At 45.8% G+C, this 72,089-nt stretch overlaps 2 protein-coding genes across 3 annotated transcripts in view; both read right to left on the bottom strand.

Annotated features, from left to right (window-relative positions):
- The window catches only part of LOC119178418 (carbohydrate sulfotransferase 4), a 13,661-nt gene extending 166 nt beyond the window's left edge, over nt 1–13,495 (bottom strand). The window contains exons 1-5 of one of the 2 annotated variants that reach the window (XM_075887431.1): nt 13,375–13,495; nt 8,364–8,518; nt 7,856–8,083; nt 7,548–7,702; nt 1–404 (exon numbers count right to left, since the gene is read on the bottom strand). The exon at nt 1–404 is cut by the window's left edge and continues 166 nt beyond it. In XM_075887431.1, coding sequence (XP_075743546.1) covers nt 1–404; nt 7,548–7,702; nt 7,856–8,083; nt 8,364–8,518; nt 13,375–13,415 — 983 coding nt within the window. In that variant the 5' untranslated portion in view covers nt 13,416–13,495. Of the gene's footprint in view, nt 405–7,547; nt 8,084–8,363; nt 8,519–13,374 lie in introns of both variants that reach the window. The other variant, XM_037429617.2, reaches the window with a different exon arrangement.
- A 15,350-nt stretch (nt 13,496–28,845) lies between these two features.
- On the bottom strand, nt 28,846–51,988 carry LOC142768826 (uncharacterized). Its single transcript, XM_075871143.1, has 2 exons — nt 51,864–51,988; nt 28,846–29,578 (listed from the first exon to the last, which is right to left on the bottom strand). Exon 2 carries the CDS (start codon nt 29,575–29,577, stop codon nt 29,113–29,115), a length of 465 nt encoding a protein of 154 aa, XP_075727258.1. The 5' UTR covers nt 29,578; nt 51,864–51,988; the 3' UTR covers nt 28,846–29,112.
- Between the last annotated feature and the right edge of the window lie 20,101 nt (nt 51,989–72,089).

Raw genomic sequence — 72,089 nt, 5'->3', positions numbered from 1 at the left:
CAGGAGTATGCAACCAGGCGTGTGTTTCTGCGTGTCGAATGCGCATCCCTGACGTCTGCGGCAGTTGCTGACGTGTGTTCTTCCAGGTATTTTGTAACTGATCGCGCAAAATCTAGGTCTAACCACTCGAATAGGCGTAGGGTCTCATTTACCGGATCAGCGGTCAGGTCTTCGAAACGTATCTGGTACGTTCTGTCTTTCTGCAATTTGCCGCTTATCTCTACAAACGCATTTAGATCCGATCTCATTTGATCGCACAAAGCGGATGCGCTACCGCAGTACTCGTATTCAGTGCACCAGCGAAGACCTCTTCTGGAAGAGTAGATAGCCCGCGGGTCTCGCACTAGGTGGACAACACGAACGGTCTCCGCGATGTTCTGGTTTTGCTCAATCCAAGACGCCACCTGCAACGTGTTAAGTAACGAGCGGCATTACTAACAGTGCATATGTTTCATTCCTCCAGTTACATACGACTGGACTACTTTATATTACCATGCGGGCTGCTCTGTCTCTTTTAATGTCGCCAGCCCGTTACACGTATAACCACTGCTTTGTGCAAGCAATGCTTATGTCTAGTATTATTCCCGACGAAAAGGTTGCACGCACAACAGGAACAATGGAGAATATTTTTAAACCAACGCGACTGCTTACGATAATGTTACAGTCTTCGATGTGACTTGCTCACGTGATTTACAGAGCAGGCTGGACACAACACAAACGAACGAGACTTGGGGACTTCAATTGTGTTCGGGCGTGCCTCGTATACATTCTGCAACGATGTATCTTTGACGACATTGCTCATAATATGGTCCTTTTAAAAGAAAAATTCGACACAAAGCGACGCTGCTGAAATCAAGTCATTGCCCGTTAGTCAGACATTCGCTTTAAAATGCGAAGCATTGCTTAGGAAAATTTGGTGACTTTGGCCATATCTTTTGATCAACCTTTGTATCTATCTATTTAGCCGCCTACAAATTTTTCGTCTCCTGGCCGTTTCGATAATGGGATTTATACCCAATTGATTAAAGCTTAAGATGACTGCATGACCAGCCTAAGTGACACGGGACAAGATGAAAATTATGACATGTATGTCATGATTCTAGTGATGTACGTGTCATTGTTTGGCTTCTCTTCTGGTGGCTTCGATCACATGACATATTGGAAAACTGCTTTGGTATGACATGACTGCGTGGCAAAATCAAGTGACAGCTCATAAAAAGGGACTCATGAGATGACTGTCATGTAAAACATCAATATATGTTACGCTCATGGCACAATCGCCGTCGTTTCGCTATCTTCACATATACCAAATTTGGTGTTACGTGGCGTGAATGGATGTCGAAGGTATATGACTTATGAAAAGAATATCTATGACATACATGTCATGTAAGACCATCACTATATACCACACTCATGATGCACTTGTGGCCATTTCGCAAGCTTCACCTATACCAAATTTGGTACTCCTTGACGTGAATGGGTGAAGAAGGTAAATGAACGTCCAAACATGATAATTACAATATACGTGTTATGTAAAAGTTGACTACTTGTTATGCTTAAAGCGCTCTTGTGGCCGTTTCGCTAGCTTAATATATACCAAATTTGGTGTTTCGTGACGTGATTGGACGACGAAGGTAAGTGGCTCTTCCAAACATGATAATCATGACATGCATGTGAAGTAAAACATGGCTGCATGCTAGGCTCATAGTGGGCTCTCTGTCCTTTCGATTGAATGATAGATATGTGGGGTTCCACGTCTCGAAAGCACCATATGATTTTGAAAGACGCCGTAGTGAAGGGCTCCGGAATTTTAGACTACCTGGGGTTCTTTATCATGCACCAAATCTGAGCACACGGATCTACAGCATTTTCGCCTCCATATTTGAGTTGTTTCGAGAGAATGACACATGAAATTTGGTGTAATCTGACGTGAACAAACGATGTACACAAATGTCTGGCGCAATGAGAATAATCACGACATAGAAGTCATGTACAACATAATTTACGTCCGCCTCATAACGCTCTTCTGATTTGGAAGCGACCTGTCAAACTTCCTCATTCGTGCTTTGCATATAATCGATTCCCACTGTACGCGTGATCTGCTATTTCTTGTTCGGAAGTTTCAGGAAAGTATATGTCACAAATTTTATCCTTTCTTTGTTTACCATGTTAAGACGTGTGAATACCTCGGGGCGAGATAGACATTCACGGCTGCACTATAAAACTATAGCGTATAGCGTCCCACTGCAGCCGTGGGCCATTTCATCCACCCACTCAGCCGAAACGCTTGTTACTGTAATGGCTGCAAGCAGCGTGGCAAGCACTCATGCTGGGCTTGACATGTATGACCGCATGGTCAATCAGGTGACCTCCTTCCCTTTCACATTTTAATTTGTCTCTCTTTTTCTCGTAATCCCTCAGTATTCTTTCTCACCTCTCCAGTCGCTAATGATGAACAAGCTTTATTTATTTAGCAGAAAGATCCTGCTCCCCTTTCAGGTGCGAGAGGAGAAGGGAGGACCAAACCTAGACGACGGCCATGATCCCATGGGCCTTGGTGGCGCCTTCGGCCTGCCATATTAAGCGGGCTTATAATTGAGAGTCAGAGCTGAGGAGCGTGGTATTCCATCCACTCCCGTCGGAGAATTGACCTCTTATAGGGGCCTGAGGGCATTCCCATAAAATGCGGCTCAAGTCCGCCCTGATGTTGCAAAATTTACACCTCTCCGAATGAAGTTCCGGCACGCAGCAGTTCAATGTCGCCGGACTAGGAAACGCATGTGTCTGGAGTAGGTGCCACGCCACCGCCTGTCCTTGGTTCAATGACGAGTGTGCGGGAGGATAGATTTTCCAGCTTAGCCTGTAATACTGCTTATATCAGGACCGGGTTAACTGGCGGAACATGGGAGAGGCCTTTGTCCTGCAGTGGACGTAATAAGGCTGATGATGATGATGATGGTGATGATGAATATGATGATGATGATGATGATCATGATGACTGATTATATCTCTGTGAGTGGCCACCCGCTCAAATCTCTCGTCGCCCTCCCAACTCGACCAGGGCAATCCAGAGGCTCGGTCTCTGAGTCCTCGAGCTGTCTGGTGTGCCGCCTCGTTGCCGGGTAAGGAGGAGTAAGCGGGTACCCAGACTATATCTTCCAGTCGCTAAGCTACATTTTTATTGCTCTGGTCCCGTGATCTGCAGACCACCCACTAGTAGTGCTTCTGCTGTGGCTACTACCAAATATTACTTCGACTACTACTACTACTACTACTACTACTACTACTGCTGCTGCTGCTGCTGCTGCTGCTGCTGCTGCTGCTGCTGCTGCTATTAGGATGACGTTGGCGATTACGCCACGTGGTAGACTCCAACAGTTTCGATGTAACAGACAAAATTATGAAAGAGCACACGATGCTTCTTGTGTACGTTCACACTTTCGAAAAACAACAAAAAATAATGCATCGAAGCGAAAATGGGAGCTGTCCACGTGACTTTACAAAAATACCCATGAGTTTGAAAGGTATCATCATCATCATCATCAGCCTGACTACGTCCACTGCAGGACAAAGGCCTCTCCCATGTTCCGCCAGTTAACCCGGTCCTGTGCTTGCTGCTTCCAATTTATACCCGCAAACTTCTTAATCTCATCTGCCCACCTAACCTTCTGTCTCCCCCTAACCCGCTTCCCTTCTCTGGGAATCCAGTCAGTTACCCTTAATGACCAGCGGTTATCCTGTCTACGCGCTACATGCCCTGCCCATGTCCATTTCTTCTTCTTGATTTCAGCTATGATATCCTTAACCCCCGTTTGTTCCCTAATCCACTCTGCTCTCTTCTTGTCTCTTAAGGTTACACCTACCATTTTTCTTTCCATTGCTCGCTGCGTCGTCCTCAATTTAAGCTGAACCCTCTTTGTAAGTCTCCAGGTTTCTGCTCCGTAGCTAAGTACCGGCAAGATACAGCTGTTATATACCTTCCTCTTGAGGGATAGTGGCAATCTACCTGTCATAATTTGAGAGTGCTTGCCGAATGTGCTCCACCCCATTCTTATTCTTCTAGTTACTTCAATCTCGTGGTTCGGCTCTGCGGTTATTACCTGCCCTAAGTAGACATAGTCTTTTACAACTTCAAGTGCACTATTACCTATCTCGAAGCGCTGCTCTTTGCCGAGGTTGTTGTACATTACTTTCGTTTTCTGCAGATTAATTTTAAGACCCACTTTTCTGCTCTCCTTGTCTAACTCCGTAATCATGAGTTGCAATTCGTCCCCCGAGTTACTCAGCAATGCAATGTCATCGGCGAAGCGCAGGTTACTAAGGTATTCTCCATTGACTCTTATCCCTAACTGTTCCCATTCTAGGCTTCTGAAAACCTCCTGTAAGCACGCGGTAAACAGCATTGGGGCGATTGTGTCCCCCTGCCTTACACCCTTCTTGATTGGTATTCTGTTGCTTTCTCTATGAAGCACTATGGTAGCAGTTGATCCCCTGTAGATTTCTTCCAGAATGTTTGTATATACTTCATCTACGCCCTGATTCCGCAGTGTTTGCATGACGGCTGATATTTCTACTGAATCAAACGCCTTCTCGTAATCTATGAAGGCTATGTATAGTGGTTGGTTATACTCTGAGCATTTCTCTATTACCTGATTGATAGTATGAATGTGGTCAATTGTTGAGTAGCCTGTTCGAAATCCTGCTTGTTCCTTTGGTTGATTGAATTCTAATGTTTTCTTTACTCTGTTGGCAATTACCTTTGTAAATAGCTTGTATACTACAGAGAGCAAGCTGATCGGCCTGTAATTCTTCAAGTCCTTGTCATCTCCTTTCTTATGTATTAAGATGATGTTAGCGTTCTTCCAAGACTCTGGTACTCTTCCCGCCAGGAGACACCTCGTAAACAGGGTGGCTAGTTTTTCTAACACAATCTGTCCTCCATCTTTCAGCAGATCTGATGTTACCTGATCCTCACCAGCAGCTTTGCCCCTTTGCATGCTCTCCAAAGCTTTTCTGACTTCTTCTATCATTACTGGTGGAGTGTAATCTGGGTTACTGCTAGTTCTTATAGTATTAAGGTCGTGGTTGTCTCGGCTACTGTACAGATCCCTGTAAAACTCCTCCGCTATCTTAACTATCCTATCCATATTGGTAGTTATTTTGCCTTCTTTGTCCCTTAGTGCATACATCCGACTTTTGCCTATCCCAAGTTTCCTCTTCAATGCTTTGACACTTCCTCCGTTTTTCAGAGCGTGTTCAATTCTCTCCATGTTATACCTTTTTACATCGCATACTTTACGTCTATTAATCAACTTCGAAAGCTCTGCCAGTTCTATTTTGTCTGTTGTACTTGACACTTTCATGATTTGACGCTTCTTAATTAGGTTCTTCGTTTCCTGTGAAAGCTTGCCAGTGTCCTGTCTAACTACCCTGCCTCCCACTTCCACTGCACACTCCATAATGATACTCGTCAGATTATCATTCATTGTATCTACGCTAAGGTTGGTTTCCTCACTGAGAGCCGAGTACCTGTTCTGCAGTGACACTCTGAATTCCTGTACTTTCCCTCTCAGTGCTAGCTGATTGATTGGCTTCTTGCGTATCAGGTTCTGTCGTTCCTTCTTCAAGTCTAGGCGAATTCGAGACCGTACCATTCTATGGTCACTGCATCGTACCTTGCCAATCACTTCCACATCCTGCACGATTCCAGGGTGTGCACTCATTATAAAGTCTATTTCGTTCTTATTTTCGCCATTAGGGCTCCTCCATGTCCACTTGCGGTTTTCTCGTTTTCGGTAGAAGGTATTCAAAATCCGTAAATTATTGCGTTTTGCGAATTCTACTAGTAGCTCTCCTCTGGCGTTTCTAGTACCGATGCCATAATCTCCTACTGCCTGGTCTCCAGCCTGCTTCTTCCCTACCTTTGCATTAAAGTCGCCCATCACTATAGTATACTGTGTTTTTACCTTACTCATTGCCGATTCCACGTCTTCATAGAAGCTTTCAACTGAAGCGTCATCATGGCTGGATGTAGGCGCGTAAGCCTGTACTACCTTCATCTTGTATCTTTTATTCAGTTTAATTACGATACCTACCACCCTTTCATTAATGCTATAGTATTCCTCTATGTTGCCAGCTATGTTTCTGTGAATGAGGAACCCCACTCCCAGTTCTCTTCTGTCTGCCAAGCCCCTGTAGCAAAGGACGTGCCCATTCTGTAGCACCGTATAGGCCTCATCTGTCCTCCTAACCTCACTGAGCCCTATTATATCCCATTTAACACCCTCTAGCTCCTCGAATAGTACAGCTAGACTTCCCTCACTAGATAAGGTTCTAGCGTTAAACGTTGCCAAGTTCAGGTTCCAATGGCGGCCTGTCCGGATCCAGAGATTCTTAGCACCCTCTGCTGCGTTGCAGATCTGACCGCCGCCGTGGTCAGTTGCTTCGCAGCTGCTGGGGACTGAGGGCCGTGAGTTATTTGACGTAATCATGTGGGAGGTAGTGGCCAGATACTGCACCAGGGTGGCCAATCCTTCTCTGGTGAGGGAGTGCGTTCTCGGCGGTGTTTGCCGGTGAGGCCGCACCCCAGGCCTCTTAATGCAGTTCCATCAACACGCGGATTTTTTTTTTAATCCGGTTGGGAACTGCGCGGTACCGGGATTTGAACCACGGACCTCTTGCATGCGAGGCGGATGCTCTAACCACTACGCCATCGCCGCACTTTGAAAGGTATATACATGGATAAAAAATTCATGGCATTGTGCTGCAACATACGTTCAGGGGTTCTCGAACAACTAGCTGTACAGCAAGTGACTGCGTTATCTTAACAATAGTGTAAGGCCACTTACGCATCCAAGGTGCGTCAGCGGCCTTACACTATTGTAAGTGGCCTTACACGCTTAAAATATACGTTGTTATCTTAATCTGAAGCTTTTTGTTACCTACAAAATAAAATGTTAACCGCATAGATAGATAGATAGATAGATAGATAGATAGATAGATAGATAGATAGATAGATAGATAGATAGATAGATAGATAGATAGATAGATAGATAGATAGATAGATAGATAGATAGATAGATAGATAGATAGATAGATAGATAGATAGATAGATAGATAGATAGATAGATAGATAGATAGATAGATAGATAGATAGGTAGATAGATAGATAGATAGATAGATAGATAGATAGATAGATAGATAGATAGATAGATAGATAGACAGACAGACAGACAGACAGACAGACAGGCAGACAGGAAGATAGATAGATAGATAGATAGATAGATAGATAGATAGATAGATAGATAGATAGATAGATAGATAGATAGATAGATAGATAGATAGATAGATAGATAGATAGATAGATAGATAGATAGATAGATAGATAGATAGATAGATAGATAGATAGATAGATAGATAGATAGATAGATAGATAGATAGATAGATAGATAGATAGATAGATAGATAGATAGATAGATAGATAGATAGATAGATAAGACGGACGTCCACTATTGACGCAACTTGCTATTACAATTCAGGCATCTGACCTGTCTGGCGCGAAGTCTTGTGAACTTGAACACTTGAGTTGCTGCTCTTGAACACAGAGCAGAGAGATGACCTGGGGAAGAGCAGGACTGCCCTCTTTCACAGATGTCAGCTAGGAAATGATTGTACTTGTAGTAAGGGTTGTTCTCCAGCCAAACTGTGTAGAGAGGATCGAAGTGGCATCGAACAAGCCCATCCAGAAGCTGAAAAGCATGGCACTCTCTACCTGGTCGTATGCCACCACTGACGGTGAACATCATTAGGGGCTCAAAATGGAAGAATGTCCGGGGTGCAGAAGACAGCAACTCACCGAAAAAGGTTGACCCAGACCGATAATAGGCAATGATAATCACTACTTTGACGCCAGCTGATGGAACTATGGCATACTTTTCAAGAGCAGACTCGAAAGCAGCTGGCAGTGGCACTTCGAGAGAAGAATCGCTGCAAGCTGCTGACGGATTCATCCGTTTGTTAACCACCCTTGGACCTTCTGGTGTGCCAATAACGTTCAAGGGAATACTTTGTAATCCTTCGGAACCTGTTCGAACCAAGAGTAAGAATTTTCGCGGTTACCTCAACACAAATAAACAAAGGAGACAAAACATACAGTACAGAAACGTCATGCTTTGTCATATAGTATATTACTGTGTACTTATGCACCTAAGATCAAGTTTTTCCTTTCTCATCAGTTTCTTCTCATTTAAACAGGCAACAGATGGAAGCATCCGAAAAGCTCACGCTGATCGATGTGTCTAACACGTGAGCATTTACCGAGCGAATTGTCATTTTATTGTTTTGTGCCTCTATAAAACACTCACCAGGCCTTTCAACAATTATTTTATCACTCTGCAATTCCTGGCAGCACTTAGACAGTTTGTAAGTTCTCCAATCGTATACACAGATGACGCCACAAAATAGAAGAAATGTGGCAGCTGCGAAGAGTACAATGCATGTTCTTTGTCGCTGTGGGGCTCTGAAAGAAAACAGAAAGAAAACATGCGTGATCTCTCACTGATATGAATCGGCATATCACGAAAGTGAAACGTTTCTTCACAGATGAAGATGAGCATTATTGTGCATTGTTTCACTACGAGGGCGAAAGATGAAGACTGCAGCAACAAAAATGGATTGCCACGCGAAGAATAGAAAGCAGCTTGAAACAATCACCTCGCACCTAAAGCAGGAAAGATGCACAAACTGAGCATACATGCACCAAGTGCTGAAGACCAGCTATCAAAGCTTGACACAACGAAGGACGCACGAAACGAGCGTGCTAGTATACATAAGACACGTACGAACTGGCGAATTGTCTACTTGTGGTGTCAGCAGCAGCCTTCTATCACACAGTGAGCAAAGTAATCATCATTGCCTTCGCAACTTCAGCGCAAACGTCTCGGAAAGCACACAACGTACACACCGCCCCCACGAAGACAGAAGTGCGCGCCAACGAACGACCATGCCAAGAAAAGGCGTGCGCCCCTCGTAACTGCGGGAGGGCACGACCTTTAACTGGTGTTCTTCACGCCATTCACGCCATCTCGTGAGTGGTGGCAAAACGCTCTGAGCCAGCCGAGCTCTGAAGGCTGCCAATGGTAAATGGTGTACCTCAATAGCTCGAGGTTAGTAAGCTGACAAATGCTGTCTTTGTCGTTGAGTGCTTTTGCGTCGCGTGTTGCGGAGCCAGGCGCTGTAGGTTCGACACCACGCGATGGAACTTTTTCTTCAGAGGTTTGCTTTTTGCGATCTCTTTGTTTTTATACCTTCACATACGGGACTGAAATGCATTCGTGTAGCTATGGTGGACCCCGGGATACAGCATTTTTGTGTTAAAATACAGCAATCGAGTGCGGTATTCTCTAACTTTGTTATTTTTTTTCATTCTGTTCTCATTTTTTGTCTTTTCTCTTTTTTGTTTGTGTTAATTTCTCTTATGCAGCCTGTTTTTCTCACTTTGTTAGTATTTTTATTCTTTCTTCTTTCCCCCTAATTATTTGCGGTTTTGCCCGCATTATCACAAGCGATGGCAGCACCATGCGGCCACCTGGACTCCTACATTGCCCCTCACTTTATAACATAATCGACGTTTTCAAAGCCCACAGTTTTCTACTATCAACTTAAGGGGACTCTGGCGCTGCGATCGCTCTGCCACCATGAAAATGATGGGTAGTACACGGTTTTGCCAGGTCTTCATGCTTGCGGCCTCAAACTCTCTCGCGGCCTTGTTGATTGCTGTGATTTCGCTTCCTTGTGAATAAAAAAAGGGGACTGTTGTGAACTTCGTGAACCGGTTATAATCCGTGAGCCTAAGTATGCCAAAGAGGTCAAGCCTAACTGCTAAACTTTTGCTGAACTTCATCTGCGGAAAAGCGAATTCAGGGCCCAAGAAGCCCAACTGAGCCGAATGAACGTATAATAAAAAAACTGTGTATTACCCAGCATTCCCATGCTCGCTCAAACACCGCGCGTTGCAGCTATTATCGGTACTAGCGTCAGAGTCGTACTGAGCAAGAGTGTAATAAAGTGTATATATAGTGTATACATAGTTAACTATGGTTCCAAGAACAAGAAGAGCCAGCTCAATATGCTACAAACGGCTGTGCTATACGTGGTTTCGCCGTGGTTGTACAATGCGACGACGACATCATATGAAATCATACAGCAGCCCGAGCCTCTAAAGCACTCCAGACTTTTCAGAGTAGTCATTGGCTTGTAGTTGATTGAAATGACGTTTGGCTGGCACATGTTGCCAACAGAAATCGCGAAATGGCCCAAGCTGTACTCATCTATATTTATGTGTCTTATTACACTTTTTCGATTTCAAGAGTGCCATGGGGGTTGACCCGAAAATCTCGGGCACCCGAATATGCCCTGAGCTCGCCCCACATGGTAATGACAGGATGACTGCGCGGAGATGAAGAAATCAGTGTTGGGTAAAGCAGCTGCAAAAGACTCATAGCGTCAAACACGCATGTGCAGCATTTGAGGTGGTTTATTACTAACACCGCGTGTGAACACGTCAGCACCACCACTCAGTCAGGACAACAGCAACGCAGCAGCACCAGCGTGGATGCAGCATAATATCTTTTGCAACTGAAGGAATGGGACTGCTCGTGGGCATTTGTTCTCCTTCGGACAAGTTCTTTCGGTCCACCTGCAGCATGAAAATTCCTACCCTCGAAGGCAACAAGGGCGCACACGCATCACTCCCACTCAGCTCGTTTCGCTTCTAGCGAATATTACAGATAAATAAATACAGATTATTACTGCCAACGTTACACTTCTGAAGCTCTTTCTGCAATAACAAATCGGAAGAAACAATCTCGAAACATTTGTTGCCGCAAATGCTACCAGGGGCGCTGGCTCTGAGTGGCCCGTCGTGAGTGTGGCGAAATTGAATGCCATACATCGTCGCCGTGTGATGACATATTGTTCTTTGTGCGTGTGCGCGTAGTTTGTGCTAATAAGGTCATAGATTAATCGCCACACTCGGTGGCCTTGCAGCGTGAGCACTCCACTTCTCGTGTAGAGCAAACGTGGTGGCTGGACCCCATCTTCACTGCGGCCGTCAGTGATTGGCGGCGTGGGACCTGATGGGCATGGGAACTCGGGCGCAAGCTTGCTGATTCTGAGGAGGCTCACATTCAACTCGTGACTGTCATGTTTTCGGTGTGACTATCGAACTTTTCATGCAGAGGATGCTAAGCAGCAGCTTTTTGGTCAGGTTTTACTGCTTGTGTAAGGCTAGTGACATCAGAGGAGCCCATTCTCACTCTGCTCGGTCGGCTTCGGAGTGAAAACCATGACGTTTTGCTCTCAGATATGACGACATAATTATCTAGATATAATTTAAAAAGAGAGGTATTAGTTGTCTTGAATACAATTGTTTGAATGAACACGGCTTTGAGTATTTCGAGTTTATTTACCAAGGTCCTATTTACGTGTGTTAGTCACCACGGTCTTAGCTCAGCATTAGTAATACACAGCTTAATTAGCGTAGTCTTGATTTCTATGACTTAATTAGCTCGGCCTTAGCATGGCTTAGATTTTCCAGCTTGGTAATAGCAAGGCTTCATTTTGTTAGGCATACCGCTGATCCAATTAGCTGAGAGAAAGTTGGAGAAATGGGTCCCCCCAACGACCTTGCGAGCACCAAGAGCGCATGCTCAGAACCCAAAGTGCTCTTGTACTCACGTTTTCTCAGACCTAAAAATTTAAAACTAGCATGGACTGATGGGGCGCCTTGGGTCGCCAGCAAAACGAAGCAGACGCAGCGTGGTCTAAAACGCACAAAAGCCCGTGCGTCCCATTATTTGAATTTCGCCGCTTGTGGCGCTCCGTACGTTTGAGCCAACGCCGCCTGAGTTTAACCCAGTTCTGAAACTGTGGTGCTCATCCAAACGCAACACCAGCCTGCCTAACGCAGCTTGGGGACCCACTCTCTTGGATCCCCAATTCTCACGCTCTCTAATGAGACTGGCGCAGTTGCTTAGGTAGTGAGCACATCATGAAGAAGGAAACCAGGAAGATGTGCGCCGGCCGAGAAACGTGCTTCAACATGAAACCTGAATTGTTGTGTCAGATGCCATAGTGTTGGTTATTCTAAAACATAGATAGTGCAGCCATTAAACGCATGTAAATGTACTTATGCAATGCTTGCGTCTAAAAAAGGCGTCCGGCAATTTTTTTTTTGCTTAGGTGCGCTTCTACAGTCAGTGTAACGACAAACAAATGCAAGAAGACGCATCCGGTTTTATAACACCACCAAAATTAGTCGGCCTACCTTGGCGAGAAACAGCCCTCAATCGTAATCAATAGAAAGCTGCCCGCGCTGAGGGCATATTTGGCCTTTTCGTACTGTTAGCCCACTAAAAATAGGGTTTCACCAGGGTTCACGAAATTCCCGACTTTTACGAAACTGAGGTCATCCTCTCTAATTTCAGTATTTCATTGTTATGCAAAAGTCGACTTCATGCAACTAAAGCCGGAAAAAAAAAGAAAATTGAAAACTGCGTTATACCCGAGGAATTCCGGCATTTTTAGTCTAGTAGTAGCGCTGGATAGCATACTTGCTAGCACTCGTTGTGCAACCTTTGTTCTCACTTCGATTATTAGATTTTACTAAAAGGTAATTTGAGGAACACCCCGAAGCCAGGCGAGTGAAGAATAGTGAACAGATGAGCTCACGTATTGATTATTGTCGCAAAAACACCATGTAGCCTAATGAACATTCGATAAAGCACTCGCTACCACATTGTAAAAGGCGTCGAAGGTGAACATTCTCCGGTAATGCACACCTTGTACACAGTACTTGCTGCCCGTCATCATTGCATAATATCGAACTACTTCGATTTCGTATATCGTGACTTTGGCTGTTCACCCTGTTTGGAAAAGAAGGCGCCAGTTAGAAGCACCTTCTCATAAATCTAGTGCTCTCTTCACCAGACATACGTTCTTATCCTCTAATATGCACAGCAAGGCGACGGTGCGGTTTTAACTTAAATACCACGACATTACTAAGGAACGCTTACAACACTAACGAGATGTAACCTCTTGAAACTCGTTGCTGGCACACTTGCGATGTTCAATCTGCATAGCACAGACTAACGCGTAAAATACTTTCGCACGAACGAAAGTGCCGACTACAACTGGAAGTCAGCGCTTTTGTCCCATCTAGTGCTTTTAGCGCCTGTGATAGTCGTGAGCTGCCACCATTGGTACAGTGTACTAGAACGGGGTTCTTGTCCACTCTGTCATTGGTATGGGCCCGTGCGAATGTACCTGCTAACGTTCTCGCTTAATCTAATGCTGCGCAACAAATTAAACACTTACCGAAGTTTCAAATGTCTCCGTAGACTGGACAGAACTTTCATTATACCCAAGCAAGTACTTTTTTCATCGACGACAGACGTACTACACGTACCACGTAGAATTAAATGATAACCGGCTCTTGCCAACTCCAGCTGCAGGAAATGTCAAGCACGGGGAATGACACACGTACCTCGCTGCGGTATCTTTTGCGCAACGTTGCAAAAGCTTGGCAAAATAAAAAGCCAGTGCAATTGAATGTTTTCCCAGCTCACATTTTTTATATGACCACTAGGCTTCATTGGGCGCTTGTCAACTTCAGTTTGAAATAGGGTACTGAACAATGATGCCATTTCAAGCTTCTATAAAATATATGTAAACATTCACTAGACAGATTCCCTCGAGATTGACATTTCGCGTTAATTTATTTATTTATATATTTACATTTCACCTACATCGCCGTGAGGCATTACGTAGGGGAGGTACACATAATAATTTGGTTACATAGTTTTCAATCGAAACAATAGATTCAACAAATAAAACAGCACTCAAAATATTTTAGCAGAAGAAAAAAAAAACACTCGAATGTTGGTGAGCGAAAACAACGTCACAGTCATGCATTTGTAAACATCCACACGCTTCGAGACAGCAAACCATTCTTAGTGGCAGTGATATTGTAGAAGTTGTTACAATGAAGAAAAAAAAGATTCATTATCAGTTTCATTGACGAGATCATCCTGTGGACGGTTTCATTCCTGTGTTGTTTTTACGAAAAAAGAACTACCGAAATAGTGGGTTTTGTAGCTGTATTCTAATATTTTTTGTGAATGGTCTTGACGATTAGAGACGTACGTTGGTGTGAACAGATAATCAAGAGAGTTAATGGCATTTCCATTATAATATATACCATGAAGAAATTTAGGCCTCAGTTTCTGCCTCCTTACCATCAGTGTCTCTCATTTTCAATGCTCTCATAATTCATTCTGACGTGCTTAACAAAGACAAATAAACTAATCAATGGAGTAGGCTATCTCTTTCGGAATTTGTAAGATCAATTTCATCAAACTAAACATTTCATAATGATCTGAAAAACAAAGAATAGCTGTATCACATAACTGGCATTTTCGCCTTCTGTTTCTCGATGTAGCATTCAGCAATGCCTACCCATTCAAAGTTGAGATAGCCGACAATGCTCTGTGTGATGATTGCGCCATCGATAAAACTACTGAGCGCCTTTTGTGTGAACTGCCCAACTTATTCATTCGAGTGACTTCAACGTTTTAGCGTCTTTCATAATCATAGGGTGGTTCGAGGACGTCAAACCCCTCATATCAATCAATCCAACGTTTTACTGGCGTAAATCACTTGGAAGGGCACTCTCACTTTCCAGAGAATAATGGGGTCATGGGGCCACCGAAGGGCAATGAAAGCACTGTTCTGTTTTCTCAGGTATACGAGATTGTTTCTGCCGTTTGCAATTCCAAGCGCGAAACTGTTCCATCGATGGAAATAAAGTGACTTTTCTTTCCTGCTCTACAACCATCCTTCCCCTAACCTCGTACCTCAGGGTAGGGTAGCCAACCGGGCTCAGCCTTGGTTAACCTCCCTACCTTTTGTCTATTCTCAATCTCTTTTTTTGACGTTGTGACTGATACCGGAATGTAATGCCGCGTTGACGGCAAAAATGCCTTCTTATTGCGTAACAAGTTAAGTCATTGTCTTTGCGAAAGACCATTCACTTTGATGAGGGGCGCTATAGTGAAAAGTACTATTAAAGACATGTGCTCATTGGTAATGCCTACTAACAGTGATTTCTGAAGTTTTAAGAGCGCAAAACTACGACGAGCGCCAGACATTTTTGTCCGAAAATTTCGTAATATTATTACCACATGGGCTTTCTTAACATGCATTTACTATTTACATGTATGCGGGCGCTTTTATCTTTTGCCCCCACCTAAATGTGCTCACAGTGGCCGAGAACACAGCCAGCGACCTAGTTAACAACGTGGTACCTTAGGAGCTCAGCAATCATGCCAGCCACATCTGTGCTTACAATGATTGTCACTAATTAGTGAAATACCTGTACAAGACCATGATGCTACAGCGGCTTATTTTGCTTCATAAGTTTTGATAATTATTTGGGTCACACGAGGCCATTGTTACTCCAAAAAAACTTATGTAGTTTTGTGGAGCACACTTTTTTTTTCTCTCATTGTTTGAGCACCGGCCCATTCCACTGGAGTTGTGATAATGCTCAAGTGTACCTTTTCTTTTTCCTAAATATTTCAGATTACGCTTCTCTTTCTCAATAAACTGGCCCCCAAATTTGGTAAAACCTAGCACTCTGAATTGCAAAGTTTTTTCGAATGGACACGGAAATTGAGGAAACAAAAGGTAACTTGCTTAACTTCTAAGGGGAAAACGCTGTGTAAGAATATGACTGTTGACGGAATGGAAGGAGCCACAACGTGGTGGAAGCGGAGAGTCACTAGACACATGCACGGCCGTGTCGCAGGTGAGGAAGAGGAGGAAGTGCAGATGTTGCACCTGGGGTTCTGCTGCCATAGCTCATTGCGGGAGTGTTATCACGCAACTCTCCGCGCGGAACACCACCTGTGTCCGATAAATTCATATCGTGCCAGCACATGAGTCACTCGACGGTGCACCACTTTTCCCCCAGATGTGCTGCTCGCATGTCAGTTTTCTGTCGCTGAAGTGAGTTGAATGCAGTTTATTTTATTTTTTATGAACGTGATGAAAGGAGATGGTGGCCCACCAATAAGGCGCTAGATACTCCTTAGGTGCCGTTTAGCATATTTCTAGTCCAATGAGAACCAGTTTGTCTTGTATTGAAAAATCACCGTTTTTTATTTCTTCTGTGGCCTTTATTATCATCGTCTTTATAACCACAATTTCCGGAGCCCTTTACTACAGCGTCTATCATAATAATATGGTGGTTTCAAGACTTCAAACCCCACTGATGGATAAATCTTTATAACCACCGCCGCTATTGTGAGCGAGGACATACCGTAGCGCCACCATACGGACGCTCCCTGGGACGTGCGTGGTTGGATTGCTCCACCAGCCTTCTCGCGCGCCGCCCGCAGCCGCTTTCGCGTCTCCTTTTTTTATTATTTTGCTTGTACTTCACTGAACGAAATCATTAAAATACTGCTACAGCTTCTTCACCGACAGTACGAAGTGCTAAGTTATTGTCCTGGAAAACTTTTTTACGCTTCATGTAATTCCTAATTGCCGGCGTCGTCTGCTGTGGACAGCCATATGAAAACCGGGAGGGTGGGAGGGGGAGGAGGCGAGCTTGCTGCTTTTGTAAAACGTAACGACTCTTTCCTTGTTCACTGGAAGCATCAAATGGTTATTAACGCGCGCCGCATAGGAACTTATTTTAGCTGAAAGAAATGCACGCTCCCACGCTACTTCTTACATTGTAGCTTTCCATCTAAAGACGGGCCTCGTTTGACACAGGTATGCTCAAATTTGTGTTTATGTTTAGCACACATAGCATTACGAAACAAAGCGCAAGCGGATCATCCGTTTTGTGGGAAATAACACAGCATTCTTGAAGCCGCAAGCAGCCGCAACCTTTCTGTTATGATTGAGAGCAAACGCATCAGTCACACGCACGCACGTGCCTAATTCAACGATCTAACTACGTAAAATCCTCAGCCTTCCTTCTCTCAGGCACTGTAATTAAAAAAAGCGAAGACTATCAACAGAATATAGAAAACATCACAAAACACATCAAGTGAAATTTAGAATGACACTAACAAAACATGTTTAGCAACAAGTAAAAAATGACAAAATAACCTGCATTTCCTGCTTCAAGATCACTTAGAAATTCAAAATTTCTTGGACCCAGTAAAACCAGAGCCTCGAGCCTAGAGAACATAAAATACCGGATGAAGCGACCTCCAAAGTACAGGAGAAGAAGATTAGGACAAGAAATCTCATTTTTGCCAGCCCGCGCATCTGTTCATGGTTTTTCCGGTGGTAGACACATCGTCTTTTACAATTTCTTTTTTTTAGTCACTACTATCCAACACTCCTCCATCTTCTCTACCACACCCCCCCCCCCGTCCTCCGCTAAATCACATATGATTGCTCACCATTACCTTCAAAACCATCTATATCTTTCTCTTCACCGACCACCCCTATAATACCTCTCTTCAAAATTGCAACCACAAACTTGCGATACAGTAGTGGAGCAGGTGGGACTGCCATAGCCATCTCACATCCAGCCTTCGCACGTATGCTCCCCGTCGGGCCAAAGTGCATCTCCTACGTGTTGTCTAATAAAAGATGGCTCACGGCAGGTAGCCCTGAACTGTAAAGAACCAGGAGTATTTTTAACTCAAGAAAACTAAAGCAGCATGGCAATTCTTCCACAAAGCTAGAAATTATGGCGCTTAAATTCATTGTAATTTTTTAAATAAAAGTAATCTGTTCTTTGTCTGCCACGGGGGTGTATGGTTACGGCAGTAAGCTGTTGACCTGAAGAAAGCACGTTTAATGCCGGCCGTGGACGTCGCATTTTCTTGGAGAGAAATGGCATAGGAGGAGAAATAGTACTGTGCAATGTCAGTGCACGATAAAAGAGAATAGATGGTCAAACTTTTTGGAACCCTCCACCACGACGTCCAAGATAGTTATCGTGGTTTTGGGATATCAAACCCAAGAAATGATATTAAAGATCTGTGAATGTTATATTTGGCTAGGACGAAAACTACTGCGTAGAAGAGTGGTAGTATTTTCAAGACGTAGACATTATGGTCCGTGTTGCAGAATTTTTTTTGAGAGATTACGTTTTGTGAAATACCATAGTTGGCATTAGCCGAAAACACAAAAGTACGCACCCGTTATGTCCTCGTGCATGTAGTAATCTTTTATAACAGTCTGTATTCTGTCTAGCAATCTATTCAAGAAAATGTAATCCACCAGGATTACCAAAGAAATAATGATGAGCCGTTAGAGACCATTATGGTCAGCAGAGATCTAAGGAAAGAGCTTCGAGTGATATGATGGGCTGAAGACGACACTAGGATCCACGCATTTTTGGCTGACGCTGAAGCGTTGAAATCGCACCACGGAGTCCAGTTGATTTTTACAATGTTTTAAATGCGAATGCATTTCTTAGTCGGGCTATGTCAGGCATCCGGCGTTTTCCGCGGTGGCATCCACGCGCTGGCAGGTGTCATCTCTCGGCTCCTTCTTCAATAGCAACAGCCGTGGGCTCACACTTATCCCCGCTCCTATAGACGAGAGAACGCCTATATCGCACCCAGGCGCCTTTTTCGGTATACCCTCACTCCCAGAGGCACTATAATTTGTTTACAACTGCCAAGGCGTGCCTCTCTAGCATAGAATGCGGGGGCTCTGGAAGTTTAAAATGCGAAAAAGCACCTGTTCATGCTGTGCCCGCTTATAAAATGTCATCTGAGTAACACTGCGCTGTCATCTGATTCGACAACAACTAGCGAGAGAGGAAGAGATTGCTGAGCACTGCCGGTGAAGTTCACAGCGCATCGCGGTAATGGTGCCGGTACGGTGTTTTGCGATTGCACAGGTTTCCATCCACAACGAAAGACGCTGAGCTCCGCCGCCTTAGGATGTGATCGCAATCAGCAGGAAAAACTACGAGCGCAGAGAATTGTACAAGTAAGTACACTTATTGCGTTTATTCAAGCGCGACTCCAGCTGTCTCACTTTACAGCAGCAATTTGTGCGCAGTATGCCTGTAGTATGAAGCACAAAACTATTGTCGTACTCTTTCACAGGCCGCATGTAAATTATATTGATATGTGGGGTTTAACGTCCCGAAACCACCATATGATTATGAGAGATGCCGTAGTGGAGGGCTCCGGAAATTTCAACCACGTGGGGTTGTTTAACGTGCACCCAAATCTGAGCACACGGGACTAAATTATTTCCGCCTCCATCGAAAATGCAGCCGCCGCAGCCGGGATTAGAGCATGTCAATAATATGATATACGTACTACGAGTCACGCGTGGATGCACGCACCGCGCATGTTTAGTGCAACTGCAATGGCGTACTACCGCGATGCCTGCATGGCGCAGAAAGCATGACTTTCGATGCGATTGAATTGATATGTGGGTTTTAATGTCCCAAAACCACCCACCATATGATTATGAGAGACGCTGTAGTGGAGGGCTGCGGAAATTTTGACCACCTGGGCTTCTTTAACTTGCACCCAAATCTGAGAACACAGGCCTACAACATTTCCGCCTCCATCGGAAATGCAGCCGCCGCAGCCGGGATTCGATGCCGCGACCTGTGGGCCAGCAGCTGAGTACCTTAGCCACTAGACCACCACGGTGGGGCAGACTTTCGATTCGGTTGAACTACGACATGCCTTGACTGTCACTAGGTGAATCTACACGTGCTTTCGGCCGGCGTCACCGTAGACTTTTGCAGCGCGTCTGTGTTCTGAGTGCCCAACAGAACTAGCAATTGATACACATGTGGTGCATGAGCGGGAGTTGGAACCAGATTCTAGCGCTACGTTGATGCCGGCTTAAAGCACAAATTCTGCCCTGTCACAGCCAAGGCACGTCGTAGTTTTACTGAGTCGAAAGCAATGCTTTCGGCTGTTTGCGTTTCTTTCAATCGCAATAATACGTACCTGATGAAGCTGCTTCCGTAGTCTGCAGTGCACATGCTGTAGACATTCTGGACTGTCGAGGAAAGTCTCCTTGATGTTTCACACAAAATCAGCATAAAATTCCAGCACATGAACAACGCGAAACATGCTTACAGCCGGATTTGATTCATGATGTTTCGCGTTTTGTTTGCAGAGCGTCTGCTCGAGTGGCAATTGAGAACGCTGCTTCGCCGTGCTCGCTACAGACGGTGCCACAGGCTTTTCAATATGACAGCAAGCAGTGAGCTCGCTGTGTTCTGGTGTATAGCAACCGAAGCATGTTGTGCGAGAGGGTAGGTACTGTGCTTCACCACTCCTTTTCTCGCCGTTCGCTCTTGATACTCCCTGCTCTCCACTCTCCAGTCAGTTCGCGCCTCACTATCGACCTGGGGGGGCGCTGCGAGCGCTCGATGGTGACAGACGCACTCCACATCGCCTCCGTAGATTTTCTGCTATTTCTGCGGACATCCACCTTGGTACCCCTGAAACTTGGATTTATCGTCACCGCCAAGTTCTCCGCTTCGCCTAGACAACACCTTCGTCCAGGTGGGTCCAGTTTTGACAACTTGAGGGACGTCCTTCACTCCCGGCTACAACGCCGCCTCGCTAAGGGCTCTCAGCCCGGCGATGGCGGCCGCTAACGTGGTTACGGGCTATGATCCTACCTCAAGCCAAATGCTGTCCATGGAGATTTCATCCTCCAAAAACACTATGCCATCAGAAGATGAATACTTCGACGACATGGTGAAACTGTGGCAACGCAAGCAAGCGAAATCGAAGTCTGCGTCTCAACAACAACGAGACGCCACGGCGGGCCACCATTCCCCAGCCTTGCAAGGAACGCCGGCGCGCCTTCCCTCCGGCGGTGTGCCTACCTCTGCTCCGTCCTCGCAGCCAGCGAAGCAACGCAAGTGGCGTCCGCGTCAAACTCCTCGCCTCTCTCGCGACGACTACATCGTAGTGCTGAAACCTCGCGTTCCCTGCGAGCTACGCACATTTGTCCCGGCCGGTCGCGCGGGCGACGCCATCCGCAGCTACCTCGGCGACCGGACTACCACGCAAATTCAAGTGTGGCCAATCTGGGAACAGAACATCTTGGTCTGTAGCACCACCATTTTGCCTATGGCAGAGCGACTCCTCGGGGACTTCCAGCTGCAAGTGGGGGATCAGCAGCTGCCCGTTCGAGGCCACGCCAAGGCACCAGGGGATACATGCAAGGGCGTCATCAATGTAAACCCTGCTGAAAGCCCGGAAAAGATAAAGTCTGAACTGCATTGGCCTCGAGGTACTATCCTCGCGGTCCGCAAACTCGAAGATTCCGCGGCGGCGGTGGTGACTTTCGAGGGCACGAAGTTACCCCGCTTCCTCTTCTACCACTGCGTGGCGATGTATATCCGCGCCTATAAGAAAACGGTCCCTGTATGCACCAAGTGTGGTACTATCGGTCATCGATCACCTCAGTGCCCTCACGCCGCTCCAACCCAGTGTGCCAAATGTGGAACCCCCGCACCTGCAGGTCTCAATGCCCACGACTGCCACCCCAATTGCCTCCTCTGCCACGGCGCCCATGAGACTGGAACCAGTGGCTGCACGGCAAAATACCGAAAATATCGGAAACGCAAGCAGCCCTCAACATCTCCTCGAGGGACCACCTCATGTTCGTCACAGCCAGACAGCAGCACAAACCTGCATCATTCGGCTCCACCACTCCACGCCGACTCTCAAGCATTCCCACCGCTCGAAGCACCAGCGGCGGTACCTCAGGTGAGCAGTTGGGCAGGGAAAGCTGCTTCTAAGCCTCTCTCACCCCCTTCTGTCGATCCTCCTTCTCCCGAACTTGCGGCCCTTCGCCAGCAAGTTGCGGCACTTCAAAAGCAAAATTCTCTTTTAACTAAACAACTCGAACTCTTAAATAAGCGACTTCAACCCCAACAACAGTGTACTGCAAGGCCATCCGGTATTGCCTCCTCTGTCCAGGCGGCTACGCCAGCTACGTCCAAGCTTAGTCCTTGCGCTAAGTCCACTCCCATGAAACCGCCGGTTCAAGCAGCCATGTGTCCTCCAGCACTCGGAACCGGTGCCACATCTACTCCAGAAGCTCTTAAGGCTCCTGGGGCACCTCAGGTTCTCTTGCCCGCTAACCAAACTCTCCCTAGCAAAGAGCACACCCCGCGCGTAGAGGAACGCCTCACGCGCGTCGAAGCTTCGATTAATCACCTCCTCACCAGCTTCTCGGTCCAACGCATAGTAGTAGAGGTTACCCAGGCTATTCAAGCCTGGCCAATCACCCAGTTTCAACCCAAGGCATCGCGTTCCCGCTCCTGCTCGGTGAGCAGTGAGGGTACAGCTCCACGGCGTCGTCGTAAGGTGGCTACCACCACCCCGCCGTCGGACAATCCGGCCTCCGTGCCCCTCCCTGCCTCTGAGGATTCCGAGCGGAACATGGAGGACCAAATATAAAACCTAGGACAGTCACGATGGCTACCAATCGTACGTCCCGTTCAAACATTGCGTCTAAATTCGAGATCATACAGTGGAACCCTGGAGGCTTCGGGAACAGGCGAAAGCGTTCACATCTTCCCCTTTTCCTCAGCTCACTTGGCTCTCAGCCGGCCGTCTTGGCGCTCCAAGAATCTGGCCCTGCTCCATCCCTTTCTGGATACTGCTCCTATGTAGGCGGCACCACCACATGCCTCCTCGTGCATAAAGCTTACACGGCGATACAGATCGACCTCGATCTGGATCTTCCTTACGACTACTGCATGATATCAGTGCTGTCTCAGCGGAGGGGCCAACCATCAATACATATCTTAAACGTGTACTGTCCCCCTCGCCTTGCGAGGGCTTCGTTTGCGCATCTCTTCCATCGGGCACTGCGTATAGCGGCCCGACAACCACTGGTGATTGTCGGGGACTTTAATGCCCCCAGCCCTCACTGGGGTTACCACTACGAGAAGGCCCGGGGCAGAGAGCTTAAGGAGCTCATTTCCTCGCTGAGCATGACGCTTCTTACCAATCCGGCACAACCCACACGTTCCGGCAACTCGGTCACGCGAGACACATGCCCCGTACTCTCCCTCACCCGTCACATCCGCGATACTACATGGGAAAATTTAGGCGAAAACCTAAGCAGCGATCACTTTTTACTCCGCATTTCATTCACACCGCGGCAGAACATGCGCCAACACTGGGGCCAAGCCCGTCTCACCGATTGGACTCAGTTCAGAATGCAACCATTCCCCGCCGGCCTCTCCTCGACTGAATATACAGCGTGGGCATCATACGCTCTTCATATGAAGCAAGCGAACACTCGCACCCTTGCAACCTCTAATTTGACTCCTGCGATCGATCCACACCTCCTACATCTTTGGCACGCTCGCCGCGGGCTCATAAGGCGCTGGAAACGCAACAAACTTAATCGGAAACTTCGCGCTCGCATTGAGGCGCTCACTGCAGAGGCGGCCGCATACTCCGCACAACTTTCCGATGCTAACTGGGCAGACACCTGTTCGAAGGCTGCAAACCGGATGAGCTCTAAGAGTGCGTGGCGACTCTTTAGAAGCCTTCTCGATCCCTCCACCACCAGGGGAGAAACGCAACGCCAGCTCCACCGTGTTCTGCATGCATTTCAGGGCACTACGGATGAACTCGCGCGAGAACTTTGTGACCGCTACATCTGCCGCACAATTGATCCCGCAGGCCCAGCATATACGTATTCCGGCGCCCCTAACACCGACCTTGACGCCCCATACACGCTTTCTGATTTACGATTTGCACTCACGAAAATGCGACGGGGCACGGCCCCTGGACGCGACGGAATCACAGTATCGCTCCTGGCAAATCTTCCCGACCAAGCACACCTCTCGCTACTCCAGCTTATAAATTCGATATGGGACGGTTCTCCGCTTCCAACGGAATGGACCACATCGGTCGTGACATTCATTCTCAAATCGGCAAAGTCCATTAGTATTGAGGCACTGAGACCCATCTCACTTACGTCTTGCGCAGGCAAACTCATGGAAACCATGGTTCGCGAACGCCTTTCAGCCTACTTGGAGGCCAGGAGCACCTTTGCCGACACGATGTTTGGCTTTCGCTCGCATCTGTCGGCGCAGGACTTCCTGCTCCAGCTTCAACACGATATCATAGAGCCGACTACTATGCGCCATAGCGATAAAGCCATGCTCGCTCTCGATCTCCGCAAGGCTTTCGACAACGTCAAACACAGCACTATACTCACTAACCTGTCTACCACAAACTGCGGGCAGAAGACTTTCAACTACATTCGCGCCTTTCTATCGCATCGCACCGCCTTCATTCGCCTTAATTCTACCGAACATGGCCCGTACTTATTAGGCACGCGGGGTACACCTCAAGGGGCAGTCCTGTCTCCTCTGCTTTTTAACCTGGCGGTGATGAACCTCCCCTCTCTTCTAAGCGAGGTCGAGGGAATACAACACGCACTATATGCGGACGATATCACAATCTGGACCAACACCGGCTCCTTAGCGCAAATCAAAGAACGCCTGCAAAAGGCTGCCCTTCTGGTGGACACCTACGCAGGTTCATGCGGCCTGGAGTGCTCTCCAGCTAAATCGGCTCTTCTTTCAGTCTCTCCGCTACCGCCGCCTCAAATTTTTCTTCCGTCCGGGCCCGTCCCGGCAGTGCAAAATATTGGGGTTCTTGGCCTTCACCTCACATCGTCCTTGGATCCAAAGGGCACAATAGCAGGCCTCAGACGCACCAGCGAACAGGTGAGCCGCATGATACGGCGAGTTTCTACTAAGCGCGGCGGCCTCCGCGGGTCTCAGTCCCTCCGATTGGCCCACGCGTTTGTGACCAGTCGCGTCCTCTACGCCTTGTCTTACCTTCGCCTGCGTCGTCGACACGAGCACCAGCTGGACGTCCTTCTTCGTTCAGTATACAAACGCGCTCTGGACCTACCTATTGCAACTTCCAACAGCCGATTCACGGCTCTGGGGGTACACAACACCTTTGCAGAGATGCGCGAAGCTCATCGCGTTAACCAAATCAATCGACTGTCGCCGACGCCTTCAGGGCGCCGTCTTCTACACAGACTTGGCCTTAACCCGATATCTGACCAAGACCCTCTGCAGCCGGTACCAGAGCTCTGGCGTCAAAAGCTATGGGTGGAACCTCTACCCCGTAATATGAACCCTGACCTCTATCCTGGCCGTAGACTAGCACGCGCCGCGGCCCTTCATACGCGACACTCCGATCGTCCTGGTGTTTTCTACGTGGACGTCTCGGGTCCCTCCCCCTCGGGTCACTTCACGGCTGCCATGATTACAGAGGGCAAACACGTAGATGGCCTCTCCTTTCGAGCAGACACAGTAACGCACGCTGAAGAGGTTGCCATAGCTTTGGCCGCCTCTCACCCTGCCTCACGCACCATCCTGACGGACTCGCGCTCGGCCTGTTCTCAGTACCTTCAGGGTTCCATTGCTCCGCTGGCGGCTAGCCTACTACAGGCAGCCTCTTGGCGCTTTAACCCTCATCCCATTCGTATAGTGTGGACCCCAGGCCACTCGGGCCTGCCCGGCAACGAGGCGGCAAATGCCGCTGCCCGCGCTTCTCCTGTCCGGGCCGTTGCCCCTCCATGTCCCGAGACGGAATCTGGCAATACCAACCTGACGCGCTTTCGCGAAATTTTGGCTTATTACCGGGCTTCGCGCCGCCTCTACCCGGACCCCGCACGCGGTTTGGAGAAAGCGGACGAACGACTGCTACGCCGCCTGCAGACGAACACCTTTATCAGTCCGGCGGTCGCCAGGCACTTTTTGCCGGAAATCAATGGCACCTGCTCGACCTGTCATGTGCTTGCCGACACATATCACGTCGTAGCATCGTGCCCAGTTAATCCCGTCCCTTTCTCATCCCCTTTTCCTATCCCAACTAGAGAGGCTTGGGAGGAGCACCTGCTCGGCTGCTCTACCTTGGCTGCACAACGCTCCTTGGTGGAGCGCGCACGGGCAGCTTCCAGCTCCACTGGCGTCCCGGAATAGGGTCTTGCCACTCTAGCACGCCGATGGGCCACGTCGGCACTCTCTAGTAAACTTTTTCTGAAATAAATGTTTTTTACCACCACCACCACTATCGACCTTTCGCTGGCTGGGTGCCTCTGAAGAACTTCCGAATATGTGTGCTCGAGACGCCACTGTGAAATGTCAACGCTGAGCCAAGAACGCTGGCACCCCACTCTCCCGTCCGCTCGTTCCTAACTCTCAATTGTTCGCTGGCTGGGCGCCTCTCAAGAAGATGGCAGAAGTCGGTGAAGGCGAATGTTTGACGGTGATGATACTTTCGCTCGGCACAAGAAATGCCTTCGCATTTTCTCACGACTACCTTTGGCAAGGTGGAAACATTTTTTTTCGCCCCATGCCTTGTTTGCACCTCTATATCCACCTGCTGCTTCCGCCAGAATGCTGACAGCTTGCTGGGAGTTGGCATCAAAAACGACAACTACAGCAAGGTGTCGCTACTCATGAAGTCGCCAACTTAAATCATCAAAAAAATAGTGGTACAAAGGTGAAAGGTCAGTTCAAAAGCACGTGTGTTTATTTATATGTGGGGTTTTAACGTCCCAAAACCACCATATGATTATGGGAGACGCCATAGTTAAGGGCTCAGGAAATTTTGACCGCTGGTGTTCTATATAATTCAACCAAGTCTGAGCACACGGGTCTACAGCATTTTTTCCTCCATCGAAAATGCAGCCGCCGAAGCCGGGATTCGATCCCCTTACCTGCCGGTCAGCAGCCGAGTACCTTAGCCACTAGACCACTGCGGTGAGACAGGAAAAGCACTAGTCTGTAGCGAAAAAAAAATATGGAGAAAGAATACCATATGAGAGCACCTATTCAGCAAGGAGTTAAATGACATGGCAGTAAAGACGTTTCCAATGAAAAAGAAAACAAAAACAGCTGCAGCTAAAGCAGGCATTTTTGACTAGCTCATTAGCCTACGACGCTGCATGTGACGAAAAGTGTGAAACCCTGCTTTTTGAAATCAAGTTGTCTGCCCACAGTTTTGATGATAGTGTCATGCTAGGAAACAAGTTCGTGAATAAAATTGCCTAAAATTGATTTCAAAATGTTTGCAAAATATGTAGAATGATCGAACTTTAAAAGACATAAGTCATGCCTGTTCAAAACTTTCAACACGTAAATTTCACTTGTGATACGTTGTCACAATAAGCCATTTGAAATACCAACTTTTGCACCCGTATAATTTACTGACAATTACCTACACGAACTTAGAATACCAATAAATGTCACTGTTTTGCCGCTAGGGCGAAAGAGTCAATGCCATAACAAGAACTTAGAATACCACATGAGGAACGAGAGTCAGCTCGACACTTTCAAAATGCGGTTAAAGCACAAAAAAGGATGCTCGATAAGAACCTCTAACTCTACACAGGACAAGTGTGAACTAACAACCTTCATAGTTGTTACGTGTTTGTCTTTTTTCTTTCTCTATTAAACTGCGGTGAGTCGCCTGACTTCTCTGCAGCATGCCATGAGACGGCGTCTGATGCTGAGTGAGCCCCGTGTTTCTTGCTTTTTCTCTTCTATATCATGAGTGGTACAGAAGGGGGACCCTTTATTGTGCGCGTCTCAAGGACAAATATCAATTTGAAAAAAAATGTAAAATCAGTGGTGATAGAAAACGCACTCACGTAGTTTCGAGACATGCGTGCACTCGAAGTAAAGGATGAAAAGGGCTATCGAGGTTTCTCCTTTGGAGGAGTAACTAACCTACCACACCCATTGCACCATTTTGGGAATAACTGCGAAGGTGTAACCGGGAGTGTGTGGTTACTCCTTATAGAGCAGAAATTATCTTAAGCAAAAAAAAATCATATTTTGGTTGACTAAACCAGCCTTTCAAAGTTCGTGCAGGCGTTTGATTACATGTACAATTGATGCGCAAGCAACACATTCAGTAATAAATTTCGGGAAATTTGCAGCAAACACACGGGATTCAAACTCACGATCACTCGGCCAGCATGCGCGTAAACTAACCACTACACGTAACCACGCTATGGCACCGTCTGAAAGGAAATAGGCTCGTGTAGGCACAAATGGGTCATGTGCACACAGCGCGAACATTCCTGCAGTTACTCCAAAACGCAAGCGTTTTGCTCTATAAGGAGGTAAGTGCCCCTTCTTGCCGTGCCGTGTGCAGTCTTTTGCACATTTTGTAATTTCAGAGGAGCAAAGAGCTCTTTCCAGAGTGAATGCGCAGTGCCTCCGGGAATCTTTTTAGCCAGTACTACGTACGGTAAATGAAGCATATGAGCAGCTCGCCGTTGTATGTGATTGGCACAAGCTTGGCACGTGGCTGTGTCAGCTAGCGCAGTGGGCTGCGGAGTGAAGGATCCCTGGTTCTAATCGCTCATATGTTACTTTAAAATTTTCTATACTGAATATTTCTCTTTATGTCTTTTTACATATGCAAGTACATATACATATACGGTACATACCGACGACAACGAAAATCAGTTTGAGGTGTCTATAATTGCTACCGATATAAAAAAACGTGATATCGTGAGTTGTCACCTTCCTAAAACATTTCACGCATACGCCTTACACAGCCTAACGGATCAAATTTACCGAGCAGATCGTTTATTACCTTGGGAGATCACATCACATACGCACGATCGTGGTAAGCTACATCTATCTTGTTCTTGTATAATGTGAAAGAGAATGGAAATAAATATTTTTATAAAACGTTTTATTTGTCCAGTATTGAAACTTTGAAATCCAAGCGCGGAAATGTCACCCCCCTTCGATAAAAAGGAAACAATAATTTATTATCAATATCAGTACAGCTGAATTCACGCTATCAACTTAATCACGAGGAAAACAGTGCAGTTTCTTTCAGTGAGAAGCAACTTGTGGCCTTAACATTTTTCTTGCAAGTCATGCGCCGCCAGCACTCACACAGGAGCTGCGTAATGTCAGTTTCTTTCATTCTTGGTCGGAATGATGTTTCGTCACAGAACAGCAAGCGCGAGTATAACTTCGAAATAAAATCACCACCGGCCCTATTCAAAGCACTAAGAGTATTTCTCGAGTCCCTCTTGCAGGGCCTTGACTACACGGGCGGCTACCTCGGTGAGACTCTCGCCACCTCTCTGCTCGGAAACCAGGTCTCTTCTCCGTCGCCTCCCAGCTACTGGCACCCCCGTAGTGGCCGCTCCTGGCAGCACTCCGGGCACCAGACCATGTCCGTAGAGTCCAAAGTGGTGGAACTTGAACCACAGCGGTAGCACGAGCCACATGACCGAAAAAAGCACGAACAAGGGCAGTGAGGCCACTGCCAACAGACCCAGTGGTTCCACCAGGCCCACGCCAGGAAAGTACTCCAGCTCGCGACCTCTTCGCGAAAGGTGGGGGTAAGGGTGCACCACCCGTCCCGCGGCGGCAGTCTCGGAGAAAAACAGTACCACCATCAAAGTGGTCACGAGGAGTGAGACTACCAGCTGGAGCCCATGCCACGTCTGGGAACTGTGTGAAGCCATCCTGCACGATGAAAAAAAAACGTGATGCTTTGTAGCCGCAGTCATGTGTGCGACGTTGGGGCATGCAGGTGATGTCAGACCCGAAAAGCTGTGCCGTAGGTGTTCCAAGAGGATTAGCGAAAATAAATTCCCTTCTCTATAGAAGGTAACTTTTTGTAGGATTGTAGGACTGTTTGGTGGGCTCGTTGGGACATGTTATGGGAGGGGTGAAGTCTAGCGAGAAAAAAACAAAAACGAACAAGCGCTTGTTTATGCCACCTCTTGTGTTCTTCTTGTTGTTGATCGCCTTCAGGCAAGTACCTTCGACCTGGTGATTTAAGAAGTGTGTCATTGAACCGAATTTGAAGTTGTTTTATTCAAAAGCAAGATTACAGAATTACCATACATGTGTTAACTCCGCGTCCAAGCGCGGTGACTGCGGAATAAGAAAAGCGTGAATATGAGGTGAGATCCATGTGTGGTTAAGTTTCTGCTGGTTACATATTATGATATAAGCTTATGGTAACTTGGCCTAATAAGTATGTTGCTCTCCACTACACAGTCCACTATACAGAAATGTCAAATCAATGCTTCAGCGACTTGAACAAAAATATTGATCTTAATACTAGAAATAAATATCCTAAGGATGCGTAACTACTAAAAAGAAAAAAGTTGTATAGCCAATGACTTGAAAACCTAATGCGTGTACGTGTCATCACGATCTCCATGAGCCAAAAGTTTTAAAAAATATCGCCTGTTTATGTTACCTGATGACAAATTATGACTTCACTGTCACACTAAACTGTAACACCTACCAGAAACTACATACTGTGCTGCAAGCAATACATAAGTGAAGTAGTCAGAGCAAGCTAAACTCGAACGATTCAGAACGTGTCCTGTACTGGTTTATGAATGAATGAGCAGGTTTTATTCCTGGTAAGTTAAAGAAAAACGAGCATCGCAAAGGCCATTAGGCCTGACGTGGCTTCATTACGCCGAATGTCAAAAACGTTCCGCAAGTAGTGCTACATTGAATAATAATTATCTAAATACAAGGAGCAGCAAAATAACATAACACAACAATAGCACAAACTTTTACAAAATAGGATTCATGGACATACAAAATCAGACATCGGGGCTCTTTTATTTAAAAAAATAATTGAAAAGACAAACACTACGAGAATAGAGTTACGTATTCATACATTCGTTCAATAAACTGATGCATTCATATATACATCTGCGCATACGTAAATACATACTTCTGTATGCACATGGGTTTCTAACTGAAAGTAAGACAGTGTAATGTGTGTGGAACCTAGCCTGGAGTTTAGTGAAGACGTAATAATTTCTTTACTGCAATATTGAGCTAATTTTTATTGTGATACCTAAATTGCGTTACTGAGAGGTTAAAATTTATTTGTTTCCCTAAATTATTTAGAAGCTGTGGGGCACGATATGCAGTTAGGGCTCTGTCACATACAGTCCTGGTAGCAGGACTGTGAACTAGTTGCCTACGGACCGAATATTTGAGTGTGCCTTTCTGTGCTCTCCTAGTGTGGATTTTACTTTTAGAAATGTAAAGTAATAGCTTATATTCATACACTGTCTTGCTTGAGTATACCATGTTTTATGAATGGCGGACTGCTAGACATCTCCCGTAAGTTGTCACAATAATCTTGGAATAGACGAAGCACTTTTTTTCTGTAAAATTTCAAGCTTGGTTAACTTCTCACTAGTAGTGCCCCACACAAGCATGCTAAATTTCAAACGCGAATACAAATGGTCGTGGTATATTTTTTCGGTCAACGTGAAATTGGTGGATTTAATTTAAATATACACTCCACAATCTTGCTAAGTTCAGATGTGAGACTATCGACATTGGTAATACAAGACAAAATTTCTTGGAACCACACTCCTAGAACATTTGTGATTTAATCTGCTCCAGCTCTCGGTTTTAGAAAAAGATGTCAATATCGTCCTCGTTGGGCTTATTAATAGGCTTGAATACGATTTACTTACTTTTAAATTTATTAACCATGAGCTTAGTTTCCTGAAGTGATTTTTTACATTTGAATAAGGGCTCAGTTATCTCAGCTTCAAGGTGCATTAGTATTCTACCTGTGAAAATATGTTAGTGTCACCAGCGTAAATATTCAATTTTGGGGATCGTAGAATGTCACACAGATCATTATTATAAGTTGTAAATAGTAACTGCTCAAGGATTGAACCCTGCGGTACACCATTACTTACAATGTTCATTGGAAATGCAGTGTTACACATTATTACACAGTGTTTTCTTGTTGTAAGATAACTTTTTATTGCTTTAGCTGCCACGCTCCTTACACTGTAATTATGCAACTTGGGTATTAGAACATTATGTTTAACCATTCCGAAGGACTCTTTCACATCAATGAAGAAACCTATGATGTACGTTTCCTTTTCAATGTTTTTAGTATCTATTTTTTTTTGTATCTAATAGTGGCGACTCGGTTGACTTACCCTTATAAAACGTATATTGTATTTTATTGTTTTCTGGCGCTTTATAAAAAAGAATATGAATAAGTCTGGTGTGTATGATTTGCTCAAACACTTATAAGAGTACTGGTACAATCAATATCGGGTGGTAGTTCATTATTACTGACTGATGAAGCCCCGGGGCGTTGGGCGGTGTTGTCGATATGATACCTTGGTATTCTTGAACAGTACGTTGACATTCATAAAAAACACAACGCTATGCTGCGCTGGCGTAACTCGAGCCATTTCAGGGCGCATCACGGATAAATAAAGTTAGGCTCACAAACATCTCCATTAAAATTTTTGCATGACATGATCAGCCTTTTTATGGCCTCTTTACATTATCACTGGTACAACAGATATATGAGGCGCCTTTTTTTTTTTTTGAAGCCTGGGTTATATTTGTCCTTATACAAGTTTCGGTAGAAGACGCAAAATCACGAAAACAAGAATGCTCGTAAGATTTCATTCCACTTTTACTCATAAGAGACATAGAGCTGAACAATATAAATAAAAGGAGATGGCCAACGCGCGATACTTATGGGGGAAACACCGAATGATTCATACAAGTGGAATATATCCGAAACATTTAACACAAGGCATTCTAAAAGCATTTCTGCGCGTCGTTGTCTGGTCGTCTTGACATTTAAAAGTCGTATCTGCATAGAATGAGCCTTCTATGGTCAAATATTGCTTATGGGCATCCGCTGTTTACAGCGTTCAAGAATGGGTGGCTACAACTGTAGGCCCAATAACCTGTAGGCATGAGTCCATTAGTCGAGGTCCTGGAATAAAGAAAATAGAAAAAAATTTCGCCCGGCGCTTAAGACACACGATTGCGGAGTGTACCAGGTGATTTTAGGGTTTGAATACAGCTGGGTTTCGAAAGTTTACTTTGTTTTATTAATTCATTCCTTCATGACACGGGCGTTTCTCCTAATGCCACTATTGCAAAAACCAGCGCCACTGGGTACCAGTGTTCAGTGCCATGCCTGATTATGGGCCCAGTATGGCGCTGGTACCAGCGCCTCCCAGCGCAGGTACTGGGACGCTGGAGCGGCAGCGTCCTAGTACTCTGCGCAAATTGGCTTCCCAGAGATAAAACAGGGGAGCCTATTTGCCACAAATAAATAAATATAAGAGTAAAATAATGCGCATTCACAATAAAATTTTGGAAAAAATAAAACACCGGTTGACAGGATTTGAACTCGCTACTTCCTGACCTCTAACCGAGCACGCTACCTTTTTTTTTCTTTATTGCCTGTTTATATGCGCGTACATCAAACCACAACCACAACAAAAACAAGCAGTAACAGTCTGACAAAAATTAAAATTCCCTAAGTGCTGCCAAGGGCTCTACCGTGGACAACCACTCAGGTAAAATCTCCTGAGTTTTCTTCAGTTCAACAAACGTAGCCATACATTCACGGAAACACATTCGTGCAGGCCGTGCATCCTGATCGCGATAGAAACCCGCCATACGGGCCCGCAATAAACAGTCCCTCCCAACAATGTAAGAAAACATGGTCAATAGTTTCCGGTTTTACACAGATAAGGTAATTTGTCCCCCAAGGTGAGTGAAAACCACGGTCTGCTTCAAATGTCGTGAGAGATAATGTACCTGTGTGCAGGTTGAAAAAAAAAGACTTCGCGGCAGGAGCCATTTGCATTCTCTTCACTCGTTTAAGCACGTCTTTCCTTTCACCTCCAGCGTACATAGCACGGTACAGAGGTTCAGGTAAAACAACATCACATACATCTTTGTACAACTTCTTTCGAGTGACTGAAAACAAATATTCATTGGAAAATCTAACTGATAAAAACCGTAGACTTAGAATAACCTCCTTAAGATACCCACGCACAGCACCGGTCATGTCATTCGTGCTAACCACATATCCAGGTAAAGCCCGCATCAGTCTCGTTTTGCACACTGCACGTAAGAAAGGGTCCCTTGTGTACCGACCTATTTACGACTTGGCGTATGAAAAGATGTGTTAAACCCAGCCCTCCATGTTTCCCTTTTCGGAACAGATTAGTTAGACTGCATCTCTCCCAGTTCGAAGCCCAAACGAACACTGGGAAGATGCGATGGAGCCCTTGAACAACGCAATACTTGCATCACATACCATGGTTTTGAGGAAAAGAAAAGATTACAGACAGTCGCCCTAGAAAACACTGAAAGATGATTACCGTAGCATCTATTGGCTTTCGTCCAGATTTATTTCGCTTGTTTTTGCCAGTAGTTCTCATTATTTTTATAAAATTCCAGTGGCACCACAGTGTACTTGACAGGTGTGGTCACCCATTTAACATTGGCAAAATAGTCTGGTCTGGACGACCAATATCCATGCCAGAAACCCAGACACTTTCCCCAGTTTACTAGACTGCCAGTTGCATTGCCGAACCTTTTAACCATACTGATGCTAGTGGTAACACTATCTTGATCGATACAACAAACAGCCACATCGTCAGCATATGCCAAAATTTTAACTTCGGATTCTTGTAATCTAAAGCGACGAATGCAACTGTTTTGAGTTATAGCTAAGCACAACGATTCTATATATAAAGTGAAAAGTAGGGGACTCAGTGGACAGCCCTGACGTACAGAACGCTTTATGTCAATTGTATCTCCTAGCATCTTATTGATTACCAGTCAGGTCGTGAAGTTCTGGTATGCCATAGATACTCCATCTCTTATTACAAAACCTACGTTGACATGGTCAAGAATGGCAAGCAGAAGGTTGTGGGAAACACAATCAAAAGCTTTCTCGAAATCAATCTGTAGAATGACTACCCCTACTTGATTGGCATCGCTACACTCGAGCACGCAGCGCATCTTGTGTATATTGGTCACAATGGAGCGTCACATGATCCCGCATGTTTGGTGAGGCCCTACCAATTCTTTGATTACCCTTTGAAGTCGCCGTGCTAGTACTTTCATTAAAATTTTGTAATCACAATTAGTTAGAGATATAGGTGTATACGAAAAAACTCATTTTAACTTCTCCGAGTGTTCTGTCTTAGGTATCAAAACTGTATGTGCTTCACTAAAGGACCTAGGGAGGCCATTAAGTTTATAGGCTTGAATGAAGACGTCTGCAAGTACTTGGGATAATTTATTTTTAAACTCCTCATAAAACTAAGCACAAAGCCCATCCAGCCCCGGAGATTTACCAGGATTCATTTTATCTATAGCCCTTTCTACTTCCAATGGCGTTATAGATAGCTCTAAAGCTGATTTGGTGTCATCTGACAACTTCGGCATTCTCCTAAGGAACTCTTGCTTAAATGCATCTGAATCAATAGGCGTGGCAGCGAAGAGTCCTTAGTAGTGTTTGCCAAAAGCTCGTCCTATGCTCTCATTGTCTGAAACTTCGATACCGTTGACTTCAATGGCATTTATATGATTTCGTCTAGCATGACTCTTCTCTAATCTAAGCGTTCGCTTCATCGGGCGATCATCCACAGTCATTGATGTTGCTCTGGCTCGCATTAGCGCTCCGAGATAGCGTTCCTCCTCATATACCTCTATCCTCTGTTTGATACTCCGCAAATCGTCAGCATATACTCCAAGTTTCTCACACTCAAGAGCTGTTAACCTCTCAAGTGTTCGTCTAAGCTCTTTCTTACTCATTTTAATGTCAAAAGATAAAACGCTAGATCTCTCTATTTGTTTTATTTTGATTCGCTGCTTGACTAGCTCCCATTCACCTCCTATTTTGTCCATACACTCTATGTTAATATTACTCATTTCTTTATTTACTGATGCGCTAAACGACTCATTCCTTAAGAGGTTGGAGTTCATTTTTCCTTGTTCCCAAGAAAAGGCGTTCCTTTCTTTTGCGACCGGATATTGCATTTTACAAGACAGTGATTAGAAACAGGGACAACATTATAACTGCTACATGGGGCTATCGCATCTGCAGTAAGGTTAAGTCGATCCAAATGGGCATTGCTTGTGCCCTAAAAGTGGGTATACTTCACATCTCGGGAGCTATACAGACACTCCGCTACATCTACTAATTCGTGTTCAATAGTCACCTGTGCCAGGACATCACTGCTTCTGTCTTTAACGTTGTGACTGCTTGAGCTATCACTTTCATTCAAGACACAGTTGAAATCACCCACCAATAACAGATTCCGACCAGTACACATATGTTGTCGTAAATTGGAAAAAAGCCCGATCTTTCCTGGTCAATAGTGGGAGCATAAACACGTATAATGCACCATTAAGTGTCACAATAAACAATATCACACCTTACTACTCGGCCTGACGAGCAATAAAAGACATTTTATACGACTAATCCTGGCAGTTTTCTAACAAAAATAACACATTCCCCAGATGTGCCTATGGCCTGGCTCACAGTGGCGAAATACCGTGGTGTAAACTTAAGCACCATGTTCCCAGCCTCCTCCTCGCCTTCAACTTTCGTCTCCTGCACTGCAAGTACAGCCAGATTTTCTTCCAACGACAACCGATAGACTTGGATTTGCTTCTTCTTTGAAGCCAAGCCTCTAAAATTCAGCGTGGCGAAGCTAAATGATACTTGAGGCGCCATTTCAATCATGTGGAGGAGTTAGGCCCGAAGCATGGCGCTTACCTTGCACATCTAGCGCTACGCTAGACGCCTCCAAGACCGCCCGACCGCCCGGTTTCACTGCACAGTAGAATTGATTTGTTCACAGCTTTCTTGTCCGTGGTGCTACTAGCTCTTGCTCTAGTGCTGGTGCGTCTGCCAGTCGGCGTCTTTGCCAGTGGTTCTTCCACGCTACTTGCACTGTTTTTGTCTCCCGTCTTCACAGGTTCTTCCAATGGTCTTTTAATGGCTGGAACGGCACCGCTAGGCCAAGAGACGCAGCTGGCATTGCACGTGTTTCCGCCCATCTTCATGTCAAAACCAACGCTACAAGAGGCACCATCGACTACTTGGCCTTGTTCCAACGCATGGGCAGACGCTCCGGCTACTTCACAGCCTGCGTCTGTCACTGCATTGTCAGCTGTCTCGGTCGATACAGCTGCAGAACCTGGTCGAGTGTCCAGGCGCCGGTGTAGATTGGTCCACTGATATCGCAGATGTTCAGTTCAAATTTGCTGCGACTTGATCTCCGCAACCTTCAGCTATGTCCTCCGCTTCTGTCACGTCCTTAATGTGTTCCGACGCACCCTCAGCCTCCGCTGACGCCGTCACTGCGGCATACGAACGGACGCATTCCGCGCTCTATGCCCGAAACGCTGGCAGCGAGAGCCCCGTGGCACCTTAAACTTGTGACGCACATGTCCTGTTCCGCTGCAACGCAGGCATTGCATAGGCCGACCTGGGGCTGTCACTAAGGCTAATTCACCGGCGACTCGTATCTGATGAGGCAGGTCCTCAACTTTCATACCGCTTTTCAGCTTAATTAAAACAGTGCGGGTCGTCGAATTCTTCTCATTTACTCCTTCAACATGCCAGTATTCCCGGGTCACTTCTGTAACTTTCACGAACGCAGCCAACGCCGTGCCGACATCTTCGTCCGAAACGCCGTGTAACAGCCAGTGAAGCCGCAGCCTCACCTGCTGCTCCTGAGGGTCGATAACGAGGCAGCGGCGTCCCTTGACCTGGAGCTCTTTCAGTTCAGTCAACCACTTCGTCGCCTCCTGGCTGTTAAAGGTGACGGCCCACACATGGTTGATCTGGTGGGCGCCCAATGCAATTACGTCGGGAAGCAGTCGTTATTTGTCCAGAGCACCCCGGAAATCTTCGACCTTGAAAGGCCTCACTCGAATATCACCGTGCAAAAACGCTGTGTTCAAAACAACACGTCCTGTTGGCAGATTCGGCAAGATGATCTCGAAATCCTCGTCACCTTCATCTGTAATCCTGTTTCCGCTGCCACCAAGAACCGCCTTTGCCGCTCCGTGGGAGCCCATGATTCCTGCGTCCGACGCGTGCGAGTGCCGGCGAAAGAATTACCGAGCACGCTACCCACCACGCCACGCCAGAAGGGGCCTGTGGGGTTGTAAAATGGCTATTTTGCCGAATAACGCGCCGTTCGACTCTATGTTTACAAGTCGCACAGTCAAGACTGACACAATATTCCTCTCCAAATAACAATTGCGTCTTGATTCGACAGTGACGAACAGCTTTCGGGCACCGAATGACGTGTAGATATTAGCAAGAGCGCAAAATTTTCTTTAAGCCTCTACGTCTTAACTCTCAAAAATCTCAAATTGATTGGAAGAGCAGCCACAGATTGTCAGCTGTTGCTGCCGATCGTCTTTTTTCCTTTGATAGTCATTTCTAGCACTTGCTACCGGTAAACAGTGCAGATGATTTACATGTCTTGTTTGGTAGCTATTCCCGCACACGAGTTAATATTGAGTATTTTTCTTTCGCGCAAGCGACGATGTAGCAGTACACATCTGGCGTGCCAGATTACAGATTTGCAGTTATATTGATACCTGCAACTAAGAAACCGCCGAAGAAATCACTAATGCAATCCACTGAAAAAGTATGCCAGTATGTTAGTTCACTAACGCGTACCAAATCGCCAACTCAAAATTTTGAGTCATAACGTACGAGTCAGAGAAGTACCGGCTCCTGCGCTCAGAAGGAAGCTTTCGGTGACAGCCTACGCTGCAGAAAGCACGACACATCGATCGTCGCCGCTCCTTGTGCGCGCATCGCACATGCGGATAAATGGTCGATTTAGGCTCAGGGATGTCTGAACTGTACTTTATAGTCATTCTTACACTTTATAATTGTGCTTACTTAAAGTGAAAAGCGCTGGCAGCAGGTACACCGACGCGGGCGGCACGATAGGCCTCGCTGGGACCGGGCACTGAGTAAGGCTGCTTTCGAAACAGCTGAGTTGCGATGCTTGAAGTTCCTGCATTTGAGCTTCGCAATATTTCTAACTGTTACCTAAACTGTACCTGAAGTAAGTGGAAGGTCAATAAATGCCAGATATGCATTTACAGAGTGGCGATGGTGAGCGACAGCCGTTTTTCTGGCCTCCGCTGGCAGTAAACAGCGGGCGTGCCAGTGTACAGATATATGCAGTTATATCAATACCAACCGTTAAAAAGAACACCCATAGAAATACCAATTGAATCCGCTGAAAACGTATGCCAGGGAGTCAGTTCACGAAGGCGTACTACATTACCAACTGAAAATTACGTGTTGTTACATATCAGTCGGAGAAGTACCGGCTAAGTGCGGCCGGCAGCTTTCGGTGGCAGCCTGCGTAGCTGAAAGCGCGACGATCGACCGTCAGCGCTCCTTCTGCGAACATCGACACAAGACAAAATAGTTTATTTAGGTTCATGGATGTCTAAACTATACTTTACAGTAATTCTCACACTTTAAAGTTGTGTGCACACGAAGCAAGAAGCGCCGGTAACCTATATACCAACGTGGCTGGCATGACAGGTTTAATGCTCGCTGGGCCGGGCACTGGGTGAGAGCGCTTACGTATGCTCGGTATCTGTTAGGGTAGCATCTCTCCCTGCCGTCGAATCAAGCGTTTTATATTCAACGACACCGAAACAAACCATGACATACGCTACAATAACATGCAGGCTGCAGCTGCGCTGGTAGAAACAGTGCGTGCTCCAGTATTCACCAGCGCTTGCCAGTGAAAATTCCAGCACTTCCAGCCCTTCGCAGTGCGCACCAGCATCACAGCGGTTGAGCCAGTTCCCCTACCAGTGCGACACAGCTTTTTCGCAGTGCGCACAGCGAAGAGCCAGTGATTACATGTGTGTACCAGCGTCTCCAGCGTGTACCAGTGCCAAATATTGTACTGGCATCACGCTGTTTTTGCAATAGGGGCATTAGTTTCTTCGACCACTTCATTGAGAGAGCAAAGGGTTGAATCTAATGTTTCAATATTCAAGCCTGCTCCCTAAGAGGCGGTTTGGTTTTCAGGGAATGCACGGGGCAAATGGGTTGGAAACCCATTTGCCCCGTGCATTCCGCCTTCGTAAAAGCACCGCCTTAGCACCGTAAAAGTACCGTAAAACACCGCCTTCGTAAAATATATTGTCACGTCAACCCGCGAAAAAGACGAAGTCGACAGCGCATACGCGCATCTGCACGCTTTTGTGCAGAACGCAACAACGAGAAAGATGAGGAACTCTCTCTCGCGCGGTTAACAAAAAGACCGACCCGCTGCTGTTTTCTCAGCGTCTTCGAGTACGACCTCTCTCTTGACGTCGCGACACTGGTGGAGGTGCTGGGGCCTGCAACCTCATGCAAGAAAGCGTTGTTCGGGACCGTACACCCAGTCCGGAGCCTCAACATCTTGTTGTGACTCCAGTAAACTTGTTGCGACTCCAGGCGGTCAGCGACAAGAGCTCGCTGACCGCCTTAAAAAGGTTAAGACGCCGTGGAGTGGGCCGAGCATAAGGAGTGCTGGTGGGCAGCTAATGACGCCAACCAGTAAATGCACCGCTTGGCTCGTAATCAATGATTCGAACTTCGTCGCCACTTTTGTCCTTTTACCGGACTGTTGTAAAGAGTTGATTTTGGGTAAGGATTTTCTGCGAGAGTACGGTTCTGTCATCAACATCCCAGAACGTATCGTCACCTTTTCCGCTCATCCTTACGTCGACGCCACCACTGAAGAACAACTGCAACGTTTACGTGTAGCCGATGGTGTGATGCTCCTGCCGAGATCTTGCTGCCTTATGTCGGTGTTGTGTGAACGGCCGTGCCATAATGAGGTGATAGGGGAGCGAATGGACACGCTATTGCTTACGCAAGGTGTTTCAATAGCGAGAGGCATTCTGGCATTAATTGATGGCCAACTTCAGCAACGAGCGTCATCACGAGCGAATTGACCAACTTCAGCAACGAGCGTCATCACATCCAGAAGGGCACCGCGATTGCCTACTACGACGACGTGGACCAAGCCAGAGATTGCTTCGCTTTGCATCCGGATGAGCTGACCATCCCAGCCTCGACACCTTTGTCTGTCAACATTTGCTCAACCCTGTCAGCCTCGGAAAAACAGCGCCTACTACAGCTGATACAACAGTTCAAAAATTGTTTTTCGTGCACGTTGAAAGTCAAGCAAACACCACTGACCCGGCACCGAATCATCATTGAAGATAATACGAGACCGATCCGTCAAAACTCATACCGTGTGGCTCCGAAAGAACGTGAGGAGATCCAAAAGCAAGTTCAGAAGATGCTCCAAGATGACGTAATACAGCCTTCCAAGAGTCCCTGGGCATCCCCCTTGGTATTGGTTAAAAAGAAAGACGGCAGCGTGCGTTTCTGTATAGGTTACCGCAAGTTAAACCAAGTAACGAAGAAAGACGTCTACCCACTGCCACGTATAGATGACTTTCTTGATCGGCTGAGGCATGCACGCTATTTCTCATCGATGGACCTGCGAAGTGGCTATTGGCAAATAGAGGTCGACGAGAGAGACCGTGAGAAAACTGCTTTCGTGACGCCCGACGGTCTTTATGAGTTTAAAGTGCTTCCATTCGGGTTATGCTCAGCGCCAGCCACTTTTCAGCGTTTAATGGACACTGTGCTATCAGGACTTAAGTTGCAGACATGCTTGGTTTATCTAGACGACGTTGTCGTCTTCTCAGCTACATTCGAGGAACACTTAAGTCGATTAATCGCAGTTCTACAAGCAATACGTTTGGCTGGCCTGACTTTAAAGCCAGAAAAGTGCCATTTCGGTTTCAACGAACTTTGCTTCTTAGGCCACGTGGTCAGCCACGAAGGTGTTCGACCTGACTCGGGCAAAATCGACGCTGTCGCAAAGTTTCCCGCACCGCATGACAAAAGAGCAGTGAGACGCTTCTTAGGCCTCTGCGCTTATTATCGACGATTCATCGCCAACTTTTCGTCTATTGTGGCGCCTCTGACGCGGCTCACACGAGAGGATGTTCCCTTTCTTTGGAGCGAAAAGGAACAAACAGCGTTCAACGAATTACGCCAACGCCTCCAAACACCTCCGGTTCTTGCGCACTTTGACCAGAAAGCGCCAACAGCCCTTCACACCGAAGCAAGCAATGTAGGCCTGGGCGCCGTACTGATACAATGGCAAGATAACTCCGAGGAAGTGATAGCCTATGCCAGCAGAGCTCCCTCTCGCACTCGACTACCAAGAAAGAGTGCCTCGCCGTGGTTTGGGCGGTTCTCAGATTTCAACCGTATCTGTACGGCCGCTCATTCAAGGTCGTCAGTGATCACCACTCACTTTGCTGGCTCACTAACTTGAAAGACCCATCTGGCCGTTTAGCACGTTGGAGCCTTCGGCTTCAGGAGTTTGATATGACCATTATTTATAAATCAGGGAAGAAGCACACCGACGCAGACTGTCTCTCGCAGTCACCCGTCGAGCCTACCGCTAATAATGACGAGTCTATGGACGCCGCATTCTTGGGAGTCATCAACGCGGCCACTATCTCACAAGAGCAGCGCAGTGACCCTGACCTGCTTTCGCTTATCGATTTTTTAGAAGGACCACGGGAAGACATGCCGCGAATTTTCGCGAGAGGAGTGCCATCTTTTTGTTTAAGGAACGACGTCCTATACAAGAAAAACTTTTCTCCCACCGGCCGCCCATACTTGCTCGTCGTCCCTGCATCACTGCGAAAAGAAATTCTGGAAGCCTGCCATGATGAAGTCACCTCTGGTCATCTCGGTTACACTCGAACATTGTCCCGTCTGCAAAACAGTTACTACTGGCCTAACCAACCTGCTGCTGTGAAACATCACGTCCAAACATGTGCCGACTGTCAAAGACGCAAAGCACCACGTGGCAGGCTGGCAGGCTTATTACATTCCGTTCAAGTACCAGCAAAGTCATTCGCCCAAATCGGAATGGATTTCCTGGGCCCATTCCCAACTTCTACCACAGGGAACAGATAGATCATTGTCGCCACTGATTACTTGTCTCGCTACGCAGAAACTAAAGCCATGCCGAGGGCCACAGCAGCAAAAGCGGCTCATTTCTTCATAGAAAACGTCGTCCTTCGGCACGCTGCTCCAACAGTTCTCATCACGGATAGAGGAACTGCGTTCGTGGCAGAACTTTTGGAGTCGGTTCTCAGGCTCAGTGGTACAGCTCACCGGAGAACAACGGCGTACCACCCACAAACGAACGGACTAACAGAGCGGCTTAATAAGACCCTCGCAGACATGCTCTGCATGTATGTCGACACAGAACACAAGAACTGGGACGAAATCTTGCCTTATGTGACTTTCGCCTATACTACTGCCCGGCAGGAAACTACCGGAATGACGCCGTTTAGTTTAATACACGGGCGCGAAGTCACTACAACGTTGGACGCTATGTTGCCGCATCAGTGTGATGACACTCACGCTGACGCCGAAGAATTTGGTCAGCGCGCCGAAGAAGCCCGACAGCTAGCCCGCGTGCGTATTTGTCACCAGCAACACAAAGATGCGAAACGGTACGACCTACGACATAAATTGGTAACCTACAAACCAGGCGACAAGGTATGGGTCTGGATCCCACTACGTCGACGCGGACTTTCAGAAAAGCTATTACGACGATACTTTAGCCCATATCGAGTCACCCGACGATTGAACGACATCAACTACGAAGTTATTCCCGACGGCGATTGCAGTTCGAGTCGCCGAAACTGCTCAACTGAAATCGTGCATGTCATCCGGATGAAACCCTACTTGTCCAGCTAACTCTCGTTTGTCCTGTGCATGCCGGTGCATATGTGCGTTTTTTATAAGTAGAGTGCCTTGGCTGCGCATCGGGACGATGCCATTTTTGGAGGGAGGCAAATGTCACGTCAACCCGCGAAAAAGACGAAGGCGACAGCGCATACGCGCATCTGCACGCTTTTATGCAGAACGCAACAACGAGAAAGATGAGGAACTCTCTCTCACGCGGTCAACAAAAAGACCGACCCGCTGCTGTTTTCTCAGCGTCTTCGAGTACGACCTCTCTCTTGACGTCGCGACAATATTGTATGACACGATTCTTCCTAGGCGCATGTGATTCTGTCTGCTGTTGGACTCAGTTGTCATGCACGTAATATCTTGTCAAAAAATAAAAAAAAAGATTCGCTAACGTCAAGATCTGCATTCTAAAATACTTAGTACTGAGTTTGAGCAATAGGCCGCATATTTGCGCCCCATAGCTGTACTTTTACTAGAGTGTTATGTATTGCGGAACTGTAATAATGAATGAAAATTAACTTTTCGAAATGTTATTTACTACAAGTACCACCTACAGGCTGCTACACGTAATCGAGGAGCTACTGCGAAAAATGGTGATTACTTCTGCGTAAATTTCTCTGAAAATCAATCTGCATAGTATAACGAGGGGGCTAACCCGGCTACTTCATTGAATCCCCTGCGCCTATTTACAACTGGATTGCACTCAAGAATGGTTGCTTTTAAGTGTTTGGCTTGGCTGCCTTTTACTGATTAGAACCCGCACGTTTTTGCCGCATTTTAAACACCTGTGTGTATGCGCGTTTCCTATATTTTCCTTCTCCCTTTCCAGATAAAATCTTCTTTTTAATCCATCCTTCTCAATCTCCACCAAAAGGTATACATCACAATGAGTGTGAAGGTTTCAGTTAACCTCGCTGCATTGGGTACGTCAACCATTTCTCTCTCTCTCTCTCTCTCTTCTTGTTCTCCTCCTTCTTCCTTGTGGTATCTCTATCTCTGTGTTTCTTTTTTGTATATACTCCTTCTCAAATTGAATATCTGTTCGAGAGCACGTAAGTTAAACGCGTCTAACGCCTCCAAGAAACTAGAGTATTAACGCCTGGAAAAAACAGTTATAGATGGGTGGGCTTGCGAGAGACAGAAAACAATGCAAGACACTGAAGTGAGTGACGACGAATTGCCGGTTCTTGTTTACTCGAGCGGAAACCTCCGCGTCACGCGCTAGGCACTTGTCACGCTCGCGCGATGGTGGTGCTAGTGAACCCGCCTTTTCAAACATGTCATATATTCAAGAGCGCAAATGAAAACTACAAAAAGACAAGCACACTCTCTCCGCCGCTTCCATGCGTACCGCTCCAGACACTGCTGTTACGCGACGGCTAACATAAGATCGTGGCTTTAAATGTGACGAAGCTTACGCATGGATGACGGCGACGCCATTGTGTTGCAGAGTGGTGACCCTTGAAGCGCGACCCGCGCGGCCGCAAGGGCCGATACTGGGTCGCCGTTTCACTAAGAATCAAGGTCAATGTCGCACGTGTCCCCATTGCGGTTACACGGCGGTACAATCACACGCCCTTTGCTATGACAGTGGCTCCTGGCTATCAACACTCGAACACTGCTTGACGTTTGTACTACGCGTGCACACACTGACTATGCGCGAGCCTCTCACTTAAAACATGACCATCAGTGCCCAGCAATATCAAAATTAGAAGTGTTGTTCGTGAGGCAGAAGAAGATAATGTTTATCTTCATCTCTTTGTATACGAAGCATCTAGAACAACTCGTCCCGCATTGCTGCACTAGTTACACAGTAAAGAACTGTCAGCACCTACACGGCATGAACATCTCGTGATAACGTTAACGAGTACAAATGGATAATGATGTATATGAAGAGCTTGATATATCTTTGTTCCCTACCGATATTAGGAGATCGGCTGCGAACCAGATGGTTTCTACAAATTCCGAAAGTATAAGAAATAATATCTCGACTATAAAAACAGCAATTCAACATAAATCATAAACAAATTTTGAGGACAGTATGTTTCCGATGTGCCACAAAAAAAACTCTTAGTTATTGTACCGTTTAAGATAACAAATACTCGTCATGGGCTTTCATGTGTCTTAGGGTAATGTAAACTTCCCACTAAACATAGTAAAGAAATTTATTTTTAATGTCCACCAGGGTAGTATACACTATGTGGTAGTGCCCAGAATGTGGCATATATTTTTGTAGAAAAATTTGTTTCTACTTTTTCTATGCATTATGTTCATCATCTTTTGCAGTGTCACTCGTATAAATTTTACTTTGCTTACTTTTGAGTTTTTAGTGTGTATAATGACGAGTAATGTTTATATGTTTGTATAATGTGTATTATGAGTTGTGTCATTAGTTTAAAATTTCTAAGTTCTGTTTCATTGTTGAAATGTTGCTCTAATTTGTTGTTTGTTTCTGCCTGGAAAATGGGGGCCATGAACTTTGTCAAGCCTTGCTGATTTTTGTTCATGGTCCTCAAAATTGTACAAATGTTGAAGTTAAGTTTGATTTGAGTTCACTTGATTTTCCTACGGTAGCCTGTGCTGGTCCGAAAGACGCGAGTTCTAGCCCAGCCATGGCAGTTGCATTTAAATGAAGACATAGGGCTAGACGTTCCTGTAGCCTGTTGTGTCTGTGCACGTTTAAGAATACGGGATGGTCGAAAATTGCAGAGCCTGCCATTACGGCGGTCTTTATACTGGTGTCGTGGTGTTGGCTTGTTTAAGCCCAGATATTGTTCTTCCTAATGAAATTATTCTTCTGTCAAATAGTCTATCATATTAACATTTTAATTCCTGTAATTCATGGTAGTTCAGATCATATTTATTTGTTTATTTGGTTTGTGTACATGCAAAACATGAAGACATAGGTGAAAACCTATAGGGATAGAAAACAGGAAGACACAGAGAAAATAGTGAGGGAACAGTCTGACAACTGCGATCTGTAGGAATAGAAAACACGAAGTTACAGAGGAAATAAGGAGGGAAAAGGCTCACAACTGCCGCCTATAGGGGCACCTATGTCTCCCCTTCGGAAACATAAAAAATGAAGGCAGGTCTCATAAGACCTAGTATGATAAGAAGTAGGAGTTAGGACCTAGCTTGAAAACGACCTCGGTACTGGAAGCTTAGAATATGTGCAAGACAGAGAGCACATGTTTGAGAATGTGAAGAATCGTGAAATTCTATCGTCTACAGTCTACACTCGGAAGTTGCCTGGTGCATTATCTCATTCCCGAGCAGCTCGAAAACTTCCATGCAGTATCTCCTACTGTTATTACACCTAGTATCACCATGGCTGGCACATGGCACGCAATGACTTACGACCACACCTTCAAGAGATATTCACCGGATACCTCTGTGTCTCTAAGTGATAATGCGGCAAGTTTGCCATAGTGTCGTACCACTGTGGCTTCTTGTACGTTGCAGAACACCTCACCAAAGTTGATGTAACCTCAAAAGCGATCGTCGAGGAGAACGACCTCTGCTCCACTAGTCCCTGCATATTGTCACTCATACACCTATTACAGCCACGATCTAATCACCGGCTCGATGCGCGGTACTGAGAATGGCGCCATGCACATAAATGTAATGAACGTATTTGATACCTTTGGTACCAACAGTTCTAGGTGTGAAAAAATAAGCCCATGCAACACGACAAGCGTGACGACTAATCCAGCCCTGAACTCCAGCCAAATCCCAACACAGACAAATAGCGATGATAATGAGTAGACGCCAACGGGATGAAGCTAACAAATGGCAATCTCAAAGGCCTTACTTTAACGAGCAACTACGTCACAAATGCCATCGTAGCAATTAGTATCTCGAAGGCTATGCTTTTGTTCACGGCAGTCAAAAGTACCTCTCTCTTGCATAGGTCATTGCGGCTAATCTGAAGACCAAACCAAGTCAGTCTGCGTGAATGTAAACATGCCCACTCTCTTCCGTGGTTCTTTGATAGGCTGGAGGCGCACTTTTCAACGTACCACGCGCGAATAGTCCCACGGCCATAACGTAACAGCAGGGTTCCTAATACATTGAACTTTGGGGAAGCTAGAGCAGGTCGGCAGAAAATGAAGTAACACCGGGTAAAACGAAACAGAAGAGATATTACCAGTTGGTTGCTACCGTGATTACGATTAATGGGTTAGTTTTATCTTGATATTGAGCCCGCTAACCTTGAAGGTAGATCTCTAAAAATGTTATTCAGTCCTGCCGTCACTAGTGTGAATAAATGTTTTTAAATCCCAGCATATCTACAGACTGAATGATGATGAGTGGGGCGAAGTGTCCACCCGTCCGTTCGTGCATCCATCCGTCCGTCCAACCGTGGGTCGATATGCCCGTCCGTGCGTCTTTCCATCTGTCTGTCTGTCTGTGCGTCCGTCTGGTGAACACTCAAAGTACGACCATCTCCCATCTTTTCCCCATATATTGATTATATACAAGTACCATAATCTAACGGACATTACAAGAACTAAACGAGAGATGGCTACCTACTACATACATCGAGGACGCAAGACCCACGGAAGGAACTTTGACATTTCAAGAACTAAACGAAAGGTGGTTACCTACTACATACATCAAGGACGCACGACCCATGACTTAAGGAGCTTCGCCCCTAAAAGTATATTCCCTGTGGCACATACCCGCTCTCTCGGGAATGTGCTGCCGGTGCTTATAAACAATAACGGGAGACAAACGGGTGACGTCATAACAAGTTTCGCCCCTTAAGAAAACTGGTGTGATTGCTTAACGTGGCATGAAGCAGTCCTTCGTTAAGGTCTGATGTGGTCGGTTCTTTGTTCTGATAGGTATGGTGAGATGGACTATCACGTCTCTCAGATTACGTCATGGACCGTATAACGCATGTACACTGATCTCAAAAAAGAATATCACTGTGGCATGTTGGGTATACAGCTCGGAAAAAAGTAAATGGTATGAAACGCATTCCCTGTGGATAATAGAAACATGTCTTTGTTTATAAAAAAATATTTCCACAAACGTCAATAACACTCAACAGAACAATTCCTTCTTAGACATACTCTAACGATGATGACAAAACAGACATCATTTACATGAACATGGATATGAGATGACGTTGAAAGAACATGTACATTCGATGGTTCACACAAACGCAACAAACAAGCACTGGAGACTGCTTGGAGTGTCTATGAAATTGTTATTTTATTGTTTTATTCGGTGCTAAGCGCTATTTTAAGTGTTTCAAAAAAAAAGCCTCTAGAGTATGTTTTCATATTTTCACGCCATTGTTGAAGCTTGGTCAATAAGTAATAAAATATAATTTTTAGATTAAATAGGAGCGCACACCTTGGTAATACGCAGTTTAGATTGTGGTGGCGGTCACTTTTGAATGGATTTGTTTTGGGATAGCTTTGTTTGTGGCATCTTTGGTTTTGTGTGCATCGTGGAACCGCAGCGTAGCATGCGTATATATTGGCTTCAAGAAACGACAATAAACAGTTGGTCGTCTGTGCTTTTTCCTGTCTCCCTTGTTTTCCTTCAAGTTTGTGCGGCAGATTAATTTTTCAAGTATGAACCAACTAGTCTGCAAAAAAGTATTGCTTCTCCGGACGCTTGAACTTGATGATACGTAAATATTCAACATTTTACTTCAAGCTCTAGAACCATCCATCGACTGGTCTGCATTTTCATCTGCACGCTGTCGCTTTTCACGTCTGCTAATATCCCTATGGTCAAGCGTTCTGCGCGAATTGTTGTTTTCACGTTAATGAGCGCCTACCTTGCAGAAACTTTTTGTTTGTACTTACTTCAACGACGCTCCTATTTATTTATTTTATTTATTTAGTGAATACTGCCGACTTCTATGCGAAGTCGTAGGCAGGAGTGGGTGACAGATACACTTGATTGGACATTTTCCAGGGCAAGAAAACAACAGAAGCTTAAAACAGAAAAAAAATGTCGGGGGAGAAATATAGAAGAAAAACAGGGATTTACAAACATTGAAGTCAATGCAGTGCTTAAGAATGAGCAAGTTTTGTTGACAAAAAAAAAGGCGAAAAAACACATACCGACACAATCGACGAAGCGTGTTACAATTGAGCTAGCGCTGAACATAGGAAAGTAATACAACTCAGGCACACACGGGAGCGATTAAATGCGGTGACAATGAAATGAAAAGAAAGAAAGAAAAAAAGTTCAAAGGATAGCTGGCAGATTTGCTATCGCATTCATGAATGAAGCAACAGTTGTGGATGAAACAGCTTCATCGGGCAGGGCATTCCAACTACGTGCTGCTCGGGGAAAAAATGATTTTTAGAAAGCAGTGGTTCTACATGAAAATTCCTGGGCTTTCTTGCTGTGGTGTGACCGGGTTATACGTGATTTAGACGGTAGAATATGTTTAGTTTTATCGATTCCAAGGTTACTGTGATAGATCTGATAAAACAGTTTCAGTCTTTCGCGGGAGCGCCGGCTTTCTAAGGGTTCCAAGTCCGAACTTTCAAGGAGGGTCGAGGGGGATGTGTTTCTTCTATAAGCGTTGTAAATAAACCCTATGTATTTTCTTTGTACACGTTCCAGTTTTTCAATGTTGGCTATAACATCAATGAAAATTTGTAGGCATGCAAAAAACGTACCGTAATGTGCAGCGGTGAGTACTGTCATTGTGTCTGAGTGTTACCAGCCTATACTCTGCAGAAGTGGTATAATCGACGAAGATAACCTTATATAGCAGATTTTCTAAAGCACAAGAGTTTGAATGAATTGTCATGAAAGTATATACAGCCAAATAATTTTGTCTGATGATTTCGTCTGCCCAACCTAAGCATTTTTATTTATTTTTTGAGGCACAAACAACCTAGATTTAATTGAAATGCTAGTACTAGGGGGTTAATGTGCAAATTTCTATTCTAATATGCCTATTTATTGGTCCTTATCAGTAAAAGTCAGCGCACATTATGCTAACTTACTAGTTTTTAGGCAGTCTTTGCGTGATAAGGAGGCTATCTGCATTAGCAAGAAATGCTGCGCCGAGTAAGTAACATTATAAGGAACTATGTGGTTGTATGCATTCACGTCACACAGGAATGGCTGAGTTACTTTCGCTTCAAGTTAACTGTGGTCTTAGCAGGCACGGTAGCATTATTTCATACTCATCACGGTCAAGCGTAGAGTTGGTTTATCGTTCTCTTTCATGGCAAATAACATATACATAATTTACAGAGAAATACTTACCTAAGGGTCACCTTTTAGCTGAGATTTAGGAGAAGAAACGACTTCAATTGCAGGAGGAATGTGTCGTAAACAAATTAAGAAAGAGAGGAAATTCACACTATATGACTCATCCAGTTGAAGTCCAAGACACGGTACACGCACAATTGCATGTTGTGGAACACAGACACACTGACCTGATAGTTAATTCCTTTTTTCCGATATAGTACTAGGAATGGTTCGCTTATGCATTTGCCCCCAAGTCACTTTACTCATTGCCATTTCTAGTGAATACTGTTCAATTCTTGAAACGGGTCTGGTGCCCATAGATACAGCGCTGAACTCCCAAGTGCTACACAATATGAGGTGCACTGCAATTGCATTCAGCAAATTGGCCATTCAAGAAATATGCTTGTTGCGTTACACACACCTTTTAGACGTCAAGGGAATTTCCTGCGCTGATTTTTCTACGCACGCCATGAACTGCTTATTGGTTTTTCGTCAACACCGTGTTCATACCTAGACAACAGCAGGAAATTTGTCCTGGACTTCAGGCCTCTTATGATGAACCTCATTTAGAAGCAACTACTCGCGGAGGTGTCGTCTTTCTGTGTTATGCAAAGTTGATTTATGAGTACTTTTACTCATCATAAAATGCTTCACCTTACTGCACTTCTTAATAACTCAGTGTTCCTTTACAATAAAAGGAGTACTCCCGCGAAATGGATGTCGTTTCTGATAAAAAAATATTGAAGTTTTGACTTCTCACTGTTCCACAATCCCCCATTGGGCCGTAATAGCGACTTAGGAAGGTCTAAATGTAGCACACTCTCACAAAAAAAAAACAACTTCACAGGTTTGTAAGCTGGTCTTCAAAGTATCAAGCACTGTTACCTGAAAGACGTCTTTCTGCAAGGGCCTTCTACGTTGAGTACTGGAGGGGGACAACGCTTATAGTCCAGGCACCGCGTAGTCCGTCTCACTTCGCCCTTGATGCACGTCTAACAAAAATCCTACTACACGCTCCTTCATCGATGAGCTAACAGCATCCCACAGTTCTTATACCTTCAAGGGAAAGGGAAGTGGGCGGCCCCTTCTGCACATGGTGGTGGTTTGTGCACGTCGCATATGAGTGGCTACCATACCCACCGCGTCGATACATACACGACGGTGCGACTACCGCTGGTGCGTGCGCGCCTGTCATAGAATGGTCCAGCGGAGCGAAGAACGCCAGCGTGTCTCGGCAAGGGCGACGTCGATGGCACGGAGCGTGGCGGCGGTGGCGGGCGACCAAGACTCACGTGCAGCCAAGATCCGGACCCCGCAATGCAAACACGGAGTGATGTGGGACGCCAGACCATACGCACCGATGCCCGTTTCTCGTCTTTGTCAACGACTCATTCCGGAGCTCTTTTGTGCGGTATTGCACCGCGTTGCGCAGAGAGATGCCCTACTGCGCAATATAGATCGCCTAAGAACAGTCACCTGTATGCAATTTGGGGCCTGTTCCGATTCATCCCGCCCTGAATTTGCGTCTCAAAAGTGGCGCCGTGGGCGCGTGCATATGGTGGAGACGGCCTCCTGCATAACGACACCGTAGAGATGCTCCGCCAATGCAGATGGCGCTTTCGTCGTCAGTTTCATTCGTGCTAGATCCACCGCATTACACACTTTGACGCGTGAAGCGTGAACGGAGATGTTATCGCATACCATCGACCTCTCTTTTCTCCTTTTCTCTTTCGCGCGGGGGTATGCCGCCAATCTTGGCGCCTTCAGAAGTACTTCGTGCAGACGCTTCAGTGTCTCTACTGTCGTACCGCAAGATGGAATACTAAAGAGATTCACTCTAATGATTATCACATTCAGAAGGCAGTGAATGGACGCTGAAAAAGCGACAGGCCTGCTGCATAATTTTGGGCGGCACGTGCCACTCTGCTGGATACTTTCCTGAAATAATATGACGTCACAATACCGTGGAAGCTGCCCTAACTAGAAAGCCTTCGACCATCTGCGAGTATGCGCATGCTAAAAAAACATTGTTTTGGACCACTACAGGAGAAACAGGCCACGTGGCCCAATATTAATTTCTGAAATAGAATTTTATTCTCGACTAAAACTGATAGCGTATGTGTCAACAGCATGAATACAACGATTCACATCACCCGTAAGTTACGTTAAAGCTAGGGCATTAGTGTCCTAAGAATAATAGCAAATGAAGCATGCTTCTATTTACATGTTAGATTTAATCTCCTCAAATTGCGTGCTTGTAAGACCACTTCGGCAAAAAAGCTGAACGCTCAGTGCAACAAAAAGTGAAGTAATCATTACCGCTGTCAGCCACCTTTTCAACTGAACTTGAGTATCTCATTTATCGGAACTGAAGTAAGTGGGCATTTTTGCACCGAAAAGTTAGAGGCACCTGCGCTTCTCTGCGAAGTTCCACGAGGCAGCGCATTTCTTGCATATGGCACTTGGAAGCATTTTTCCAGCGCATTCATAAACTGTGGAAACTATCAGAAATCATAACCCTCTTTGTCACATTATCTCTCGTCATTGCGGCGAAGCAATGGGATGTCACCGTTCGCTTCTCAGCTCCATTTAGTAAGATTATGGGTGCCGTAAAACAAAAGAAAACTCTTTTTCTTAAACCTAGCGTTAGTCGGCACAAATCAACTTGAGGAAAGCGTGCCTGGCATCGCCACTGCGTGCGACATCGCACGACCCACGCTGTCTTTTATTCAAAAAACAAAGCTCAGATTACCGCTAAGGTAGAGTAGACGTTTCCCACACCCGACAAGTATAGGCCGAGCGAGGTATCAGGATACTGAATCGCTATTTACATCGCTACACTATCTTGTCAAGTATAACCCACTCCGCCTTATAATACCATGACCTCAGCTACAAGTAGCGGTAAAATGAAAAAAAACAATAATGACTGCATTGTCATGAAGACGTCTTCCTTGTAATATAAGACAGAGCGGAAGAACCAATCCACATAGAAATTCGCGTAACAAATACAATATTTAATTTTAAGCCATTCATCAAATCATCCTATATATCATAGTTCTGTTTATTTACAATTTTGATATGTGCGGTTGGGACACTTTGTGGATCATCCACACAGCTCTCATTGTTTAGTTTCTTTCTGGTGAACACTGAAGCTCGAGTACAGCCACTGTTTGTCATAGACGTGACTGGAAGAAACTAGTCATAGGTACCGCAAGAACAATCACAATCATAAAATAAGTGAATTTGTGCACGTAGTAAACAGAAAAATGGCACAAAGGTTGGAGGTAAAGAAAAACATCTATGTAGTAAAGTTGTGTCACGAGATGAAGTACAAATATATAACTAAATGAAAATGGTGTAAATTGTTGATACGCCAGACTACCACTCCGTCCTGACGTAGGCACGGCTTCGTGGCAGCAGAGCTTACCTGTCACTGCGTCTTATTCAAGACCACACCCCATCATGCAACATCGATAAATGGTTATTTAGATTCGGTTGAAAGTAATTGTTCCTAAAACATATTGCATAAAATGTTGAACACTACGCGAAAACCATGAAAATACCACACAATTCACTATTAGAAATTCAAAATGTCTCAGTTATTGCCGGCTGGGCACGTGTAATTGGGGGGTGCCCGGCAACCAAATGCCTCGCTGAATTCATCGGAAAAACTCACACCTATTTTGCACGATCTGGCTCTTCGGGTACTGCCGCAAGTCGTAGCACAGAACCTAAGGAAAAAGAGCCTGCTCCTCGCCTCAGCCAGTTGCTTGTCGTCTTGAACAACCTCGGCAGAAGCTGGTTGACCAGCATTGGGAGGCGTCGTCAGCCGGTCGGCCACAGCGGCCCTGTGAGCAACCTTGAGTGCCCAGGCCGTCGTAAGCAGAAGCTTCCCATCTCTGTCACCACTTTTTTGACGTAGCACGGACGACGCTGCCTTTTGCAGGCACCGCTGTCGTTGCTCAATTGCCGCCTGAAGATTTCCATTCTTCCTGATCAACGCAGCGACCCATTGCAGGAGCAGGGCTACGCCAGAAGAGCCATAGTAGAGCCTGTGTGTCAAGCGAGAAAGAAAAGACCTGTTGAGCCAGATTTCAATTAACGACTGAAAATGGCGAGAGTGTCTCTCGGGGTACTTCGGTAATCTATCAGTATCTAAGGACAGCGCGAACGGGACATGAAGTCAAACAAACAAAACGCATAAAAACACATGGGCACATGTTTTCAGAAACCATACTAAAACCTAAAACCTAGAGTATGTTTTACCAGCTTGTATCCAAGATTTTAGAAAAGTAAACGTATGCTCCATTTCGTAGAAATTTCTTATTTTATGGCTCAATAAGGCCGTTATTTCAAAGGCCGAGAATCAACAGTTCCAGAAATATTCTCTGTATGAACCAACATTTGTAGTCGTCATCTAGAAAATATCTTGTGGTAGTAGTTTCGTTGCGACTCTCGTTCTCTATAAACAACGCATTATGCAGAGCCTGCTTTCACCACCACATAAGGAGTAGCTCAATTTTCTCGCAAGAAATATTCATCAACGCCCCGCATATACAGCTCGATGACATGAAAACCTTAAAAACGTGATACTGTCGAATCACGAAACACAGGAAGCCTTCGAGAAATATGCTCGCCAAAGCAAGCTGTTTTGAGAAGCGCCCCTTGGTTACGGCAAGCAGGAACGACATAATTTAGCTTGAATAAAAAAAAACTTACAATCTTGAACGGAAGAATAAATAGCTAGCAATATTTGGCGCAAGTTCTGCACAGACACCACTCACCATAGAGTCCCGCATCCCTCACCCTTTTCCCAGCTAATCCTCACACAACTTCTGCCAAAAGCCATCCGCTTCACTGAACTAAAAGTTTCGTTATATTGGACTTTCTTTCGGAAATTATACACTCCAGTGTTCTGCCTCCCAGTGGTAGGTAGGAAACGATACTATAGGGAGAAAAAGAAGGGGGGGGGGGGAGGTAGGTTGCAATCAGACCCTGTTATGGGTGTACGTACGCTGGCTCTGAAACCTCCGGAAGAAACAGGTCTGCGGTCATAAAAAGTAGTTTCGCCACTACTGGCCGGCTGGTGGCAAGAGACCTATCGTGCCCTTCTTCCTCTAGAGTGCCAGCTTTTTCTCCCCTCTCGTTAACTTGCACATCAGGCTTTCGGGCTCGGACAACATTCTCAAGGAAGTCTTCATGAAACCGCTGTCCACCAGGGCGGTAATCCTGGTCACTCCGCTTGCGGGTGTCCTCGTCCCCTATGAAAAATACAAGCATTCTTATTCACTGCCTATAAGTAGACCAGAAGAAGAGTATTAACGGAATGGTGCGAATGTAGTTAGCTGTAACAACATGCATGTCAACTGGCACTCAGTATTTTAACTAGGTCGGATAACAGCGCCGAGGCTTTTTAAAATATACCCCTCAGCTTTTTTTTACATATGGCATTTTCGAGGGCCTTAAAAGTGGCTTTGACTCCCAGGTGCAGTGCTTGGTGAATACAACATAATAGTCGCTGTGTGTCTCTGCTGGATGTGACGGCGGATGCATTAGTGAAATATGGCACCTGGATCTGGTAGACAGCCGTTTGGTCTTGAGTTATCAGTGGCCCCGGTGGAGCGTTGCTTTCCACGTCTTCAAAACTCTCCGTTCGCGTGTCACGCCACGCAAAATCTTCAGCTAGTGGGCGTGTACTACGAAGGATAGCAGCGCTGCTTCAGCATCACTGGAAGCCACAGACTGAACGACTGCATACCGGACGCAGTCATCTAGTCTCGGAAAACTCCCGCCCTGACTGCCAGCAGTGAGGCTCCTAATGTCCCGTGCCAATCCCCCAGCACGGCACTTTTCAAAATGATACTAATTGATATTTACAGGAATAATACATAGTGCTCAGTTTAATTGCGGAAGCTATACATAAATAGTAATACAAAAGGTTTCTGTTTTATTCTGGAAGTTACATATGGATAGGTGAAAGAAAAAAATGGCTGCATATCCACGGAGTGAATGATGGGGAGTGGGGCGAAGCATTCGTCCGTCCATTCGTTCTTGCTTCCGTCCGTTCCTGCGTATGTCTGTGTAACCGTCCATGCGTCCATCCACCCGTCCGTGCGTGCGTCTATTCGTGTGTCCGTCCCTGCGTTGGTTCATGCATCCGCGCCTGCGTCCGTTCATGCGTCCATCCATGCATCTGTCTGTGTGTCCGTTCGTCCATCTATTCAGCACTCCAAGTACCACTATCTCGCATCTTTTCATCATATATTCTTCATATAGAAGCACCGCCATCCAGCGGACATTTCAAGGACTAAACGGGAGGTGGCACATGCACACTTTTTTACGGCTTGCGCTTCGGGTTCACTTCCCACCTTTAACCACCTCGAGTTCATGGTATATACTAGTTCACTGTATTCATGGCTATGCGGCCCAACGCTCGCTAAACCTTTCTAAAACCAAGGAGGTTACACCCAGCGAGTATAACGTAGCAACCCTTTCTTGTCAGATCGTGCTCAATGCACATGCCAATAGCTGCTAATGGGGATCGCAGCGTGCGCGTTACCTAAAAGCCGAATGCTCCTGTCTCTCATTCCCCCTTAGCAGCCATTAACATGTGCATTGAGCACTATCTTTTATTGTTCAACAACGCTCAGAAGAAATCTCTCAGCGGAACCACCTAGGAGGTCAAAATCGTGAGGACCGCTATTTCGGGTATGTGCCACTGGTTGTTACGTACTACGAGGGAAGCACAAGCCACGCCATGAAGAGCTTCGCCCCTAAAACAGCTCGCCACGAGAATCGGTAATGGCCTCTATTGGCTGCGCCATCCGCTATGTCATTCTCTACTTCGCACGCAAGCCCGTGAGCCACTGGCAGTACTATAAGTACCGTCATTCACTGTGTCGTACTACGCACGCGTATGAATGGCTGAAGCCGGGCTGCCGACGCCGTGTGCAGGTACTTCAAATTACAATTTTCATATGGGGAGGGCATGGATCATACGAACGGCCAAACAGCAGACAACTCTCCCATACCAGCGCTAACAGTTGATCCGTGAGAGAACATATGTTCACCAAACCCATGTATCAGTCCAGGCACAAAAAAAAGGCCAGAGTTGGGAAACGCCAGCAGAAACGGTGAACCGAGAAAGTGACATCGCGGGCCGAGCAGTGTCAATGGGGCAATGACGGGAGCGCGATCACAGGAGCCTGCGCCTGCTTTCAGTGGCAATTTCACGAGTGGCACATTGGTTTCAACTGTAACGTCTGCAACCACCTGTAGACGCACGTTCCACCTTGGCTGTTTAAACTTGTACAGAGTGATTGGGTGTTTTTTTTTCTTATCACTACTTCATTTCTTAAAGGGACACTAAAGCCAACTATTAGGTTGGTGTTGATTATTGAAATGGCGGTCCAGAAACCTCGTAGTGTTACTTTCGTGACAAGGAAGGGCCTATTTTGAAATAATATCACTTTTTAGTGCTCCGCATCGCGTTAGCGCACTTCAAATTACCCGCCTCAAGAAGCGGACCGACCAGACCATCTCACGTCACTGTTGCTGTGCACAACGTTTTCCGGCTTCACTGCGCTAGAAACAGCAGCAACAACGGTCATTGATAAGCTTCCCGCCGTTTGCTTCGAGATTTTACACGTTTTTGTTTCCACTGCAACCCACTAGATGACACCACTTGTCCCGTGTAACCAAGTGAAAATTCAAAGTTTGAATCACTTGTGCCATTCTCCATAGCAACGTCCGGCGGTTCTTTGTTCCACGAATCAACCGGAAACTAACAACTTGTATTTTATTGCGTCTCTCTATGCACGGATGGTTCTTTATTTGGTGCAGTTAGATCGATTACTAGTGATTATTTGTAGGCTACTATTCCGTCTTTCTTGATTTTTTTCGTCAAAGCGCTCAATAGCAGCTACCTATGATAACAATAAAATTTTCGTGGCTCCCAAGTGTAGTTATAAATGGCTTTACATGTAATACTACCATTCACCGTTCACGGCCCACTCAAGTTGATGGCATAGAAGAACCCTGGGCCACTACAGGTCGTCCTTCTGATTACAAGCCCATAATATATGGTCGCTTTAAAATTTGCCAGACAGGGTCGTCTTGTTCTGTTAACATGAGAGAACCGTTTGTGATGAACATTGCTCAAAATGATACGTTCGTTCAACCAGGCACCATTCATAGTCGACTCATCGCGTTATTGATGAGTCGACTATGAATGGTGCGACTATGAAATGGGTTTTCAAGTTTAAGTTACAAACTTGAAAAAATACAAAATAGAGCTGCAAGGTTTGTCCTAAGCCGGTACTCAAGAAATGACAGTTGCACCAATATGAAAACTGAACGAGGGTGGGAATTACTTTCATTGTGTCGAAAGAAACTGCGGCTAAAGCTCCTGTACCAAATATTTCATGGTAAAACCGGCATACGAAAAGAAAAGTACCTTCACAGTCATCATTATATCTCTTCGCGAAATGATCATTGTTTCAAGATTTTAGAGTACCGTACCAGATCTAATTTGTATGCTAATTCGTTTTTTGTTCGTTCCATTAGAAAATGGAATCACTTATCAAATGAACAAGTGTGCTGTATTAATGAAAATGTCTTTTTCTCGACATTGTAACCCCCCTGCTGCAGCGCCTTCGGGCTAAGCGGGGTATTCATTGAATTAAGAATAAATAATAAAGAATAAAGGTTGCACCACTGTTACCAGTTGTTTACTTTATTTCGCAAGAAAAAAAATTCCCTGTGAGAGGCAAAGACCAAAGACTAAAAGGCTGAGGAGGTCTTCACCTCTTTAAGAAATACAGTCTGCATCATGGACATAGTACATACATTTACACATCAGTAACATACACAAATAAAAAGCGCAGTTACACATTTCACACATATTTTACACATTTCGTTAGTAGAAGGTATTTTCAAGCTATCATATTTTGTCTTACATAATCGAATTGATCAATACATTCAGATACAACGCATTTTTGGCGCACACAAACAAAAATACACGTTACACACGCTTTATTGCACCTATATAATCAGAATATACTCTGTACTAAGTAAGAACGCACAAATTACAAAAAGAAGTATAGGTCAATCGAAAACACGTCGCCTTTACTATGGCTGCTTAGCTTACACGTAAATCGCCTTCACTTTTTGGTTTCTACCGATAAAACCACCTAGTGATGATTACAAACCTCCTCGCGATTGCGAAGCAGTGCTTCGCTCGACACACACCTACATACCTATCATGTATGCAAGCTTCTTCCTATAGCAGCAGACCTAACACGTTTGCGACAAATGGAAATGGTCAGTGCCTGTCCGCTAAGTGAATGCTGTAAACCGTAACACAAACAAGACATCCATACTTTATAAAGAAACTGCGCACGACGCTAAGTCTTACACGTGTCCATTACCGTGCCTCGTTAAGTAGATAACTACTGTGGAGGCGACATCGGAAATATACTCTGTCCTTAGTAACAAAAAGAGCTTTCACAATGAAGCAAGCGCTCGCAATTTGTTCTGCAAAGTGCAACTACACTTCTTCAAGATAAAGTAGTAAGGACTCAGAGGAAAACCATCTGGGCTGAAAGTACGTGATGCAATAAGTTATGATTTACCACTGTCTGCCAAAACACGAATACACAAAAGTGCATGAGTTTGACCGTGATGCAAGCAATGGTCTGTTAAATAAGTTGCCTAAAATAAAAATCAGTGAAACTTCCGTCCGGCCAGCACGCCTCAAATGAAAAACTCAAATGATGGCTGGCATTACATAGCTTTATATTTAAATATTTTTTCTCTAAACAAGATTCTTGCATATCTCGCTGGCATTTTCATTACCTCAAAGGATGGCAATCCAAGACATTAGAAGTGCAAACATATAGAGTATTTGGCCGATCACTTCACCCAAACACTGCAAAAGGTATAAATGTTTTTTTTTTTCTACGTACAAAAAAACTACGTTCATGAAAAGGTTTCCTAAACTTCGAGCGAAACGCCACATTTTCTTTTGGACAATCATCTACGACAACCCACGGTATAGTATCTTTGAAATCAAGCAGAAATGGTAAGTTATGAAATGAACATACGTCAAGAAAAATTTCAGGAACGCATAGGGAAGAAGGGTGTCAACAAAATAGCTCCTATAATAAATTTCAAAGGCTAAATGAACAAAATATGAAAAATAAGGCCTTTCATTAACCAGCACACATCCACATCACTATATTAGCACATTCTTTTCACACAACTATTCATTTTTTATCAATACCTTAACTTTTGGCATCAGTCAGCAATGTATACGCGATACCTCTGTGCACGTGTTTTTCTTATATGTGAAACTCAGCTCAAAATAATTAATAGAGACAATGTTTGGAATATATACCAAGCGTTGATTTATGAATAATTGCGCACTACTTGCTAGTTCTTGACTGAACGAGCTTTGTGGCCATGTTTATAATGTGAAACTATATAGAGCTTATAAAGCTAATATTTACCATTTCTGAATATTGCAAGTTGAACGGGATCATACTTTTGTGCACTAACGTTGAGCTGGTCCGGCACGCTGGGCAGTGTGGCCGCCGCCTTTTTCAGATTCTCCACCATCACGGAGAAAGCGTGAATGTGGTCTTCGCCTAATATGTTCGTTTTAATCCAGGCTTCAAACGTCCTCGAGAACAGGTGAGCGGTGACTTTCAAGCACTTTCTCGCTCTTAGCACCAAGCTGTGCTGCATGTGGCGCACCTTGTAGGCATAGTTCTTCATTTGTGCGTACAATACGGCTAAAGAATAGATGCGAGCTTCCTCGACGCTGACACGCTGCAAGTAGCTGAGCATGGCGCCTATGCAGGTTTCTCCGCGAACGCTGACGATGGTATCGGGTGAGAAAGCTGAACTTTCGTTTTCGCCTTGGCTACTCTTTAACGCTGACAGCCAGTCGCCTCCAGGAAACGGCGCCTTCAAATGTCGGATCGTCACGTCTGAGCTTTCGGAAGCGAGGCACGGGGTTCGTAGCTTCTCGAGGCTCTCATCAATTTGGCCCATCAGCACGAGGCGGCGCTCGTCCGCAGAGTGCCACTCTGAAAACGTGTCGTCCAGGAATCCTTCGACATAGCCCCTGGGAAGTATCGACGCTAAGGTGGCGCCGATGTTGATCTTTAGGCCCACGTCAGCATGAGTGACACTAACTAGCGACGTGAAGCCCGTAGCCATGCTTTCGGCCAGCGATAAAGTGAAGACGTCTTGAAAAGTACCCACACGCGTTGAAGCCTCGTCAATTCCCATTTTTTTCAAGATGGCGTCCACGCTCAAATTCTTGGCTATACTCGTTCTTTGATTAGCAAAGAAATTGTGACAACTGCGATAGAAGATTGCCATATCATGGTCGCCATAGTCAGGAACTGCCCGGCTTTCAGTTTGCTCGTAGAGCGCTTGGTGAAACATGAGCGTATTGTTCATCTTATTCTCGTTCTCATAGCTCGTTCTAAGGTTTTGATCCACTCTGGATTCTTTCCAACGACCACATACATACCGGTAGAAATTGTGGCACGGCTTGACGTGGGTGTCCATAGACAGAAGCAGTCAATCTACGGCTGACCGGCATGCTTCGTTGTCGCATACGCGATGCAAATCGTCGCTGCTTAGTGGTGAGTGTTTTGCCGGCCTTATGATGTGCCGCGTGCCTAGGAAGTAGGTGAGGAGTAGAGCGCCTGTTACTACCGCAGCAGCGAGGCCGATTATACAAATGCACAGGAAGCTTGAGCAGGTTCTCTGTAGTCGCTTGGTCGACTCGGGGGACATCGCTGCACGGAACACATTTCGTTAGTACGGTTTAATGACTAATTTGTTACTTCGTAATCATTTATATACAGATTCAACGCGAAAACCGTGCTTAAGTCTTCTGTGCGAAACGAGCAGTTAAAATGAAAAAAATAAATGTATATATTATAAAAATTTTCTTGGAAATGAAGGTTCATGAAAAGAGGTTCATGTCACGCGTCGAAGGTTTCTGTGCTACCCGTAACCCTAGGCAGGCTTCATTTGTTTCTCAATTTTCTGTTCCTGAATGAATGATCATGAACTAAACACCGAGAACTAGTCTTAGCCCTCCCGTAGCACTCTCACCAAAACATTCCCTAGACCACGCTGAATGGCACGTTCAGAAGTATGCCTCGAGCATGTGTAGCTCTTAACGAGCTACCCAGTTTATAACACTGAAGAAAATTGTTCCAAAAATGACACGGCACACTGCCTAAGATATGTCTAGACAATGTGCTGGCATTCACAACAGCGTGTCGAATGGTCATAGTGTACTTTCATAAACTAAGGTGAGCAGACAACTTTAGAGACGAATTTCAGCAGCTAGTTTTTATAAGCAAAACTAGATGGTGCCACCACACCGAAGCACCATGGCCTTCTCCTCGGTGATGCGGCCGCGATGTGGCGTGTGGAGGATGTTGCCCTACAGCCTACAGTGAGAAACGGGTGGCGTGAACTATGCGGGCGCGGGCGAGCATCGCAAAAAAAAGGGAGCTTTAGAGTAGCGCACCGCAAGCCTTTGCGGTGTGGTTTCTGCCAGTGCACATGTGTAGTAACGCGAACCACCGTACGCGCTTGAGGTTCATCCGCAAAACTTCGCAATAGCATGCGGCCCGCAAAGCATCTTTGTGGTGAGCCAGCGTGCGGTGGACGTGCGGACGCGTTTGCAGTGGCAAACGCTATTCTAAAGCTCATATGGTGCCAATGTGGAAACGCTACTATTCTAAAGCCTCCTAGTATGTCTCGTTAGCAGTTTCGTGAGCCTGGTGCACTGCCGGACGACGATGTGAGAGTATGTGAAACACCGGCGCTCACCACACTGTCTGCCATGTGAACACCGAACTTCTGCGCCCGGTTTGCTAGATTTAAACCTGGGAGCAGCGGCGGCGAATCAGCCGGCTGTCAGTGGCGAAGAGGAAGTGAAAAAAAGGCCATTAGATTACGTGTTCAAACTTGGCAGTGCCCATTAGACATTGCGGAATACCGTCTCTAATGTCAAATGACATCCCGTCACTACTTCGAACAGAAAGGTAACAAACTCCTTGGGGGGTGCAGCACAATTATTTGTCATAGTACCAATTAGAACTTATTGTCCCCTAAGAGCGTTGCGTCCCAAGAGTTGGGGAACACATAGGCTATTCTTCGTTCTTTTCGGCTTATTTTTCAGTCGGTCACTTGCGACACCATCGTCTCCTTTAACTCCAGCCAGGGACTAACGGCAAGCATACCTCTTTGCAGTTCAAAGATAAATATATTTATTTTTGGATATACTATCAATCTGCTTTCGACACACTGAACCCTGACCCCACAAGATATATGGAGGCATACATGAAGAACGACATGCTAAAATTATGTTTTGCATTTTTTTCGCGTCAAATTGAAGAGACAATCAAGCGAAAGGGAAGCAAACACAAATTACTTGATAAGGGTACGGCGCCCTGATTGCCAGATACACTTTTCCTGCAATATTTTGTGGATAGAACAATGCACCACAATGGGTTGCTCATACGATAATTTAAGTACAAAAAGTTCTAATGTTTCAGTGGGTAGTTGAGTGCGAACACGTGAGCACGCAAAAGGTAGTTTCACAAGCCAATTCAATGAACACTACAGTATAGCCTGCAAAATAGAAAGTAAGAAGGCCAGTTGTTTTCTATGTGCAGTTGTCACTACAATCACGCGTAGCTTTCATAAGGTGCAGCTAGTGCGATTCAAACAAGCGCCTAAAACTCTAAAGCCTGTGGTTCTATGCGCCTGCCGTAATTTTTTCATTATTTTGGGGGCTCTTGAAATTATCTCGCATCTTGAAGTTGTGTTCTGACATGGAAACACACCAACAAACATGAGATGATAGTAGCAGCTTTATGAAACATGAAGGTATACATCATTTCGCGTAAGGCATTTGAGCACCAACACCTTGGAGTTATACGCTTTTGTCGGACAAGTACAGACCCCTCCCCTCCAACATCTAACAGGAAAGCAAGCCATCAATTGTAAAGCCATCATTTCGAGTCCTGACGTCCACAAAATCTAAGTTGAAATTACAGACTAGTATAAAAGGTTCTGGCTTGTCCTGAACTTATATTGTTTCGACGAATTCATAAATTCATATTCGTTGTTTGTTTATTGTAACCCGTTCTTTGTTATTCACACACAAACATATGCTTCGACTGTAGAAACAGTTTTCTACCCTCCATGACAGCACACAGTGAGAGTCGAAGACGAAACTAGCTGCTAAGGTTCTCGTTGAAGTAGCCGACTAGTATAAAAAGTTTGTGCTTCTATGTGTTTTATACTGTTCTCTTTTAATTTTCATTGATATTAGCCTATCGCAATTTTTTTTCTTTTTATCTCACATCCACCAATCTCCCAGTGACTGACACGGACATGAACCTTCTAAAAGATTACGCACCATGTTGCCTGCGTGTGATCGAGGTTCCTTTTTCTGGTGCTTTGGAAGTCTGACACAATATATTACATCTGGGTGCTGAAAACATCCTGTACATATGAGAGACACAGAAGAGACGACAAAACAAATGTCAAAGCAGAGGGAAGGGCGACTGTCTAGCCCTGTCCTGGCCGACCAGCTAGGTTCGGATCGTTCCAATTAAGAAGGTGGCTAAGACTTGTCATGGCCTCGACTAATACGACCCCCATAAATGCTTATATTGTATTGAGGTTTGTCTGTTTTGGTCTGGTAGGCTGGTAGACGAAGCTTTTCCTACTCTCTTACACCGTGAAGTGAAACCATGAGCTAGTGAAACATCAAATACGCCAGTCCTGCTGCTATCAGAGGCATGCGTCAACCGTAGCATACTTCACTTAGTGGTTAAAATATTAACCGTCAAGGTTAAGAGCCTTATTCATAAAATCTTCTATATACCGAGCACGCGTGCACGATCAGCTTCGTTTTCTCGTTTCAAAAAGGCAAAAAAAGTGCCGTAGAAAATGATGCGCTCGTTACGGAACTTTTTTCCCCATCGCCATCCTTCTCTGCTCAACTTCCAGAGCTCTCGTCGGGACAAAACTAGAGAAAGCTGGAAAATAGTAGGCGACGAATCTCCACCTCCAGTCGTACTTGAGGGTAGCTGAAACTTTGGCCGTTAGGCAACACAATGTCAAATAGAGCCCTTTTATTGCTACTTAAGAAGTCGTTAGAAGACTTGGGTCCATCAAAAGCCACAACCTCACACTCAGAAGAATATATTATCTTGTTCTTCACACGAACACTGTGAGGACAGTGAAACTTCAGGATAGCCACTTTCGAAAAGTTGAGATCGTGTGGCATGTACCAAATTTCACTGACGTCGAAGTTAACAATACCAGATTATGTCATCCATTTTTATTTATTCTATTTCTGGAAACTACCTCATGATTTATTTATAGAATTACTCGGGATTTCGAGATTCTTCAACCATGTAAACAAAATAACAGAATGAATATAAGCGAAAATGTAAGAGCTTCCGGGCATGTAGCCTTGCCAGGATCTCCCAAACTTCCCCCAATGTCCTTCATGTTGCATACCCGTAAGTTATTCCACCCCATCTGTTGCGCTCCCATTGCCATTCGATAAATGGTCATGCTAACTGCATAGATGAGAAGTTGCGATTCGACCAGTTGAAGCTTCATCACGCATACGCTTACTCTACGCTATACAAAAGCAAAAGGACTAATTCAATCGAAAAAAAAGTTGAAATAAAGGGCACTCCTGGTGCGCATTTTCTCCCTGATAGCCCCAAAAATACCATATTTCGAATCGTGTGCATGCTATTGCTGTCGCCAAAGCCTGTTTGTTGGGGTGTGAACGTCTGCTCTGTAGGTGTCAGTCGATGGCAACTCCTTTGCTGTGGCTTTCTCTGGTGATGGCATGGTGTGAGAAGACACAGCGCGTGAGCTCATTTTTTCTTCTGTGCTTGATATGTTGACTTTAGCTTTACCGTAATTTGTTTCGCGTAATATTGTTACGTGGTTTCCGCTGATGGTAACAGGGCATAGTGGAATATACCCTAAAAGGGCGCCTCAAAGTGAAGGTGAGGAGGTTGACGTTTTTGGTGACCTACGTTGTGGCTGCGGACTGTATAATGTTATTTCCACGTAACATTTTGGTGGAGCTGCTGGGTAGTTTTTTACGACGAAGTTAGGCATTGGACGTCTCCTTAAGTCTGCTAGGATGGCTCCGCGTGAAGAAACGTCTTCATAATCTACCTCACCAACGACAGCAACTCGGTACGTTAACAAAACCCTGTGATCCCGGTACCTTTACTGGAGATACCACCGCGAATGTGTACAAGTGGCTCAGTATGTACGAGCGCATCAGTGAGCAATATGGCTCGGACCCAACCGTTATGCTTGCAAATGTCGTATTCTATCTTGACAAAACCCCTCGCATCTAGTTTGAAACCAACAAACACAAAATTACAAGCTGTCAAATGTTTAAACAACAGCTCCGCGACCTTTTTGGCAATCCATTTGGTCAGCATCTCGATGCCCGAAAGCAATTGGCCGTACGTACACAGACGTCCACTGAGCCCTACTTGACTTCTATTCAAGACGAATTAGCCTTGTGTCAAAGGACCGATCCCAACATGGCTGAGGCTGACAAAATATCGCACATTTTGAAAAGAATCACCGACGATGCGCTCAATCTGCTTGTCTTTACAAACGTAATGACCATCGACGCCGTAATCAAAGAGTGCCGCCATCTCGAGCAGGAGTAGAGTCGAGGCATTTTGCACCAGTTCTAGCACCTACCCAACACCGCTGCAACGCCAAATCAAATCGAATCAAATCCAATTTTATTCAACATTTATACAACGTTGAGTACGCTGAACAAAAAGCCAGTGAGTCTTGAGGAGGTTCGTGGCCCCAATTTTCCAGACAGAAAAAAAACATCAATTGAGAGCGACAATTCAACACTGAAACAGAACTTATAAATTATAAGCTAGTGACACAACTCATAATACACATTTTACAAACACATAAACATTACTCGTCATTATACATGCTGAAAAACTCAAAAGTAAGCAAAGTAAAACAAATACGAGTGACAATGCAAAAGTTGATGAAGAGAATACGTAGAAAAGTGGAAACAGATTTTTCGTCTTGCGAAGCCACTTCTTATCAGCCATCTGCAACCGAAGACGTGACGTGCATCGTCCGATGTCAACTCGAGCCCCTTGCCCGGCTGCCAACAAACCGATGTTGACCAACACCTCAACGAAGGCTGTCCCCTTGATCCAGGCTGTTGTCCATCAGGAATTTGCTAACCTAGGTCTCCTGTCCAATGCATCCACCACGGACAATACTGATTCCCTGATAGCTTTTGCCGACATAATACGTCACCGTCCGTATTATCTTCGAACCAGGAACCCGCCTGAATGGCAAACAGCTGATAAGCCAATCTGCTTCTGGTGTGGTCACGTGGGACACATCGCTCGTTACTGCCACAGCAAGTGGCCATCTACGCCTTCTGGCCCGTACCCTACTTACAGTAACTCCTTCCGCCCACCGAACCACCGTTATCCGGCCCGCACTGAGTCTACAGCATTTACTGCCCCTGAGAACTACGGCCACCCTGTCCCGTCGTCGCCGCCGCCTTAAAGCCGCCATTCTCGTTCAACTACGCATCACCACTCTTCCTCGCTGTAAACCTACGCATGGCCCCGGAAAACTAGACTGGGCAACTTCTGGAAGTGAAGCTGCTCTGTCGCCCTTACCCACTAACCCTCTGTTGTCCTTACATTTGAACTGCAACATCTTTGAAATATATGTTAATGGCACACTTGTTGAAGCTTTGATTGATACGGGTGCTCCCGTCTCTATTATGAGCTCGCATTTTATTCATCGCATGAAGAAGGTCCTCACGCCACCCTTCACCAGTGTCGTGCAAGTTGCAGATGTTGCGACAGTCCCTGTCTTCGGTGTGTGCACAGCTCAACTTATCTTAGCCGGTCATCAATCGGTCGTTATTTTTACCGTCCTTGCAACATGTCCCCACGACCTCTTACTAGGCCTCGATTTTCTTGCCGCCAATTCTGCTCTGATTGATTGCTCCGCTGGCGTACTGCACCTTCAACTGCCACAAATCAGTGATACCTAGTACTAACCTACATGCGAATTAAAATGAAGTGACTTTGTTGAGCTGCCCTCCAAAGCGGTGACGTCTGTAAGTTTTCTGTGCTCAGCAGCAGAGCCCGGCGGTGGCTATTACGCTACGCCTCTCACCGACGTACTCCTTACGCATAATGGTGCACTTCACTACACAGTGCTCAGCATCACAGCTAACCGAACTTGTCTACCACTTGTAAATTTCGACTCCATGAATCAAGTGCTTCCACAAGGAATTTCTGTGGGCCACTATTTGCCCGTTGCTCAATTTACAAACTGAAGTGCTTGCCTTGTACACCCTTGTTTCAACGCAGCACACATCTCTCGCAATACATTCTGGCAGCCGTCAAGTTGTAGATATGATCACCACTGATCAACCACCTCCGCAAGTTGAAGCTCTATACAGCGTCTTCTTGAGGCCTACCAGGATATTTTTGACCTTGGCGACCGACCTTTAGAGCAGACGTACTTTGTCCAGCATCACTTACACACAGGTGATGCTAACCCTATTCACCGCCGTCTCTGCGGAGTGTCACTCAAAAAGAGGTGAGCAAGATGCTGGCGAAAGACATCATTGAACCATCCTCCAGTCCCTGGGCATCCGCAGTGGTTTTAGTTAAAAAAAAGGGCGGATCGTGGCGATTTTGTGCAAACTATCACCACCTTAACAACATCACGAAGAAAGACGCCTACCCTCTGCTACGAATTGACGACGCCCTTGATTGCCTGCATGGTGCTGCCTAATTTTCTTTCATCGACCTTCATTCTGGTTATTGGCAGGTTGCCGTGGACTCCACGGACCGAGAGAAGATGGCTTTTGTAACACCTGATAACCTCTGCCAATTTAAGGTTTTGCCTTTCGGCTTATGTAATGCCCCCGCCACCTTCGAACGATTGATAGGCTCTCTGCTCCATGGATTGAGTGTTCTACGTGTCTTTGTTGTCTGGGTGACGTGATTGTGTTTTCTCCTACTTTTGAAGCGCACCTTCAGAGACTGTTCTAAATTCTTGATGTATTCGGTCTCGCCGGCCTTCAACTGAACTCATCCAAGTGCTTGTTCGTCACCGCCGCATTACAATACTTGGGCATATTGTTGACGCTAACGATGTACAGCCTGACCCAGACATTGTTCGAGCTGGGAAGGACTTTCCTGTGCCAAAAAGCACCAAATATGTCCGCAGCTTTGTGGGGCTCTGCTCCTACATTCGGCAATTCAAGAACTTAGCGGAAATATCTCGGCCCCTAACAGATTTACTCAAGCAAGATGAGAATTTCACCTGGGGTTCCTTGCAAGCAACAGCTATCTCTGATCTCACCACTTCGCTCACTTCCTCTCCTCTTCTGGCTTACTTCGACCCTACTGCACTGACCAAAGTCCGCACCGATGCCAATGGTTATGGAATAGCCGCTGTGTTGGCTCAGTGACAACGTGGGCAGCATCGCGTGATAGCTTATGCCAGCAGGCTGCTGCCCCCTCGGAGCAGAATTACAGTGCGTGAATGCCTAGCGCTGATGTGGGCAGTAGTGAAATTTCACCCTAACTTATGCGGCCAACCATTTATAGTTCTCACCGACGACCCCACTCTTTGCTGGCTCACCTCCCTCAATGATCCCACAGGTCATCTCACCCGCTGGGCACTTGGCCTCCAAGAGTATTCTTACACCACAGTGTATAAATCAGGAAAACTTCATAAAGATGTGGATTGCCTGTCACGCCCTCCTGTGGCCGACTGTGACTCTACGAGCACTGATTCAGTGTGTTGAGTCCTTTTTATCTCCTAGCTGCTTCATCTCGGTGACGAGCAGCGTCGCGATCCGGATATTAGTCGTATAATACAACAGGTCGAATCTTCACCATACGACGATTCTGTTCGCATGTGAACCTTAAAAAACCACACCTTATATCGGCGTAATTTATCTCCAGCCGGTCACGATCTACTTCCGGCCATGACAAAGCACCTGCGCTCCAGAGTCCTCCGTGAGCTCTATGACGCGCCAACCGCGGGTCACCTTGGTGTCTCTAACACATATGACCGCGTGTGCGCTGCCTCTTCTACTGGCCTGGCATTTTGCGCTCTATACGTCATTATGTCAACGCATGCGACATTCGCCAGCGCTGCAAGAAGCCGCCGGGACTCCCTGCCGGGTATCTTCAGCTCATCGACATCCCACCGGAGCCCTTCTTGCGTGTTGGCTTCAACCTACTTGGTTTCTTCCCAACATCCACCTCCAGAAACAACTGGTTCGTGGTTGCTACAAATTACGTGACCCGCTAAGCAGTTACACGAGCCATGCCACCGAGCTGCGCTACAGCCATCGCTGATTTTCTACTACGCGATCTCATTTTAGTGAACGGAGCCCCTCATCAACTGCTGACAGGCTGAGGCTGTATGTTCTTTTCTAAAGCGGTTGGCGATATCCTGCGTTCCTGCACTAGCCAACATAAACTTGTGACATCGTACAACCCCCAGACCAACGGGCTTACACAACGCTTAAACCGCACCCTGACAGACATTCTATTGGAATACGTCTCGGCCGACCATCGTGATTGGGACCTTGACTGCCCTACGTAATGTTCGCGTACCATTTCTCCCGGCATAAGCTGCTGGCTGCTCGCCATTTAGCCTTCTTTTTGGACGTGAACCAACATTGGATACCTGCTGTTGGCAACCTGCCTGCCGGTCACTGCGCAGTCTACTTCTGAATACGCACGCGACACTATTGCCCATGCTCGTCAGCTTACCCGCAGCTGATTAAAGGCGTCCCAAGACTCGCCGAAGCATCAATACGATGAGTGGCATCGCGACGAAGAATTTTCGACCGGTTTCTTTGTTCTTCTTTGGTCCCCTACATGACATACAGGTTTTCGGAGAAGCTTCTTTTTCGTTTCACGGGCCTATACCGCGTGCTTAGACGAGTGACCGACACTACATATGAAATTGTTCCTGATGATT

Source organism: Rhipicephalus microplus, chromosome 1 (assembly GCF_043290135.1).
Source record: "Rhipicephalus microplus isolate Deutch F79 chromosome 1, USDA_Rmic, whole genome shotgun sequence".
NCBI lineage: Eukaryota > Metazoa > Arthropoda > Arachnida > Ixodida > Ixodidae > Rhipicephalus > Rhipicephalus microplus.
The sequence above is the reverse complement of the archived record's forward strand: the minus strand, read 5'-3'. Positions and strand labels throughout refer to the sequence as shown.

Excerpts from the sequence above, each read along its gene's own strand:
- LOC142768826 (XM_075871143.1), bottom strand. The coding sequence starts at position 29,577 with ATGGCTTCACACAGTTCCCAGACGTGGCATGGGCTCCAGCTGGTAGTC.